This window comes from Chelmon rostratus, chromosome 12 (genome assembly GCF_017976325.1).
Source record: "Chelmon rostratus isolate fCheRos1 chromosome 12, fCheRos1.pri, whole genome shotgun sequence".
Classification (NCBI taxonomy): domain Eukaryota; kingdom Metazoa; phylum Chordata; class Actinopteri; order Chaetodontiformes; family Chaetodontidae; genus Chelmon; species Chelmon rostratus.
Genome location: NC_055669.1, coordinates 24907404 through 24965024, shown reverse-complemented (window position 1 = coordinate 24965024; position 57621 = coordinate 24907404). Strand labels below are relative to the sequence as shown.

The following is a 57621-nucleotide window of genomic DNA, read 5'->3' as shown; positions in this document are numbered from 1 at the left end:
TTATCGATGTATTCCTCAAAAAAATTGTTCAGATTTTGGACCATTTGCATTTTTATTTACCTTTCATATTTTTTAAGAAACTGATTTCTTGGGGGGTGGGTATTTCAGTTGTTTCCATGCTTACCAACTGTAGCTGTCAGGTACAGATAATAATAATAATAATGATAATAGTAATAATAAACTTTAGAACTTTATATAGCACAAATCATGCACAACATGCAACACGCAGTGCTTAACATTAAAACAAATAATAGTAACATGTGTGATAAAACAATAAAAACAAGGAAAATAAAATAAAATAAAGTAGAATTAAAACAACAGGATAAGACAAGATAAAACTGCCATCAGGTACAAAGAAAAGACACTTCAGGAGACAGTGATGTGAGAACGAAGATTTTGTTTGAGGGGGTCAGCAGATTTCGAACCCCTAAGACCCTCTGAGAGGCTGCTCCAGAGTTCTGGGGCGTAATTAACAAAGCCTGCTTCTCCCTGTCTGATACTGTAGTTGACCTATACTTCTGTATATACTGTGTACCAAACATCCAATATCAGCAGTGCCTCCACTCAGGATCATCACAGCAAGATGTGACACATGTAAATTAGTAGACATGACATCTAGAACAAGGACAACAAAGCTGAACAAATAAAGGTAAAGAACAGACAGGACTGTTGTTTAGGCCTACACAAGCGTGTAAGGTGTACATCGGTGCATATATCCATCAGCAGCAGTGATCAACGGCATAGAGTAAATCTCTGTGTAAAAGCCAAGTTTTCTATAAGTCATAGACAACACAGATAGTACAAAGAAAATAAATATTGACTGGATGTATATGGAGTGGATGATTATGTACTGTACAGTACTTTCATGTATGCATGTCAATACACAGTATATCCAGTGTGCAGGATTTATTTATTGACAGTGACAATGTATGATGATTCAACCTTCGTTCCAAAAAAGTGAATTCAATCATTTACTGTCACTACTACTCTTTACTGGCTACGTTGTATAAAGTGCTCCTGAGCTCATGCTGTGATATCCTTTAGACAATCATGTGTTCACAAAGCGGTGAACCTCGCTCCATCCTCGCTGTGAACCACTGAGCCTTTCCAGGATGATTCATACCCAAACCTGTTACCTGTTATCAACCTGTTTACCTGTGGAATGTTCCAAACAGGTGCACATAAAACATATTGAAACCAAAAGTACGTGGACAGGTGGTTCCACATAGCCTACTTCAGATGAAGCATTGATGATAAAAAAAAAAAAAAAATCTGTGTACAATGTGTGCCTTTTGAGGTCAGCTGATCTCCAACGTGGCCGCCAGGGGGACGTCTCCGTCAACAGAAAGCCGCCGGTCCAGCGCCACACTACATATCCCAGAATCCTTCGCGTCACTTTTTCATCTTCTGTCTACCTCCATCCTGTCCGAGCAGACGAAAGGGAAACAGATGACTCGTCTGCTGCGTTGAGCTTGAAACCTGCCGACTGAAACCATCCGAGGGCTGTTTCAGGAAATTAAAAGGGCTTTAGGACCGAGTTTAAAAGGTAACGAGCAGTATGACGACTTTTAAAAAAATGGTTTGAACACACGTCTTTAAGCTAACTAGCTAGCTAGTTGTCACATGAACTGAACGATGCTGATAAACACCTTTATTTTAACAACCTTGGACGGCGTTGCAGGTGTATGTCTCGGTTTATTTCAGCATCTGATGTTTGTTATTTGTTAGCACGCCGGGCTAAGCAGCTCAGACGTGTGCTAAGGACCCTGCGGCGGTCCTGCTGTTGTTGCTGGCCTCCTCCCCGCCTCGGCCAGTCGCTGTTTTAGCTGAACCAGTGCTGCACTTTGCGCTTCCTGCTGCGGTTTGTCATCAGTCATTTCAAGCTGCCGAAGCCTCATCCAGTGCACACGGCCTCAGCCAGCTCTGCACACCCATGTTAACAGGCTTTGTAGTGGAGTATCATCTGGGGTTTGGACAGTGGCTTTGCATATGGGGCATGGAGCCACACAACATGCAGCATTATCCAGGTTTTTCATCATTTGATGTGTCCGCAGTCTGTGACATCCATGCAGCCTGTGTCCTCCACAGGTGAGGATGAACCCAGTCTCACTATTTGGTCTGCTCGATTTGCCTCCTCCGTCTTGGCTGCTATTTATTCCTTACTTTCTTTATCGATTAACCTGCTGTCTTCTCAATCAATTAATCATTTTGTCCAGAAGTTTTCCAAATGTGGAAAATGTCCCAGAGCCCACAGTCGTTTCTTCAGATTGCTGGTTTTGTCTGACCAGCAGTCCAAAACCCAAACATGTTTCATTTATTATCATGTATGACAAAAGCTTGAACCGGCAAATCTTTGGCATTTTGCCTGAAAAATTGATTGATTATCAGAGTAGTTGCTGATTCATGTTCTTCCAGTGAGATCTTTCACCAGTACAATACAGAATGTCCTCCACTGTGAGACTTCACCTTTTATTTCAGCATATAGCACATGTTGTTGTGGAGGAGGAGTGGACGGACTGCAGTGCTTTGTTCAGAAAATTCAATCCACTGTGAATATGAGGCGTGTTTCCCAGTTAGGTTGACAACTGTGTCAACAGCGGTTGCACACATACATGTAGTGTTGGCTGTGTTTTCATTCAAGTTTCAGCTCTCTGCGCAAAGTATTCGAGTCCAAAATACAGTTTGCAAAATGTAAACACAACCATGGTTTAGACGTACACGAAGCAGGATGCATCATGGTTAGTTAGTTGTTCAGTGGTCAGAAACTTGAATAAAATATATGTGAAGTGTTCATATCACACAGTTGTGCCTAGCCAGTTTCCTTAAACAGGAAACATTCACACAAACACATAAACAGCAGTCCCAAAAAATCAGTTTCAATCAGAATACGAGGACACGTCTAAGAACACTCAAGCAGGGCAAGCTTTTTCTGTCTGCCTGAGGACAGAGATTTAGGCCATCATACAGTTGGCGCTATGTTGTCTATGTTTTTCTATTAAAGGATAACTTTCGTTTTTTACAACCTGGACCTTATTTCTAGCATTAAATACGCCCATTTACTCACCCAGACAATAGCACCAGCATATCATAACAAAATATTGGAATATGAACGAGTTTCGCCGCAGATTATGCGTTATATAGAGGCTGCGCACGGATGCCCCGAGTACTCGCATTATACGGATATACGCGCCGCTCCTCTGGGGCTAATTTCTTCAAAACGACTCCAAATGCCACCAAAGTTGTCTGGGGGAGTAAATGGTCTTATTTAATGCTAGAAATAAGGTCCAGGTTGTAAAAAACGAAAGTTATCCTTTAGGGACACATGAACTGGTAGAAAGAACATAAAATCTGATGTTTTCAGGGCTGTTTTTGTGGCTGTATTCATAACTGGAAGAAGGCAAACTAACAGGTTCGCACCACACTGGTTATTTGTGTCATGCTCACTTAGAGGCCCTCTTACCAACATCTTTCTATTGACAATAAATCAGCTGGCTCCATGTAGTCCAGCTGCAGCGGCCATCAGTTATCATCAAGAGTTAGGTAGTAGTCACTCCTTAGAGACTAGCTGGTGAAGACAGTGGAACATGTAGCAGGTACAGCGCCAGATGTTAGTTGGCGGAGACCAAACCCGAGCTAAAAGGAGAGTGAATACACTCATCACGTGGCTCCAGATAAATGATTATCTTGCTCTGTGTGTGAGTCGCGTTTCTGTCAGATTGGGAGGTCATTGTCCTGTAACTGGCCAACAAAAACAGTTAATACAGCTTAACAATTAGTTGAATTAATCAGATGTCACTGTAATATATTTTTATGAGGAATGAGCGTGCAGTCATTAGTCGTGCGCAGGAAATGAAAGTCACATCTCTGGTTTCACAGCAATATCCACAAATGTGCTTTCGAGCACAAGTTTTAAAGGGCTTCTTCTGCATGACTGCTTTCATCTGCAGGTGGGCGACTACACTGGAGAAACAGTTGGACAAATGTTTCAGTGAAATCCACTAATCAGTAGAAATCAGTAGAAATGATGTACCAGAGGAAGGTACCGTCAGCGTTAGCCTTCAGTCTGATGAAAGTGCTCCTCACTGAGGGTACTGCAATTTTCTTGTTATTTATTGGCCGAAATACACACATTGGCAACACTTTAAAGCTTTATTAGCTTATACCTGTAATAATAATTGTGATTGTTCTAATTAGTGTGTGGCTTCGTGTTTACGTGACTGACGACCGAATTAATTTTCTTGTTGTGATCTGTCGTACATGTACTTTGCCTCTGTTGCAAAAGATATCGTGATCTCAGTGAGATTTCCTGAATAAATAAAGCTCAGCTAACTTGAGGAATGCCTCTAATAGAAAATGCTGAATTTCTGTCGTAGAAATACTTTAAATTAGTTCAGACGTCAAGCCTGGTGTAGTTCTAAAGTCATTTGAAGGGAAGCACGAATAGGGAAGGGTCAAGTTGGAAATATTCTGTTTCTCTAATTTTTAGCTTTGAACCTTTTTAAGTGATTTATTAACTGCCTCTAACGGAGGTTTAGCAATGAATTTACCGTGATGGAAAGCTAAAAGCGGATCCATTTTGTGGATTAAAATGGATATATTGAGATGAAGCTGGTTTCAAACTAAGTATAAATAAATAAAGTTATACTCTAAGTATAAAGAAAACGAAAGTCATGAGATCTCGTGCGACCACACAACCAGTTCATAATGATGAGAGAGAAAATCTGCTTGAATCACATGCAACTCTTACAGTCAGTGCAAAAGAACAAATAGCTTCACTTCCTCAAAAACAACTAGTGCTGTGGAGGTTATGGTCAAAGGTCGGAGCATCCAGACAATAACAGCACTATTGTCTGGGTCTCGTAACAATAGTTTTATAACACTCTTGAGATAAAGACGAAACTAAGCAAACGTATTTTTTCCGGTAGCTTTGAAGTTCCTCACCAACATGAAAACATCAGTGTCGGAAAGCCTGAAACCAGAAAGGTGGAGGCTTTTAAAGCAGCACTTAAATGACCATGTGTATGTTGACTGTTCAGCTTTAGGAGTGTATTTGGCACCAGTATTGAAGAACTTTAAATAATACCCAACTCCACATTCAGAGAGAGCATTACTCTATGCAGCCATTTCACAGACTACTAACAACTCTGCAGGCCGCTGATGCCTCGAGTGGTTTCCATTGATGCTGATAGTTTTGGTTTCGTGTTTCGAAGTTGTGAGATTATCTGAGATTTCTTCCTGGGCCCCGACACAGCGGAGGTGAAAGGGATTGTGTTTGTGTTGCAAAATAATGTGTGTCCTCTTGGTGAATGTGAAAGTTCAGTATTTTAAACTTTAGTTTAATATTCACCAAAACAAAGCTGAAAGACTCTAAAACTAAAACAAAGAGCTGAAAGACTCTAAAACTTGAGCTGAGGCTAACTGCCTTTTGCTTCATTCTTCTGCAGATGCAGTGATTAAGTTTACCTCCACCGAGTGAGTCCACATCCACTCAACCGCCGTGGCTTCCTGCTCCAATGACCCGCCTCCTCTGACTCCACCTGACTCCACCTTCTGTTGACCAGTGGGCGGGGCTGGCCCTGCTCAGGAGGCGTGACCGGGGATGGACAGCCGATGCAGCAGCAGCGCCGATTCACGGCTGACCGGCAGGGGGGCGGGGTCCGTCAGCACCACGCCCGTCTGCGCGAGGGTGGAGTCGTACGAAGCCGGGGAGAAGAAGTGCATCTCGGACGTGAGGAGGACCTTCTGCCTCTTTGTCACCTTTGACCTCTTGTTCGTCACCTTGCTCTGGATCATAGAGCTCAATGTAAGACACGTGTTTGTGTTGTAGGTGTGTGTGTGACGCTGAATGTCCGGCCCGGAGGTTAATGACAGTTTTCAGGGACACAAACGCCATTTAATTCAGATTTTTTTAAAGCAGAAAGGTTAGTTAGTTAGAAAAAAAATGGATCTGCATGTGAAAATATTCAGGTTTTAGAGAAAATAGTATTTTTACATGCTGAATGCAGCTGACCTCATTCACTGTGCAGCACTCGATCACATGACTACCCTCATACGTGCACCCACACCTGTACACACAGTAATGGTTTTATGGTTTCGTCTGAATTGTGTCAAGGCTGAACAGAAACCTGTCAGGTGCTTCTGGAGAAGTGAATCAAGGTCACGAAGTCGTGAAGCTCAGTGTCCTGATTGAGAAAGTGATTTTGCTGTGACACACATTCCCAGAATGCTCCACTTTCAGTTAAGTGAACCTCGAGCACTGAAACAGATGTGTGTACACTGACACACACACTCTTTGTGTAGCTGTATCTGTGAGGACATTCCAGTGACTCACTTTGAACAGTAAATCTGCTCAGTCTCTCTCTGCCACTGTGAAACTTAAATGTGTGATCAAAGGCTTTTTGGAAACTATTACAGGAACTTTAAATGTGAGCACATTGTTTGTTACATTATTCTGTTCTGACCCGACAAAGTCAAGCCCAGCGTGAGATGACAGTAATCGGGTTATTCCACTGCTGTAACCACCAGTTAGCGCTGGAGGAGGAGCAGTAGTTGACGGAATAGTTTTACGTTGACGTGTGAGGATTTACTGCTTTTCTTCGTCTTTTCTCGCTGTAAAGTGAATATATTTGGGTTTTGGACTCTTGGTCAGATCAATTTAAAGTCATCACCCTGGGATCTTAGAAATAACTTAGAAATCTGTAATTTGGCATTTCATAGTCGAGACAATAAATCAAATAAAAAAAATCAGCAGACTAATCGATAATGAAGATATTAGTTTCAGCATAGCATTTATTTATTTTGATCCAGCACTGCAATCCATCCGACAGTACAGACCAAAAGATGGGGACCCACCAACCAACCAAACAACATATTAAAAATGGGTGTTTGTTATCTTCAGTATGTAATTTGTTGGCGCACTAAAAGCACTGGATAATATTATTCCTATATTTTAATTCTGCAGTATTTTATGTCTTAGATTCTCATTTTTACCTGCACGATTTTTGTATGAGCATCGTTGGAGGGAGCCTGAGAACGAAGACTTTCATCGGCTGCTACTTGGATAAAAATGAGTTGAGAGTTAAACTAAAGTCTTCGTAAACGCAGTAGATCGTAGCTGGGCCGGGACATTCCAGAGCCAGGTTCAGTCGCCAAAACAGTTCAAACAAGTGTCGCTTCCTGCCAAATGTTTCATTCCACTCATACTGATAATACCACCGGAGCTGATGAGGCAGCTGGATGAACAAAATCCAGCCCAGCGAGCAAGACCGGTAGTTTGCGTTTCCAGTCCAAGTTGCTTTTGTATCTATTTTTGCCATCCAGCATTTCCTGCAGTGTTTCATGGCAGCGGTGAGCCCCCTCTCCTGAAGTAAAGAGCAGTGGCTTCATCACATGAATCTCGCTGTGGTGGAAGTCAACAAAGAGACGAATCTTCTTCATTCCTTTAACTCAGGGGTCACCAACCTTTTTGAAACTAAGTGCTACTTCAAGGGCACTGAGTAATGCAAAGGGCTACCACTTTGATAATAATGTACTGAAGTGTCTCGTTGTGCCGCTCAGCCGTCTCCACAGTCGCACCGCAGATGAGACACACACAGTTTTCTTTCACGTTAGTAAAAAAGAACTCTTCCTCCCATTCACAGTGAAAATGAGAAGTTTTCTTCCTTTTTTCTGCCATGTTTTTGTGGGTAGAAAACGCGTTCGTCTCCTCATCTTTGCAGCGCTCACGAGCTTCGTATATTAAACTTTTTTAATGATATACATTTTTTTTACGTTTTATGTATTCATTTTTAAATTTACATCACTGTAAATGTAATTCAAAAAGAATAGCAACACAATTAAATAAAATTTTAGACAGAGCTAATTCGTGATTAGTGCTATTTTTAGAACTGGCTTACGGGCGACTGATGTGGATGCTGCGGGTTGGTGACCCCTGCTTTAAAGTGATGCAACTGACATTACTCTAAACCAGGGGGAGGCAAATAGCGGCACGTGTGCCAGATCCGGCCCTCAGATGAAAATATTTGGCACTTGGAGAAAAGCTGAAGTCTTTCCTTTAGTTTACGCCAAAAACTGTACACAAGTCTTCTAAATCCCAACAAATATGACCTCACAGCATGTGATACTGCCCCAACAGGAAGAACACGGGTTTTTAAACAGTTTGTGTGAATAACACAGGTGAATCATATAATTTGGCCTACGTGTGTCAACACCTTTCATTCTTTCTTTACTTCCATGGTTTAATACAGCCATAAGTGAGGCAGACCACCGTCCACGTGTCGATTACCAGTCAGTTACACCTCTACTCATGTAGTGAAACACATCAGTGAGTCATTTCTTGCCAAATGAGTATTAACATAAGCTGCTGTAACGGATGGTCGTGCGTACAGTCCTCAAACAGTTTTATAAATCGATGCTATTCTCAGGGAATTATGAAATGAACTAACAAAATGTGTTAACAGCATACAGGGATGTTTCCACCAGGAATGGAAATGCAGGTCTGCTGGTGAACATTGCTTAAAAAAATAGTGGAAACCCACTTCTGTGTCATCCACCTGTCAGCACATGGAAGATGGCTGCATCCTTAATTGCATGCTCCCGTTAGCGATGGCCGTGGCTGAGCTCATTGATTAGGCGGGTGTCCACGCGCAGAGAGATTTCCTGCAGCAGTTTCCTATCACATCTTTCTCTTTTTTTTTCCAGTGGCTTTAAGTGTTGCTTATATGTGTGAAAATGCTAAACAGCTAATGGCTAATATTTGTATCTCACAGGTGAACGGTGGCATCCAGAAGCAGCTGGATAAAGAAGTTCTGCATTACGACTACCACGCTTCCTTCTTTGACATTTTTGTGAGTTTTCACAGATTTCACTGTTATATATTCATCAGATTTGAGCAACTTCATTCTTTGCTTCATTGTTTTGTCTTGTTCTTCCTCTTTTTCTGTCCCCTGTCTTCCTGTTTTCTTCTTTCCAATCTACTATTCTCCATTTTCTTCTCTTCCTGTTGCATCTGTCTTTCTGTCCTTCCTTTTTCACTTCTTCCTTCCTCCCTCTGCTCTCTCAGCTCTTGGCTGTTTTCAGGTTTGCCACTCTCATCCTGGCCTACGCCGTCTGCAAGCTGCGTCACTGGTGGGCCATCGCAGTAAGTTTCTTCATTTGTATCAGCAGAGGGCGCTGTTGGGCAGACAAGCTCATACATGGTGTGATGTCACTTTTGATTAGGGGTCAGTTATTATTTATATGCAGTGAAACAAACCACACAAACAGTGTTATGCTGTTTTTGTTGTTTTTGTTGACCTGCATGTAAATGAGTGATCATGATGTCACATGTTTAACATAAACGTAAAACTATCAGATAGAAATATCAGATAATAGTGGAATGAAATAAACAAGATTAAAAAGAAAACAGTCACAAATGAGGGTTCAAGAGAATGTGATTCTAAAGTAGTGCCAAACCAATAAAACCAGTATAAACTACTGCAACTGATAAGACAAGTAAAACTGGAATATTTCACATACACGCTACACACTGCAGCAGAACATTGCATGTAAAGTATGGTACTGTACAAGTCAATGTAAACCCTGCTATAAAGTGCTCTGTGAGCATGTAGAGTTCAATACCAATACAGCCTTTCACTGCCACGCCATTTAAAGCCTTAATTATTATTAGAATTATTACTTTAATAAGGGTTTGGTCTGCATGCTGGAGCTCTCAGCAGAAGGTCAACCCTCGTGTTCACAGTGACAGATGTGGATCTTCACCGTTTTCTCTGCACAAAATAATGCGTTCATGTATAAAGTGAAGAGATGATGCTGTTTGCTCCCTGTAGAGATCTGCACGCTCACCCGTGGACTTACGTGCAGCTTCTGGTGACACTGTCATAGACATGTTCATTAAATTATATGTTTTATCGTACGGTATTATATGAATTAAAGTCATAGTGTTGTACTGGATGGCATTATATTCGGTGGTGTTCCTAATATTCTGAACACAGAGAGATTTATGAGGGGCTGATTTGACACAGGATTACAACAGACTGAACAAGGGGTGGACAAAATAACAGAAACAGTCACACAGCATCCTGTCTGGAAATAGCAACATTACATTAGAGAGTCAGACGTGTTGATTTAGCTTGACGGTTATTTCTGAGGTGTTGGTAATCAAACATGCTGTTAGAAATTGAGTTCATGTTCTCTCACGGGCTATCTGACCTTTGTTTCATTATATATTTAAGAATAATATCATAGAGAATAACATAAATAAAAGAAAGGAAGGGAATTGAATTCAGAATATTGCATTTTGTCTTCAGACTCTGGAACATTCTTTTCATTCCTATTAACGTTGTTGATCAGGTCCTGGGTGGATCTAAACCCTGACTCAGGTATGATCTGCAGATACTGCGTTGTAAGGCGTTTCTGTTATTTCGTCCATCCCTCATCGTATTAGATGGTTTTCAGTCGACTGTTTGTTTTTATTAACACACCAGGAAGGTAGAACACTTTCAGTTTGTGGACGTTCTGTGTAAAATTCAGCATAATTTCCTGCTTCTGAGAAGCGGTTTTAAACGGTGACGCCGCAGTAACGCGGGACACATCTGAGACCACTCAGCCTTTGAGACGCCTCCTGTGATTGGTGGATTTGACATAATTTGTTATCTGTTATGTTAGAAAGTGACACCTAAATACTACCAGTGTGCAGTGTGAGCGTCTCTAAAGGATGTTTCCTCTGTCTGTGCAGATCACCACTGCAGTCAGCTGCGCTTTCCTGATCGTCAAAGTCATTTTATCAAAGGTAAGAGTCACATGAGTTCCTGTTTAAAACCATTGCACTAAGAGCTCAGAGGTCAAGAGGTCACTCCATCAGCGGGCTGCTCACTCATTACTCCACCTGCTGGTCATTCTCAGAATGACCACTGACTCCTGAATTATGTCTTCAGTAACAGCTCAGAGACAAAGCAGCAAACTCAACTAAACTTATGTTTCATCAGCCTGATGCTTCGTGACTTTTCCCGATTTTATGATCAACGTGATTTGAACAGAGGAAAAGCTTCTGAAATGTGCCACAGAAACGACGCAGTAGATCTGTTTGTTTCCCAGCAGCCAAATATTGTTAAATAACATAAAAATAGCTTATTTGCGTCTTTCAGTATTATTGTATCGTATTGTACTGCTTTTATTCATATTTAAAATCAGTCATAGTATGTGTGTGTATACTTTTATTTTTCTTCACTTTTATGTAACACACTGTTTATTATTATCATGAAATACAAAATATTTTCATAAAGGTAGTGCGTGTGTGTGTGTGTGTAGCTGCTGTCTCAGGGGGCCTTTGGGTACCTGCTGCCCATCATCTCCTTCGTGTTGGCCTGGATAGAAACATGGCTGCTGGACTTCAAGGTTCTGCCTCAGGAGGCCGAAGACGAAAACAGTGAGTCGCAGTTATTAAATACTGTTACTAACGCTACTGCAGTACAACGACTGTTACTGCGAATGACCGCTATGATTTCCAAAAACCTTTTGAAATGTGGACGTTATATTATTGATCTATTATTTTCGCAATTTGCAATCTGCCAACAAGTTTTAGTCCTTTTAAAAATAAGTACTGTCACTTGTGTTACAATCACTGCTGTTACTTTGTCACTGTGAGTAGTACTATTATTTAAAATGTTAGTATGATTACTACTGATACAATTGCTATTGATGCTAGTAAGATTTTTGGCTTTTACTTTGACGGTGGACAGTAAAGAGGTGACAGGAAATGAGATGAAAGGAGACGAGGCTGGTTGGACTTGAACCAGGATCACATGGTCACTAGCATTAGCACTGCAGCATGCCAGCGTTTCCCTCTGTTACAGTGGTTCCTCCCGTCATGTTTCAGGATATCTATCCATCGTGGACGCCACAGAGCGAGCTCCTCTCGTGTATCCGGGTCCCTTGTCTGACGGACAGTTCTACTCTCCACCAGAGTCTGTGGCAGGTCTGTTGACTCATACTGACATCAACACCCAAAATATCTCACACTGAGCCCAAGATTTTCTTCTTGATTCTCAGGTTGATGGTGGAAAAAATGAGCAACACACTTTCCACGTTTGATTTTCAGTTTGACATTTAAACACACAGGTTGAAAATGCAGCGCCCCCTGGTGGCTCAGAAGTATCATTGAAAGCAGCAAAAAGAGGCGTCACCGTCTCAAGATCAATAACTCAGCATGGCAGAAATTTTGGTATCATTTTCCTTCAAAATCTCAGTTTAGAAAAACATGTTGAATCAGTGGTTCAGTCCTGAATCTGCGAACAGTTATTCACGCCTTCATGAAACATGATCACACTGATCTTCCTGTTGCCTTTCCAATGCTGTCAATGATGTTATTGATCACCCTCGTTCCTTGTTGGTCCAGATTTATACACAAAGGTGATGCAGCTCCATCACCTGGCTGAGGAGATCAGAGCTGCAAACCCTGAAAACTCATTCTTTTGACAAAATTGTTTTTGATTGATTTCATTAGTTTTTTTTTTTACATTTTAGTTCTTTGTTCTCGTTTTAGCGTTTACTTTTAATCGCTTTCAGTTTTGTTCTTTTTGCGTTTAATTCATGCCGTTTTCACTGTAAAGCACCTGTGTGCTGTGTGAAGTTCGTTATCATTATTGATTGAAGGTGTCAGTGCTTATTAAATCATCAGACAGGCCGCAGTGATTGACCTTCTGCACGGCTGTAACCAATGAGATCCAGACTAGCCTTATGCTAAGCTAATCCCCTCTGGCTCCAGCTGCATACTCCGTGCTCAGATATGAGAGAGGTCTCATGCAGCGTAACTCCGAAGAAGTGACCAAGCATGTTTTGAAAATCTGTCGGACCATTTACCTTTACAGCAGGTTGAGCCGTTTGATCGAATCTCGTTTCTCTTGTGTTCAGACTCTGACGAGGACCTGGACGATAAACACGATCCAGAAAAAGGGCTCATCCAGCAGGTGACCTAACAGGTAACGACGCTTAGTAGCGTGTCGCGGATATTCCTCGAGGATGATGCCGTTATTCCTGATGCTGTCTGTTTGTGTCCTCAGGATGTCCACTCCTGAAGGTGACGTGTGTCTTCTGCTCCTGTTGTGCCACTGAGGGAAAATTCTGCCTTACACATTTTGCCATTTTAGTTTTTATTCGTATCAAAGAAGTCTTCGTATATTCATACCCACGAATGCACCTCTGTGTCTGATTCCAGCCTTCTGCATGTACGCTGGGACTGCTGCCTAAAAGGCAGTTTCAGTATCATGACTTGATTTTTAGGATCTTTTCACCACGTTTTAGGAACTCTGGACCTTCAAAGAGAATTTCTGTTAATGGATCTTTATTAACAAACTGCACATTGTGTCTGACGCCTTAATTCAATGAAAACGAAATCAGTACATTTTAGATTGATTTGAGTGTCAGACCATAACACAAGTCTTCAATGCTTTGAGAAAACATTCTCGTCTTATGTTTCCAACGTCACGTTTACTTCTTAGTCGCTGATCATTTTCTTTGCTGCTTTGGTTTGAAGTCACTGTAACGGAAAGCGAGCTTTCTCCATAGACTCCGCATGAAGAAAAGGAGGATTTATCGGCCAGTATTGAGCTTGTGGACCATGTTTGTAGCAGAGGCAGAATGTTCACATTTTACCGTGTTCGTGACCGGGTCATTAGAAAAGTCGGTGACTACTTCCAGGTCCTAAAGCGCAGCGGAACAACCTGCACAGAACAACGGAACAATATTACAGTGAAGAACACAAGAGCGTGAAGTATTATTTTACTTTAAAACAAAATGAGCCATAAAGCTGCAGCATTTAAACATGGCGGCGGGGGCTGCACTGTCTGATCTGGGAACTGCTCTGCTGTCGGAGCGCAGTGTGAGCTGAAAATACATGTACATATCTTCATGCATGCCTCGCAAGCCGAGTGGTTTTGTTTTTTTGTTTTTAAAAGCTTGCCGGTAAAATTCAAATAGAAGAATTAAAATGTGAAATCTTGTGTGTTTGTCCTCATCTTTTATTCAGCTTTTTTTGTCTACGGCATCAACATTCTCCTTCACGTCTGACCGTTCAATATTAAAGACATGAAATAATATAATCATATGAAATGTTATTTCATCCCACTGCTTTTCTCAATAGAAGAGTCTCGTCTTGATTTCCTTCCAGCTGTATTTGATCTCATTATTTCACACCAATTTGAAATAAAAACTGCTGGAATAAAATAAAACTGGTCTGAAAAATGAAGCAGCAGCACAGCAAGAGTTTATCAGAAACAACACTTTTCAGTAGTTTCACAGTTCGATAATCGTTTAGCTTTAAATATTTCAGTTATTGTGATAATTTGACTCCTGAGTGCAGAATTAAACTCACAAACCAGCAGTTTCTGTAATACTGTTTTATTTTTTCACATTTTTATTGACAGAAGTCAAGTAACCAAGGCATCTGTAAACAGTGCGTCCACAAATCTACATTTTGCCTCTCATCAGTGTCGCCTGTCAGTCAGTCAAAAACTGTCCTCATGAAATAAATACAATACTGATTAAAAAAAAGAAAGTAAACTCGGAATATTCTAATCTACATCTGCCTGAAGGAGCTCACACAGATCCAGATTCAGTCTTCGTCTGCAGTCTGGAAATGATGCCACGTTACTACATGAAACGACTGCACGACACACGGAGGTGCACGACTCCTTTGTCCCAGAGCGGAGGTGAAAGGAGCAGAGGATCATGGGAAGGCGTGACGCAGCTGGTGTCAGTGGGTTCAGAGAAAATCATCGACACGAGGATGAAATACTGAGGCCACCTGCACGACTGATCTGAAATACTTAAAAACTACGTGTACGTTTGGTTTCAGGACGCTTCGTTAAAAACTCAAAGTGTGCTAAATTCTGCGTTTTTCAGCTTCATTCTGCAAAAAGATTATTTTTGAGACACGGGACGACGAGACAAAAAAAAAAAGGTTGCTTTTAAAAGAAATAATTCCTCACTTTGGGAAATACAGTTACAGTGACGAGAAGACATATTGAGCTCATGTATCTGTTAATTATGGAGCTGGAGTCAGGACATGGTTAGCCTAGCTTAGCATAAAGCAGGGGAATGCAGCTAGCCTGGCAGCCCCTCACTCACTGACATCTAGCAGATTAACGTAAACATCAGTGAGTGTGTTCCTTCATTACCATGAACACACACACACACACACACACACACAGTCCTGCTGCCACAAAGAGCACCAAATGTGGATTCATCCGCCGCTGAAAATAGTCCCTAATAGATACACTATTTCGTGCTATTTAAGCCACACTTGAAGCGAGAGCTAAACTTTGAAGCTCTACAGAGCAGCCAACAGGAAGGCGGACTCAACATTTCATCCCATCAGAGCCGTTTGGGTTGCGAACCCGTGACACCAGCTGAAGAGGAGCGCCGCGCGAACAAACTGAAACAGCAGGTGAAAAGTGAAATGAGGGCACGGAGAAACAGAACGAGGGCGGAGGAGCGTCTCAGTGCTTCACTAACTCGACGCACATCCAAACTGGACTTACTTGTGGTTTGTATTTGTCGTTTTCGTGTTTATGAAAATGGAATGCCGTGTGTTTCTACTCTAGTCTACTGTGTCTCTACTGTGTACTGAGTACTGAAACCATGCGTCAAGTTTTCTTCTTCACTATTTTTTGGCAGCTCACCGACTACAGTCCCCCTTTTCATTTCTAGAAACGTGGCTCTTTTGTGTCCCTCAGACTTTTCTCTTCATCTGACAGGCATGTACCATCACTGTCCTCTTTCCCCTGTTTGTCACCTTTAAAATTAATCTAGATAACACAGAAAACATCTCTTTGCTCTAATCTTTATCTGCAGAACATTCAACATCTGAATTAAGTGTTTCACCGGAGCCTTGACAACCATCACAACATCAGCGTATCTAAGAATGGATTTTACGTTTGAGACTTGTGAACAGTTTTCATTAAAAAAAATAATAATAAAATCTTAAAAGGCCTGAAAAACTCGCAGGTCATTTGACAGAAACAATATATGCAATAATCATCATCTGCAACCTTAGTGTTAAAACTAATTAATAACTGCAGCATTGAGTCTGTGAAATTAAAAACACTTAAATTAAGGTATTGAAAAAGTCTGCTGGCATAAATATCATTTAGTATTTAGAAGCAGCATCTAACCTGCAACTATGGGGACATTTTCAGGTGTTTCTTAATCCAGGATGGTTGAAGTATCAGCCCATTTTATTTGGTTTGAACAGGTTCAGCTCTACTTTCTTTACAATATATAAAATTGTGTTTTAAGGATTTCAGAAACGTTTTCAAAAAGCAGTGCATGTTAATAAATGACCTCCTGTTTTAACTACAGCTGAAACGATCAATGAAATGCCAGAAATTAACAGAAGACCTTTTTTAAAGGCTTCAACTCTGATTTTTTAACCATTTTCTGACATTCCGGTCATCCAGAAAATAATCAGCGGATGAACCGATGATATATATAGTGCAACACTAGTAGGAACAATGTCCATGTAATCATCAATTCAGAAGTCTCAAATGTAAAAAATACTGACTGCATGAGACAAAAGCTGTAAGTAAACCAGCAAACAGACCAACATTTTTCCTGTTGACATACCGTCACATACGATCACACAAATACCTGTCCTCCTTTCCCTGTGCTGGTCTGGGTCATGATGTCTCTACATGCTGTTCCATATCCACCCAGCAGGTGTCCTCAGAGGACAGCGGTGGAGCCACAGCTCCTGACTACTGCAACCTGTATGTGTGTATGGACATGGAACACTGAACCTCCACAGTCCCAAGCACAGGGTCCTCATGAAGGTCTCAAGATTCGGGGATTTGTAACAAAAATCCAGCTAATACGATGTGAGCATCACAGCGCTGTAACGCTGCCGTGAGCCCAGAGGCAGTGGATCATTAGGAAATAATGCTGCTTTACGTTGAAATTTAAAAAATGCAAACTGTTAATCAAGTTCCCGCAGCTCAGAAATGTCTTAAACTAATCCACCCCAGGCATAATTAATCATTTTCTTATTAGTAACTGATGATCAAACTGAAAATGAGCCATTCGTGAACTGAACACATAATGTTTGTGAATTCAAACCACACGGGTACTTCAGTTTCAACATTCAAGTATTCAGTAGTGGTTCAGCTTTACAGTTAGGTATTCAGTTACTTATAAAATTAAAATTATAACAGCCTCTCCTTGCTTCCATCTCAGACTACCATTATTTTTATAATAAGACTCAAATGTGGTTGAACTGTTACGACTGAAAAATAAAAGCATAATTTCTCCCTTCTTCAGGATTTTAGTGTGACGTCTGCTACAAAGCAGTAAGAGTCATCTAATCAAGTCCTTTTTGTTTGTTCTCGAGTCCTGAAGATACTAAAATGAGTGGAAAAACCTCTGCAGCTGTGGTGAGATCATTTCAACAAACTAACCCCTGTAAAGCAGCGTTCTGGTGACTTATTCTGCTGTCTTTGAGCTTTGAGCTTCGAAGTTCATCGATGAACGATCTCGCCTCCAGTTAGTTCTGTAGGTGTTGTGGAAATTTCAATCACATCACATGATCTTTATGAGAAGAAAGGGGACATCATCCATGACATTTGTTTCTCCAGAAAGCTCCAGAACAGTTACTAAATGGACCTTCAGGTGAGACTGTTTTGTCCGCTGCTGTTTCGAAGGTCAAGAATGAACCTCAACAACTAAGCAAAGGTGGACGAGAGGTCCTCAAAGAGCTCACAGAGAATAAAATGCGATCATCTACAACTCCATGACTGCTGGGCAAACTCCGTCTGCTGATGAAGATCATGTGATGTCACTGAAAGCTCCAGCAGCTACGAAATAAAGCCTGAGATGAGAAGAGCTTTTCCGCCCTGGCAGATTTTTCCACTAAGAAAGGAAGAATCGTTCGAGTCCAGTAACCGATCCAGAACGAGCCGATAAGATCACAGCGTGACAGACGCGTCATTCTGCGCATTAACCCCGTCAACCACTGGGCTTAACCTGGGGACTGATCTAGTGATTGGCGATTAGTCAGCTGATCATGGATTTATCAAGTAAGAACACTAAACATTTCATAGCTCCAGCTTCCTAAACGTCAGCATTTGCTGCTTTTCTCCGTTTTTGGAACAAAGCGACGTCACCTTGAGCTCTGAGGAAACTGTGATGGGCAGTTTATCGACTATTTCTGACTCCGATTAGATCAAGCGATTCATTGATTCATTTGAAAGAGAAATCAGTAGATTCATAGATGAAGGAAACGATCATTAGCTGCAGCTTGACAGTGAACAGCAGCCTTTTATGCACGTTACCAGTGATTTTGCTAAATGTCTCAACTCTTCTGGGAACTGGTGCCGTCTTCTTACTTTCCACGCTTTTACTTGCACGTGTGCACACTGTTGTCTGGTCTGACATGACAAGGAACCTGCAAATCCTATTCTTTCAGACGAGAAGCTTGTTACCCATAAATCATCAGGAATACTGTTTAACAACTAACCAACGCTATGCAGGGCAAGAAACCAACTTTCTACCCAGGATCCATCCAAAAATTCACCTGCAGCTTTCATCTCCGGAGCTGATGAAGAACAGACGACTACACTATGACCTCTACGGCGGTCGATGGTCGACTACTTCCGCCTACATGTTCGGTACAAATGTTGGCGCTGCCGTTCGTACATGATGGGCTGTGTCTCTCCTTGAGCCTGGTAATGAGTCAGAAACACTGTCAAGCTTTCCCAGTCCAGCCTCAAAAGCCTCTCCGAGCACAGTTTTCCCTCGCCGTATTCTTTCGGACGTGTGGAGGATCCCCGGTAACTCGCCCAGGCAGGAATGTGGTCAGGAGGGAAAAGCCGATCCCGTTCTTTTCAGGTTAAACCACTAATCAGGGTGCCAGTCAGGAGGGAAACAGCTCGGATGCATGGATGCATTGTATGGAGCTGGCAAAAGCCAAACAATCCGACTTCCAGCGGTAATACTACGTGTCATTGTGTCAGGGGAGCAACAAAAGGCCTTGCATCGGGCAGGAATGCATTCTGTGCGTGCCAAGCTGCTTAGCCCAGTGACCTGTTGTCCAGTTGGGTTCTTTTCAATGTTTCTAACCCCCAAAAACGACCAAAAAGAACAAAAAAAAATGAACACTTAACATTGTTTTTCACATAGCACCATGCCATCGGTTTCCAGTTCTAACACTCGATTGCAGTGTATCACATTTCCATAGGGTTTTTTTTTTTCCCGTGAGAGCGCTGATATGCAGTGTCCAGAAAACAAAAATCGCTCACACGATGGCGAGGAAATAAAAACACAGATGAAGACGAAGCGCACGGACGTGAGGGGGGGGGCGTAGGATTGGCAAAGCTGAGGTATCTGTTCAGGTGACTCGTTTCCTACAGGGTGACGTCCAGTGTGTCAGTGTTTGTACGTTTTCTGTACATGTGAGGACTGTGGTGGCAGAAGGCACATGTTGCCGAGGTGAGGGGATGGGGGGCAGGTGGGGTGAGTGATGAACTCTGGTGGATCCCAGAGAAAACACCAGGCCGCTTTCAGCCTTTTCACCAACCGAGCGTGTCCGAGGAGGGTCTCCAGGCTTTTCATCGTTCCATCGCTGATCTTGAGGTTCTGATTGAATCCGGACCTCCAGGTGATGGTTTTAGCCCCCACAGAGGCCGGTGGTGCAGACATAACTTAAAAGCCACTGTGAGAGTTTTACCAGCCAACAACAGTTATGAGATGAGAGCAGGACCGCCACGTGATGATTGGTGCCTTTGACAGCGGCTAAAACCCAGCGGACTGGATTTCAGAATAAAAGAAACGTCAGTGGGTGAGACCTGCCTCGTCGCCCACCCCCCTTCTGAAACTCAAACTCGGACTGAAACGTGTTCCAGCGAGCGGGCCGGCGCAGGGGCGGGATTCGCTGCAGGCGACGGCGTGGCCGGAGGAGGGGGAGTTATTGCTTTGAGCTCGTTGCCGGGACAACTCTGGGTGCTGACACCGCGGTTGAGGGCGCCGGCGCGTGGCGGCGCGTTAGCGGGCAGAGCGTTGGGGTCGGTTCGGGGGATGTTGACAGGGCAGGAGCGGGTGCGGGCGTGGCCCTTGTGGCCGCCCGGGTGGCAGACGAGGCTGCCCACGGTGTCGACTGGCGACAGGTGGCGCTTGAGCCAGCGCTCCACCCGCTCCTCCTTGTACTTGATGGAGTACCAGGTGAGGAAGATGAAGAGGAAGCCAAGGAACTTGAGGCTGGCGGCGAGGCCGAAGTAGACGAAGCGCAGGGAGGTGACGTCGTACTCCCAGCAGGAGCCGTGGACGCCGCAGTCCTGCTGCCACAACATGCAGGTGGTGTCGATGACGGCGCCAAAGTAAATGGGTGTCGGGATGTAAGCTGAGCGCAGGAGAGAGGGAACAGACAGGAAGAGAGATGAGAGGAAGAGAGAAGACACAACAGAGGAAGCAAGACCAAAAGAAAAGGAAGAGAGTGACAAGAAAAGGGGACAGAAGACAGAGGAAAAGAAGGAAATAGAGGAGGGTAAAGAAAGACGATAGAAGACAAGAGGAAGGTGAAGGAAGAGAAGAGGCAAAGAAGAGTATGAGAGGAAAAAAGATGACAGGAAACATACAGAAAAGGGTGAAAGTGGTGAAGGTGAAGAGAGATAAAAGACAAGAGACACAGAAAGAGAGGAAGAGAAAACGCATGAGTGGATAAATTATCACAGAATCAAACTAAGAAAACCTGTAAATGGAAATCCAGTTAATTTCACTCCAGTGATTGATCACTGCACAATAAAGTTATTGGAAACAGATCTGAAAGGTCAAAGTTGCAGCAGATACGAGATGAGATCCTATCCTGGCTCCTACGACTCCCACAATGCAAAGCTTGTATTCCACCCTGCTTGGTTAATGCCCACATCTGTCAAACTCCACACCCACAGTTTCAGTTTCCTGACTGATTCATACTGACAGCAGCGTTCTGAACCTCCCCCGTATCAAACCGATCAACCTTCCTTACTCCTTATTCAGGAGCACAGTGACGCTGAGGCATTAAATCTGGTGTGCTAACGCTAAATCAGCTCATTGCTCAGCAGTTACAGAATGTGCTGTGCGTTTACAATCAATGCATTTGTCCGAGGCTCTCATCCTGGACGCATCACCTCAGGTAACACTGCCGATATTCCACCTTTTCATTTAGACGCTTTTTTCACTCACAAAAAGAAAACAAAACAAAATACAGGTGAGTGAAATCCTCTGCCATCATAAAAAAAGATGAAAGCAAGGAAGTTGTTTTCTGTTTAATCTTCTCACCGAGAGTCCTGAGGAGAACAAACTGCATTCCCAGAGCGAACGGCCTCTCCTGCTCCGCTACAGACCTGCAACACACAAACCCACACCGAGAGGTCAGGGCCGCCTTAAACCACGTCATCCAGGTGAGCAAAACCACCTTAAAAATTCCATTCACACAGCATCAAGTCTAACATGAGTGAACTGAATCCATGTGTAGGATTTTATTATTATAAAGAGGAGAGTGAATAGACAAGAACTGGGTCGATGAGTTTCTGGAGCTTTATGTTTGACGCATGCTCGAAGGTCATACCTGAGGGTGACGATGATGGCGGAGGGCTGGGCGCAGGCGGTGATGAGCGTGACGATGAAGAGGAAGATGAGGAAGGGGATGAGGGTGCTGCAGGTGCGGTCGCACTTTCCTGACACGGCGTAGCCGTTCTCGTTCAGGTAGGTCTTGACGATGACGAGCTGCAGCTGGTTGCTGCCCTGACCGCTGGACGACGGCGTGATGACCTGCCGGCTCTGGACGCAGGCGCAGTCCGAGTAGTTACGAATCTGGAAGGTAGTTATGGACGCGTGTGGAGTTTTAGTCACTCTGACCTCACTATCATAATTACGAAGACTGCCAGGCTCTACACTTTGACTTTTACTTGGATTAAAATACACTTTAACTCCTTGAAATCACAATTTTTCAATTCTGTCTGAAAAGCAGCAGCAACAACCTCCAGTTTTCAGACCAGTGTAGAGACATGACATGAGATTTGTTTGAACTTTTTAGAGTTTGGACACTGAAACCACAGATGTATAACTGCATTAGCTTGTGCAGGTTATTCACCATCCCCGTCTCTTACCCCGGTGCTGTCGTTGGCCACGCTGCTGCAGCCGGCCAGGCAGGGGTTAAAGTACGTGATGCCGTCGGAGCCGCAGACTGGAGCGTACTCATGGATTTTACAGCCGCAGTTCACATTACAGCCTCCGGTCAGGTTCCTCTGGGTCATGGTGAGAGTTGGTCTGCAGAGACAATATTCACAGCAGTTCTTTAGGCTCTGTATTTGTTTCTCTGCCTTGTTTCTTTTAATGGATTTGAAGGTCACGAGTAGCAAAGTGTAAAGAGTCAACTGGGGTTATTAGTTGCATAGGAGAGAGTCAAAAAGCTTCAAGCCTGTAGACATAAGAAACTGAGGTCAACTACAACTCCCAAGGTGCATTTCTTTAAGAAACATCCAATCAAAGAGCTAAATATTTCCCTGTGAGCTCAAGATTGCACATAACATTCTGGGTCATTTTTGGACAATAGCTTCGGATGGACCTTCTCCGTATGCAGCTGAGGCTCGTGGGTAACGGAGTGTGAGCTGTCCGTCATGGCAACCCGACAGAATAAACACGATTTCTCTCACAAAGTGGACAGAGTGAAAACTGGTGAACCTATAGGAGAGGCATGTCAAACTGATTCCATAAAGGGCCGTGTGGCTGCAGGTTTTCATTCCAACCAAGGAGGAGCACACCAGGCTGGAATCAATTAATCAACTGATCTCAGTCTTCAGCTGATAACTAAGTGATTCCTTGATGTTAATTGGTTGGGTCCCTTTATGGAATGAGTTTGACATGCCTGCTATAGGATGACTGAATAATTTCTAATGGCTGTGCTGCACAGCTACACATCACAGCATTCAGTTTTAACACTTGTCTATGCCACTGTCTGACCTGCAATTAGTACTGTGCTAAATTGTTACCCTGTAACATGTTCATATTTAGAACAGTTTGTGTGACATGAACAATTTTAACATATCGACATGTTGCGTCAGCTCAGGCTGACAGAAATAGTGCTGTTATGAACTGACTTACAGGACATTTTGATCTGCTGTAAAGGCTTTAAGAAAAGTCGGGATACATCATCTGCAGACCTGAAACATCTGCACCCAATTCAATGGTAATCCACAGCTGTTTAGGTGACTTCAAATGTACAAACATCCCAGCAACCAGCACTGCATGGCTAAAAACAAAATTAATGAACTGGACCAGGTGAAGTTTATCTCATATTGTTTAAATAAAAGTGCTTATTGTTCACTGTTAAGAAGAAAAAACGGCAAGAAATAAATAAGAAGGGACGGAAAGATGGACCAAAAAAAGGGGGAAATGGGTGAGGCAGAATAAAGAAGGGTTAGAAAGAGAAAGTAAAGCGATAGATGGAGACAGAAAGGAAAGAGACGATGATGAGGAGAGACAGATGTGGAAACAAGACGGAAAGACAAGAGACAAGGAGGAAGAGAGCTCCAAGATATGAGAGATTGGGGGAAAAGAGGGTAAAAAAGGAAGGAAAAAGGAGAGGATGAAGGAGAAAGGAAGTGTAGAAGACGCAGAAAGGTCGATGGATGAGAGAGGGGAATAAAGAACAGACACAGTAAGAGGATGTTAAAATGACAGAAAGAAGAGAGAAATTAAAGAGGAAACAACTAGATTTTATAAGCAGAGGTCAGGTGGAAGAGAGGAGGGACAGAGGGAAACAGAAAAGACCAGAGGGAGAAAAAAAAACAAAGGGCGATCAGCCAAAGATCTCCTCTTCCAAGCTGTCCTTGGACATTTTCCATCGTCGCCATGTAATCGCTCTCAGGGACGCTCCGTCCAGAAGAAAACGCCTCCGTTTACTGGCTCGCTATCTGCCATCCTGCACCGATCTGAGCACTCGCTTCCTCCCCGACACGGGCCACAGATGGGCCGATAAAAACTACCACTGACTCCGTCACAACAGGATATGACTTAATACGAGAAAGGCCAAACGGCAGTCAGCAAGCGGCTGTCCGATAGAAGTGAAGGTTTACTCCTGGAACTACTTTGTTTTCGACCAAACCTCAAAAATATTCAATCAACTATCGCACGTGACCGAGAACGGGAGCAAATCTTCACCTCTGAGCAGCTACCTGGCTAATGTCGGGTCAGACGGCGTGAAATGATCAGCGGCTGATTCATTTTCTGCCGATTCAGCCACTATTTGTTTCACCTCTAAAGAAAACCAGTTCCCAGTGAAAGTGTGGGTGAAACGTCGCGTTCAGGAGGCCGTTCCCGTCTTTCAGCTCACACTGCAGGACGCGCTGCAAAACATTACGCTTTGAGTAAATCTTACATTATATATTTTAGAATAACACACTAAATGCTATAATACTACAGAAATTAATGGAACAACTTTGATCGTTTTTTCTTCTTTCTGGGATTCAAGCCGGCAGCTCAGTTCTCTTCTCTAAACTCGGTATTTAACATGAAGCCTGGGGGTCCTATGACGCGTTTTGAAGTCTGACCAATTAAACACATTGTTGTCAGAGTTTTGTGATCAATGCTAATGGAAGACTTTGATCGAAGAATACGTATCAGAAGCCTGAAACCAGCCCTGTTCACAACCTTGATATTAACAGGTTGGGGAGAATGCCGCTCTTGTTTGGGGGTTTGAGAGAGACCATCCATCAGGCGACTACTGACGAGTGTCTTTAACTCAGGGGTCACCAACCTTTTTGAAACTAAGAGCTACTTCAAGGGCACTGAGTAATGCAAAGGGCTACCACTTTGATAATAATGTACTGAAGTGTCTCTCCACGTTGTGCCTCTTAGCCGTCGCCACAGTCACACCGCAGATGAGACACACACAGTTTTCTTTCACGTTAGTAGAAAAGAACTCTTCCTCCCATTCACTGTGAAAATGAAGTTTTCTTCCTTTTTTCTGCTGTTTTTGTGGGTAGAAAACACGTTCGTCTCCTCGTCTTTGCAGCGCTCATGAGCTCATCTCAGCAAAGCTGGTTTGTCATGCGCACTAGACCGACCTCCGACCCAGACTACGTCAGAGTTCCTATATTAAACTTTTTTTATGATATACATTTTTTTTTACATTTTTATGTATTCGTTTTTAAATTTACATCCCTGTAAATGTAATTCAAAAAGAATAGCAACACAATTAAATAAAATTTTAGACAGAGCTAATTCGTGATTAGTGCTATTTTTAGAACTGGCTTACGGGCGACTGATGTGGATGCTGCGGGCACCGGGTTGGTGACCCCTACTTTAACTGGATCAACACAACAGGTTTGGACAAGAGATGGAGAAACAGACTCTTTACGAGTTGGGGTGACGCTACAATGGCCACCGAGGCTCTTTCTCTTTCAGCCTCTCTCAGATTTCTGTTTGTCTCTGTGGGTGTTTTTTAACTCCCCCTTTGCCGTCTTTATCCTTTACTTCTGTTTGTTCTGCTTGTTCTCAGTCTTCCTTCTCTCCTTACTGCTCTGAGTGTGTTTCGGCCGTCTCCCTCCATCCCCCACAATCACATCGGCGACCGACCGCTCGACGCAGCGTAAATTTTCAACCCGCCACTTCCCAGAATGTCGCCCTCCCCGTTTCCCTCCTCACCCGGTGGTGTAGGGGATGTTGATCCCTCCCAGGTTGATGCTCTCGCAGCCCACGATGAACAGCGTGGAGAAGCAGAGCAGGGAGACTCCGCTGCAGATCATCGCCAGCTTGGCCGACTCGCGAGCTCCCAGCTTCAGCTTCTTGATGATGTAGCCTCCCAGGACGATGCCCACGCCGGCGCTGGGCACGATAATCACACCTGGGGCGAGGAGAAAGAACATTTTAAGAATTCATACTATACTTTCCGAACAAACATACAGTTTTTATTTGATGCATCTTACAGGGAGTCTAGCTAATCTTAAGAGGAAAATTATGGCACAGAAACTTGTATGTTGGAGTGTTAATAGGCAACCGTTCCATCATCGTTTTGGCTTCCTCTGAACCCTTTGCAGCCAAAAATCAATTGATGCAGCTTTATGATGAGGATGTCACTCACATGTATGACATCTTTCTAATGTTTAGTCTACCCTGATTGATATATATAAGCATCCTACAACATGGTTATCTCTGCTGCAAGCCTCGTCATTTGGACAAAGCAGCAGAGAAAGCTACCGCCTGGCCTTGTTCTGTAAGCCAGGCAGCTCATCGATAACTCTTCCACAGAGCTTACTTGAAAATTCTACTTTTACACACTGAATCGGCTGTAAATTGTATAACTGCTGTCTTTTCGGCCTTCACTATCTCTTCAATGAAAAGACAAATCGTACAGAAAACGCAGCGATCACAACAACAGCCTCCGCCGAGCAGCCCTGCATTACCATGACAGCACACATTTTTAGAGTGGGTGGCCCCCGAGGGGAGCGGAGCCTCTAACCCAGACAGAGTTAGTACGCTCTCTGTCGGTGTTAGATAATGTTGTGTCCTGCTCTGTGAAGTCAGTGTTTAGGACCATTATCAATCCAGTTTGCTGTTTCACCTGCAGTACATGTGCAGCGTCTCTTCAGGCGGTCTCCTACAGAGCAAGTTCTAGTTTGTGACATTTTCAAAATGCATGACGTTGGATTCATTGCTTCCCTTTTAAGATAAATGTTTAACTGTTACTCTGTGTGAGTGATGCCATGGGATTTGGACAGCTTTGGTTTCAGACATTTACAACGTTTGAGAGGATGCAATCTCCTGTTAACAATGGTTCCAAACCAATAGATGCTCAAAGAAGATTATTTCTCTCTGTAAGGGTGTTTTGTAATGTAAACACACAAGCAAGGCCAACGCTCTGTGGGACAAACAGGAGGATGGGTTTATTGTTCAGGGACACCAAATTAAGTGTTGGAGCTCCTTGGCTCAATGGAAAGTGAGGAATTTCTCTTTCCAGGAAAAGTCTGACTGGGTAAGACTTGTCCAATCAGAGACATGACAATCTGATGAGTCATCAGGCCGCTCATCTCCCTTTCATGAACCGAAAATGATGCATGAAGTGAAAATGATGCATGAAGACTCAAAGGCTGAGAATGGCTTTTCCCTGGCAGGTGGGTGCTAGTGCCTTGCTCCACCCATTCAGCTACCAAATCACAGGGACTTAAAGGATAACTTTCGTTTTTTACAACCTGGACCTTATTTGTAGCATTAAATACGACCATTTACTCACCCAGACAACTTTGGTGGCATTTGGAGTCGTTTTGAAGAAATTAGCCCCAGAGGAGCGGCGCGTATATCCGTATAATGCGAGTACTCGGGGCATCCATGCGCAGCCTCTATATAACGCATAATCTGCTGAAACTCGTTCATATTCCAATATTTTGTTATGATATGCTGGTGCTATTCCCCTCTGAGCCCGTGGTGGCATGTTATCAACATCCGGCGTCTCTAGACAACTACCTCTGACGTGGAAGATGTCATTACCGAACGCCGCGCGCTGCGAGCAGCCAGCCACAACACGGCTGACTCTGCGGCGGTCGGCTACGAATACGCAACCAAACGGGGTCACGTGACCTTCAAAAGTCCTCGAGCAGGTTTCCAGGGAATATCACCCACTATAGGCCTGAATAAAATGAAAATGCATTTGAGTGGCAGTTTCAATCACAGGCTTCACAGCCCACTCCACCTACAGCTGAGACAGTTACGCAACTTGACAATAAAACATTTCTGACATCAAAAGAGTCGAACAAAAGTAATAATGCAACTGTGACTAAAAGGTTTCCAAAACGAGATAAATGGAGATTGTGTTGGATGAAATGTGTTTGTTCTGTGTTTAAAAACTTGAGCCATCAATAACAGAGCGAGTGTGGAAGGTTCAGATGACTCACAGTACCTGCAAGTGTGACTAATGATGTGCTGCACTTTGACGCCAGCAAACATCATTTTCTCAAAAGGTGTCTTATTCTGTATTCTAACTCGTGAAAACTGCACACTACTTCTTTTAATGGTGGAGTCTCTCACTGTCCGTTAATCAAACCAATACAACTCTTTTGGTAGTGCGTGACAATTTTCCCATCAGCCTTAAACACATCATTTGCACGTATGACGTCTTCATACACTTTGTTTGAGAGGCAACAGAGTCTACCTCACTCAGGTACAAATACTGCTACTGACGGCTGGCCAGTTCAAAATAGACAACTGTGTTTCATGATAGTGAAATAATACAAATAGGTACTGTTTTAGCTTCTGTGTGTATGCAAACACTTCCATCAAACATATAGAGACAGCAAAGGCACCACACCAACTTCCAAATGTGGAAATACTTTCGCTACCAACAGCTACAGAACACCAAAATAGCCATCATCACTAGAAAAGGTCATCCGGTCTGAGCACAGCTTCCTGTTATCAGTGAGACGCCTCTGAGTGGCTCGCTATCTTTCTACACTCCTGACAGTCTGAGGATGTCTTTGACACAACGCTGCTGCCTGTCGTTTAACTCCTGTAACACACAGATCTGGTCTGTGGGACAATGGCTGCGTCCACAGAGACGTGAGCTTTTCTTTAATGAGGCTTGCAGTCGTGCTGGAGGCTCTGTGAGGCTCCTCTGTTGTGTCTTCTCCATGATGCAAAGATTAATAATCATCCTTTTCTGCAGTTTGAAGCATGCTGTCATCAGATTTTAAGACATCTCATTTTTTAATGGAGGTCTATGGTGAAAAAGCTTGAAAACGGGGAAAATTGGTAGCAAGGCCGACTCACCATGCCGTATTCAGCTCTGTTAATAAAATACTCGGACTCGGAGGGTTGAAGTGTTTCAGGAACCCCCTCCCCTCACATTGTGATTTTCAAAAACCAACAATCTCACATTCACACCCACTTCAAGCCATGATTGGTCAGAATATGCAGGTGACAAAGTAAGCATTGTTGACCCTTAACAGTCAAGCTCTTAGCATTCTTTACACGAGTACAATATGTTTGTGCACACTTTCTGTGAGGACGCCCGAGCGCAACGCTAACAATGGAGAGACGCTCTTATCCCAACATTTAAGTGATATCGCGTCTCTGTGACAGCCAGCTGTCAGCAAAACAACTCATATGATCTCCAACGAGGTCGGACCTCTTATGAACTGCTTTTTTTTTTTTTCAAGCATGACCGGAGCCTTAGCTCTACGCTGCCACACTTGGCCACGCTTTAATCAAACACAGATGTCACAAGACCAACAAAAGCATGCTAATGTGCTAGCCAGGTCATCGAGTATTGAGCGCAACTTTCAGCATGTTAGCATGTCAACATTAGCAGCTCTATTATACAGCTCACAATTAGCATTTTTAAATGGTTCATATGTAAAATTTAGCTTGTTAGCATATGTGTGTGAGCATGTAATGTATTAGCCCATATGCCTGTTTAAGCATGCATGTGCTTCAGCATGTGATTGTGTGTGTGTGTGTGTGTGTGTGTGTGTGTGTGTGTGTGTGTGTGTGTGCTGCACTCAGTGCTCCAGCTCTGCGTCCCAGGTGCCCCCTTCATTTGAAGACCAGCAGTTTCTTTATTATTAATGTGTGTTGGCTTGCTGCTCTGGGCCGACAGGATCTCCTGCTCTGCTCTAAGATAAAACAGCAGAGCTGAGCTGAACTGGCAGAAATTAAAGTCCTGGCTGTTGCATAAATATTCTGTCTGCATCCTGTCTGCGCTGCCGTAGAGACGTTAACGGGGAGTTCAGAGAAGAAGCCAGAGAATCAGTTTTGTCTTTAAGAAGCTCAAATTCCTCCCAAATTTGAGCGTTTTATGAGAAAAAAAAAAAAAAATCAGCTCACCGGTGTAGATGCTGGCGCTGGAGGCGGGGATGCCAAACTGAGACTCGATGAACTTGGGGATGAAGGTGATGAAGGCAGTGACTATGGCGCTCTCTGCCGTGTAGGACAGGCTGACGAATAAGAAGGTCACGTTGCTGAGGATCCTCACTGCTGCTTTGGGCAGGTCTGAAAGAGGAGAAGAATCTGTTCTGTTGTTCAGATATATGTAGAACAGCTGGACTCTAATTTCTGACTCCGCTATCAACTCTTTGGAGCTGACATCATCAGCGACATCAGCGGCCCTCGCCGACCTGTCGCACTCTTTTCTGGTACCTTTGATGTCTTTTCCAAAGCCCATGGACGAGGTGACCGTCTGGCTCTTGTTGTTGTTGCTCTTCTCCTTGAGGACGTCGTCGTCGCTCGACAGGTCGTCCAGGCTCAGCTTTTTCCTCCTCTTCTTCTTCTTGTGTCGGGGCGGCAGCTTCTTGGGGAAGGTGAACATGGGGAAGATGACCAGCAGCATGGCTACGGCACACAGCAGGAACCCGCTCCACCTAGACAGGCGAAGGCGGATTCAAACAAAGTGGCATCAAGAGGTGAATCCAGCTGCGTCAGGTTTGGATGGGACACTGTATTCTTGGCTCCATGCTACCAAAGACTGTCTGTCTGGAACTGGAATCATTTTATCTCTTTGCCTCATTATTGTACACATAATGAATAAATAAACTGTAGTCAGGCTTGGGCAAAATCACTTGTACACTCATCCATCCCATTCCTGCTATCACCACCTATAATTCATGTAGGAAGCTCGTGGCTGTTAGCTAGTGAGTCACTGGTTATGTTATGTTAGAGGATGGCATCACTGAGAGCTGTAAATAGATGACTAACTGCGTCTGGTACACTGCAGCAGATTCTCACCTGGATATAAGATCACAAAAACTTCACCTAAACAGCAAAAATACATCTTATGTAGAGTTTGGTGGGTTCTTGTAGTGCGAGGCTTCCTGTCTGCAGTATCACTTCAAATGTGGTTGATTGTCTTCGAAGGCTGCCGTCTTCTCTTCTTGATTCATGCTTAAGTTCAGTGTAACCAGATTCAGTAATCACACTTGAAATGAAAGGGATGAATGATTTTTTGGAAAGGGGAAGGTCTCTGTACATGTTATATTACCCTATCAAGTTTTAAGACATCCACCACTGCTGCCAAAACATTACAGGTGGAGTAAACAATGGAAAATAGCACATTTAACGCTGAGTAAAAATCCAAATTTCAGTCCAAAGTCAGCTGTTTGGTATCCAGCCTCAGTGCTGACCAAAATGTGTCCATCGAGCATGGCTGAGTGTCGAAAGGTGGCCTCACATCATCATGTCAGATTATTAGGATTGTTTACTACTTTGACCAGACATTTCCTGATCTAAATCTCTAAATTTTCCTAATCTACAGAAAGCCTTTTTGCTTTTTTTTGCATTTAACTTTTGTTATTTACCACTGATGAAGTGAGAAAACTGCTGCAGAAACCAGCAAAAGCATCTGGTTACTGTAGTGTTCATACAAACATTCCTCCAATAAGAGGAAACAATGTGATTGTTGGGGACTGTTTTCAGATGTGGATTGCACATTTGACCTATTGAGTGACTGAGCCAGTGTGTTCATGGTGATGAAGGAACATGGCGCCGGGTGCAGCTGTGCCACTCGCTAATGTGTTTCATGTGTGATGTGTTTCATCCCAAGGCAGCAAGATTGTTCTCACCAGTTGCCGATGAAGCGGGGGTCGCTTTGATCGATGTTGACAACGGTTTTGGGGTCCACGTAAAAGCCGATGAGGACTCCTCCCAGCAGGTAACCGGCGGCTGGACCCAGTGCTCCCATCACATACATGATGGCTGAGGAGAGGAGAGTGGAGACGAGATAAGCTGCAATAATCAATGCTGACCAAAGGGGAGCATAAAGACAATAAAACAAGCACATTCACCACATTTAAAGTTGAATTAAGTAAAACAACTGCTTTCATCCACATCCAGCAGATACATAGCAACATTATCATGTCCTTTCATTTCTGGTTTGGACTGGTTGAGCAGCTAAATGTTCCTCTTTCCTCACCAGCTAGTCTCTAACTCTATCCGTCTGCTGTTTGCTGCTTGGCAGGTAATGAACAGTGGGTTTATAGAGCTTTCTCTCTGTTGGAAAGAATGAAGCATAAAGATAAATACGCCATAAAACCAAAACTATGAGCTAACAGAGGTGAAAAGCCTCAATAGAGCTGCAGAGTGGCTGATATTTTTCAGATTCAGATAGCTTTACTTGTTGCTAAAGGCTGCTAACTGCTGCTAACTTATGCTTGCCTAGCTCAGTTAGGCATGCAGCTGGTGGTCCTGTTAGCTGACTCTGCCCTGATTGGACAGGAGTACAGGAGCATTGGACCACCAGGAGGAGGAGGTTTTCAGGCCCGGGACGGTGGGGATGCAGCGGGGATGCTGGTGGGAAATGGCGCAACAACGGGTACCGGAGCCGAGAGAGCAGCCAATCAACAGGCCGGATAGGAGTTAAAAAGATAAGCTATTTTTTGCGTTGCTGCACTTGCTTGACGTCTGGCTGTGTTAGCAAAGTTGACGACTTATATTTTTTGATCATAAGCAATGTAATCGTAGCAAATGCAGATGTACAGCTGTCCATACTTCCAGCTGTGCTGTAAAATACCAGTTAGGATAGACTCAAAATAACTGCCGGCCACCTGATAGACTGGCTGCTTGAGCCACTTCCAGTAATAAAACAGACTTTTTTAATTTAGACTTTTTACTCAGCAACGCATCTGTCTTGTCTTTTTTCCTGCAGACTAAAAAATGTGATCAGGAAGGAGAAGAGTGACTGTTCGACAGAACTATTTTAAGCCAGTTGTGTCACCCGGATCGCTTCCCCGGACTGTTTCTGTCTTATGAACGTGATTTTAGATAATTCGTCTCAGAGGAAGTATTGTATGTAAACTCCTGTGTCAAAGTTATTCAGTTTCCAAACTCTGTTCCTAACTTTAACCCTTATGTAACACTGAATCAAACTAATCTAGCATTAAGAGCAGGGTACAAAAGGCCATGTGTGTGGGTCATGTGTGCAGATCATATGACCGTGTAATAAGGGGTCTGCTTGAGGCTGAGAAAAAGATTTCTCCAATTACGGGGAATTAACATCTTAAAGTCTTTGGCTGAAGTTCAAAGCAAATGCAAAAATGCGGTGGCGTGACTTAAAAACTCAAAGCTGGGCCAGGCACTGGACCAGACTGAACGTTATCTAACTGTCATGGGAACTCACTGGGAGCTCTGGGTTCATGTCAGAAGTAGTTTCAGAGACGTCTCATGTAGAATTTTTAAGTACCAATGTTGTGCTTTTCAAAATAAAATTACAACTTGTTAGCGATGCATCAATAGCTATCGTGGCTGTCTAAAAATGTATCTTCACATTTGGGAAGCTGGAGACAGAGAATGATGGCCAGATTTACCTAATAAACATCTTAAACGATCAGTTTATTATTGGAATTGTCAACTGTCCAACATAGTCAACACTTAATATTAAGGAATAGAGTGCCCAATTGCAATTAATGAAAAGTAATCAATAAGTTTGACTCCCCGACATCCTTTGAAAACTCTCCTTTTCAGAGAAAATATGAAATTCTCCAGTTTTCAGACACCCTTCCCCATCACAAGCCATTCCACAAAATGCCAGCATCAGCGTGAACACTGCAGGTCCTCATCTGCAGATCTTCCCAGAAACATATTTTCCGAGCCTCCATCACATCTCTCCACTCAACTATTACATCATCTGACTGGGATATCCAGAGCCCGGGATGATACAGCATCAGGATTGAGGGCTTGGGCTTTCCAAGGGGACCCAGCAGCATTGAGGATAATCCCTTATCTAGCAGGAGAAGAGGGAAAACCCTCAGATGGCGAGCTGCCGCGTTACGCAACGTGATGCCGACCATCATCCGAGGGATAAAAGATGATCTGGCTGCAGGCGTGGAGACAATCGGGCACCTCTGACATGAGGATGTTATAGTTCCATTAAAATGCTGAGCAAGTTTTTCAGCAAATTTCCAAAAACGAAAATGTGAAGAAAACGAACCAATGACCTTTACTGGACCACTGAAGAAATCAAGGACAAGTCACTTTGACACATGACGGCTTTTCATTTCTGCTTTACATCTGAGGCTAATGCTAGCGCTAAAATGTGTCTGCAGCAACAAAACTTTGATAAATTGAATGTCAGATTTGTAAGCGTCGCCATTTATTCTGCCTGATATAAATCAGAAATTGTGTTAACACAGGGGTCACCAACCCGGTGCCCGCGGGCACCAGGTCGCCCGCAGCATCCACATCAGTCGCCCGTAAGCCAGTTCTAGAAATAGCACTAATCACGAATTAGCTCTGTCTAAAATTTTATTTAATTGTGTTGAATTACATTTACAGTGATGTAAATTTAAAAACGAATACATAAAAACGTAAAAAAAAATGTATATCATAAAAAAAGTTTAATATAGGAACTCTGACATAGTACAGGTCGGAGGTCGGTCTAGTGCGCATGACAAACCAGCTTTGCAGAGATGAGCTCGTGAGCGCTGCAAAGATGAGGAGACGAACGCGTTTTCTACCCACAAAAACAGCAGAAAAAAGGAAGAAAACTTTTTCTTTTTCACAGTGAATGGGAGGAAGAGTTCTTTTTTACTTTTAACGTGAAAGAAAACTGCGTGTGTCTCATCTGCGGTGCGACTGTGGCGACGGCTAAGCGGCACAACGTGGAGAGACACTTCAGTACATGTCACAAAAGCTAAAACTGCTAGTGGCTAGTAAAAATTTAAAAAGATTTCCTGCAAAATGTGGAAGTGATCGTTTGAAAATGAAACAATTGGATATTGCATATTGAAATGTATCTGTTTCCTATATTGTTTAATCATTCTGAATAACTATTGTGATGGATCATATGCGATCAGTGTCTTCACATAGAATATCATTAATAATAATATAAAATTAAAGGTAAACTGTGTAACTTTGTTATTTCAGAAGTTTATTATCAAAGTGGTAGCCCTTTGCATTACTCAGTGCCCTTGAAGTAGCTCTTAGTTTCAAAAAGGTTGGTGACCCCTGTGTTAACACATCATTTAACATCGAGGAACGTTTGTCCAAGAAGGCCTTTGTAAACTACTGTTCAAGTATCTGCACTTGAGGCATAAAAGCTCACTGACTGACTGACAGAGTCAGTGACAACAATCACCTGAAGATCAGTATCAGCACAACCAATCAGCTCGTGGTGACTACGATGCTTCAGATATGGACGCTGCTGCAGAGAAGCGACAAACTGTAAAAAGTGGAGGCTTCACACACATGCTGAACCTGCAGCTCAGAAGATCTTCACTATCAGCTCAGTTTCATGGTGGACGCCCAAGATTAGAGTTAGTGAATTTCTCCATTGTGAGATTAATAAAGTCTTATCTTACCAACTCAGCATCTGAGCAAATGTGAAACATGACCACAACCTGCCTCCTGTTCCTGAGTGACGCTGCGGAAAAACTGACAGAAAAGTGTCTCTGCAGAACATTATGATGTCACAGTGAGTTGACCTTTGATCTCCTAGATATAAAATGTCAGCTCTTCATCATTTTCTCTTATGATAAATTTGAGTGGAATTTTGTCTTTATTGGTGTATGAATTCTTGAGTTATGGCCAAGAATGTGTTGTGTGAGGTCCAGTGACCTTAGACTGGTCAGTTCGTCCGTGAGTCCAAGCGAATGTTTGAGCAAATTTGAGTTGGCCTCGCTGCTCTGCATTTCAACCTGTTTATTGAAAGCGGGCCGTGACTTTGATTCCTCCACGTCTTTATCCAGTAAAACCACCAATCCACAGCCTGAGGCCTGATACGGTCCGATCCTCCAGAGTTAGGCTCCCAGAAAAAAGATGCCATTTCAGAACGTGCTAATTTTACTTCTTAACATGGTGCAATACTGCGTAAACATTTGGGTGGAACGTGGAGCACTGGAACAATTAGTCGATCAATGGATTAGTCAACTGACAGAAAATGAAACCAGCAGCTTCCCTGATAGTCCATTAATAGTTTGAGTAACACTTAAAGATTCAAAAATGCCAAGTATTACCTCGTTCAAGCCTCTCAGGGGTGAAGACTCAATGCTCTTTTTATTTTAGAAATTTATCTTTGCGTTTTTGGATATTAGTTGGACAAAACAAGCAATTTGATCAAGACACCATAAGCTGTGAGACAATATGATTGCCATTTTTTTTTACTTTTTTCCCAACATTTTACAGAGACAAAATGATTAACCAAGAAAATAATCAGAAGTCCGTCGATAATGAAAGTAATCACTAGTTGCAGCTCCAATGATGTGTGGGAAATAGTCACAGCTCCACTGCTGGTCAGAAACCAGGTTCAAGTTAGTTTGATAAGCACCAGCTATCTGAGTGTGAGCTTTGTTTGCGGCTCGACTTGCCTCATCAATGGCTTTGATCAGACCGATCAGATGTAATGGGTTTTTTTTTTCCTAGTTTGACGTCCTCTACAACGTGCCCAGTGACTGATCCCAGAAGTCTCCCAGGTCCATTCTGCTCGATCACCTTCGCACATCACGCAGGTCATTAAAACTAATACAGGTCGAGTTTAGCACGCAGTCTGGCACGTTTCTCGACCGAGGCACTGCAGAACCGTAATCAACTAATCTGACGTAGTGACCATTTAAAAAGACATGGAGTGTATCCTGGTCCCTGCAGAACTGTCCTCCACAGTAACACAGCGTGCCTTTTAAAACAGTATGTTGCCTGTTATACAACAGATACATTCAGCCAAGCGGCCTGATCTGGTTTAAGACACATTCTGAACTGTGCTGTGAGTCATGTTTTACTGGCCGGTAGCTAATTAGCCATAATACTTAACATGATACTGTATGCGCACATAAATGAGATCTATAATAATAATTTATTGGTGAACACGCTGAACGCTGAACACATAGAATTAATACTCCAATATGTCATAATACCTCAACAGGGTTCCTCACATTGATTGACTGATTGATTGTTGGGCACTCCAGTGCTGCCAACGTGTTGCTTGATCACCATCACACACACAGAGAGTGTGCAGAGATCCCTCTCAGGTGCTGCTGCACTAACAACACGCATCGGCAGGCCTCAGCCTCTCTACAACCTGACTGCATGAGTCCGGACCTGCTGGGCCAGCGACACACACCACAACACGGCCGTAAAAGAGACTGATGGTAGCTGCAAATTAAAGGACAAGCTGTGTGAAATGATGTCATTTTAAAATGATTGTTATTTAAGGGGTTTCAACCAACAAGCTAAAAGCTTGTAAGCTTTCAATTCAATGAACGTAAATCAAAAACATAAATCAGGATCGGAGTTGCCAGGTTTTATGTGACGTTTCGTGAGGTCTTTGCCAGTTGATGGACGGGTTCATGCAAAAACTGCAGCTGCATTCTTCCGTCCGTGTGACGTAGAGACAGACGGACAGACGCAGCTGAGGACAGGCCGGACAGCGGGGAGATGAAAGAGGGGAGACACAATGAAATGTTGTGGGATGACAGCGTTGTCATGACAACCTGCTGACACAGCACTGTCTCGTTACAACTTCCCGACGGGCCGCCAGCACCGACATCAGACTCCCTGCCTCCGTGAAATCTGTGTTCGGGCTTCCTGCACTCTTTACAGTGTATCTGTGTGATAGAGACTGCTGGACAACATGGCTGTCAGTCCACAAGTACTAAAACCACTGAGTGACTGAAGGGACTCTGCATCGCAGTCCCATAAAGGAAGGGACTCAGTTCTAAACCGTAGCAGCAGAGGCTGGGATATCCTGACGTTTAGTAGATTCAACAGTAACACAGCTGTCCATCCGGCGAGAGACTATCCTTAGACGGATCTCGTCGATTTTGTCGGCGAGAGACCTGGCGTTAGTGAGGAAGAGACCGGGGAGAGCCAGTCAGTGAGGGCTAGCATGTAGCCTAGCACGCAAGCCGGCTCTCTTGCCACACTTTTGTTTACGGTGCCTCCTCCGTCTCCTTGGCAGCAGTGGGGGGATGGTGGTGGGCTCGGGGGTCCGCAGCAGCTCCGGTGGAATAAAGTGCAGTTTAGGGGGTGTGTGGAGTCCGAACCGTACTCCAAAGTTCAACAGTTCGGACCTGCTGAACTGTGTCAGAGCTTCCAGAAGAGAAGTAAAAGTGGAAACGAGTAAAAACAAACAAACAAAAACGGAAACACGGGAGCTACGAGCCGCTGCGTCTGCACGCGCCGCCATCTTGAATAAAGCTAGTACCATGTATGGTTGAGCTCCGAAAACACTCAATCTTCACTTCCCATAATGCAACTTGATAGTGTTCCTTCATTGGACCCTCTCTACAGTGTAAAGCTTCTCCAATCACAGAAGATACTACAGTATAGTTTTCACAGCGCCAAGTGTTACCGACTACGAGTAAAACTGTTGTACACAGTAGTTTTAAATTTAGTATTGTTCGACCATGCCGTTCCAGGAACTACGAGCCAGAGGAATTCCTTCGGTGCGTTCCCCTTTGGCTTTCAGACAACACATTTTTCAAAAAGCAGCAGTATTTGAGACACAATTTTCACACACTAAGAAACAACAACACAGAGTCATCCTGTTGTTCTTTTCACTGTGGCGTGATTCTGATATTTGATCCGAGTAATGCCATGAAGCAACTGACTGACTGGGCCTGTTGCAAACACTGGGATGTCTACGAGAATTTAAATAATGTTTTGTGGGATTGCCAAATGGCTGCACCACCCATGTTTGTAACATGCAACATGTTTGTAGAGTCTACAGGTGAGGTTTCAAAATGTTTAAAGGATAACTTTCGTTTTTTACAACCTGGACCTTATTTGTAGCATTAAATACGACCATTTACTCACCCAGACAGCTTTGGTGGCATTTGGAGTCGTTTTGAAGAAATTAGCCCCAGAGGAGCGGCACGTATATCCGTATAATGCGAGTACTCGGGACATCCATGCAGCCTCTATATAACGCATAATCTGCGGCGAAACTCGTTCATATTCCAATATTTTGTTATGATATGCTGGTGCTATTCCCCTCTGAGCCCGTGGTGGCATGTTATCAACATCCGGCGTCTCTAGACAACTACCTCTGACGTGGATGATGTCATTACCGAACGCCGGGCGCTGCGAGCAGCCAGCCACAACACGGCTAACTCTGCGGCGGTCGGCTACGAATACGCAATAACGAACCATAGCTGTGCCAAACTACAGCTAAACTAGCCGACCGCCGGCTCAGAGGGGAATAGCACCAGCATATCAGAACTAAATATTGGAATATGAACGAGTTTCGCTGCAGATTATGCGTTATATAGAGGCTGCGCATGGATGCCCCGAGTACTCGCATTATACGGATATACACGCCGCTCCTCTGGGGCTAATTTCTTCAAAACGACTCCAAATGCCACCAAAGTTGTCTGGGTGAGTAAATGGTCGTATTTGAGTGTTTCCTCACATGGTTCCTCAGTGCCCTGCCATGTCTCAGCACTGTGTGTGTGTGTGTGTGTGTGTGTGTGTATGAGTGTTTGTGTGAGCGCACGTGTGTATATATCTGGAAGTGGGATATTGTCTGTCATATTATGCTTTTATTCTCTCTGTTGTTGTATTCTTTTATCTTGTGAAGCACTTTGTGTTGCATTTTAAATGGATGAAAAGTGCTATATAAATAAAGTTTGATTTGATTTGATTTGATGATTTAATGCTACAAATAAGGTCCAGGTTGTAAAAAACGAAAGTTATCCTTTAAGGAACGTTTTTCCAGGTTTGTAGAAAGTTACCAAGCCAATGATTCACTTTGTACAACCCATACCAGCAAGGTGCAAGGTCCCAAAGTGATACAGCAGAACCAGCGGGCCAAAGCTTGAATTGAACAATCCTGACAAAGCTGATAAATGTTCATAACCACTTGTTAAATGTCAGTAAATTGGAAAAGAAATTAATGTTTTTTTTGGCTGAGGACACAGTCAGACAGCACGAGGACAGACGGACGCAAAAGCAGAACACGGTGTCTGTTTGAGCTCACCAACTGGTTTCTGTACATTTCAATCTGAGTTTTGTGGGTTAGGCTGTCAGTGTCTCACTGTCTCTGCAGGAAAAAAGGACTGAGATGAGTAATCAGCAGCCTGAAATGAGACAGGCTTTTTCCTCCCTTTGTAACACAACAACAGGAAACTAAACCCGACCTTAATGACCAACACTCATTAAACAAAGTCATTAAAAAAATCAAATCACAGACGCCAGGACAGAACATCAGGAATGCCTTGATGTGTCCAAGTTAATGGTGCCCCTTTAATTTTGTCACATCCTCTTTAATATATTTACATCAATGTACTGTTGGAACAATAAATCAACCCTGTGCCGCCTCGTTGCTTTGCTCACCAGGGGGGGAGTTCAATATTCCACTTCAGTTTGACTTGATTCTCTCGACACCTTCAGGCCGCGGCATTATTAAAGGTCAAACAACCCGTCAGCAGTTCAGAAATGGTCAAACAAAAGCCAGCTGTGTCGTTGGTGAACGTCTGGCATTTGCTGGATCAATGGCTAGGATGATCAATTATTGAAACTGGTGTTGATTAATCCATGTCAGACTATTTACTGACCCATTGTTTGGCACCTTCTGGCAAATTTTAACAGTATACACAAGTGGACCATGATGGATTTATGATCTTTTAGGTTTTTATTTTAATAAAAATTGAACCATGTGGTAATTGTTTTTTGTCCAAAGTCCCTGGCATGGGTGGCTACATTACGCCATGAGTGACCCCAGCAGGTCTGGAACACCAGCTTTGCCTTGCTTTAACTATTCAGTTTCACAGGACATCTTTCACTTCACACCAGCAGATTCAAGCTCTCTGAACTGAGCCGAGAAGCGTTAAGACGTTTCCAGTCACATCTTCCTCATTGATGATAACGGCAAAATCAATATTTGTGAACGTGATAAATCAGGAGACATGATAATCAAACCCCATGAAATGCTTTGCTGCTGTGTAGTCTGGTGCATGAGAGTGGAGGTGACGCTCTTCACCAGGAGAGAAACAGTGTGAGGGGTTTCTAGTCCTCAGTCCATGAGATGGACAAAGCTACACAGGTTGTTGTTGGAGACGTAACTCTTAAACTGACATAATTCATCCAAACTTTGAGAAATGTTAACTGCTGCAAACAACCACCACCACCACAGCTCCTGCGCTGACTGAAAATACTGCTGACAGGATGGACGCAAAACAAAATAACTCCTCCACCCAAACAGAAAACAGCTGACATGAGCACAATGTCAGGCTGATTAAAGCAGGGGCAGCGAAGTCTAATTATCAGGCTACTCTGATGAAGCAGAGGCTAATGCAAAAGCAAGGTTTTCAAAAACCACGATTAATCTCTGAGAAAAGAGGAAATCAGAGTGTAAACACAACTTTAGCTTCTTTAATTGACTCTTGCACAATTTGCTCTCTGGCACGGATGCACTCATGCACCCAGGAGTCCACTGTGAACATAAATCCTGTCACATATGACAACAATTCATTGCTTTTTACTATCATTGTTAAAGTACTATAGAAGCAGCTCTGCCAGTTCAGTTGTACAGAACATGGATACGACCTACAGTCGTCCAAATATCCTCACAATGACCACAAGTCTGAGGTCACACACGCAGCGCAGTACCATGACAAACACAAACTGGCGCTGTTAACTCAGTGAGGACCAGATTGCATTTCTGAGCTGGCACATTAAAATTTCAAGTGGCAGCAGCGTGTCCCGCCGCCGCAAATGGGAGCCAAACAGAGCGTCTCTTATCGGGGTTACAAAGCAATATTGTGCTGAATTATTCTAATGCATGTCTGTTACGCCTTTGGGCATGATCTCATATGTAGGCTAAAGCAAAGCAGGGCCAAAATGGACCAGAATGTTTGCTCTACAGCAGACAGCAAGTGTTGCACCCATACTGGCCCACAACAGTACAGGGACGGCAAAACCAGAATTATGACCTTCAATGTCTTTGCCTTTTCTCATTTCTGTTGTATCACCTCTTGTTCCTACATTCACAGCAAAGATTTGCTTTGGTGCAAAATAAAGCAGATAAGAGTTTTGAGATCATGTTCTGTCCATTTGATCCTTCTTACACCAGAGCCTTGTGTGTTGTGGGACTGGTTTGGAGATTACCGGTGACTTCTGAGGCATCTGCCCACCTGCTACTTCACAGACCTTTTAACCTTTCAGCTTTATGGCATTGAAACAGACAAGTACCATCATTTTATATCCATTCTGTCTAAATTATTTTCTAAAAGTGATGTTTTGATGAGCAGGTTCCTTTACCACCTCTACCACGACACAAGCGGGTGAGGCGATGCAGATTTCTACTGACGGCAGACAGCGGTAGTTCAAGTCATAAACACACAGACGGAGAGGAAGACGGCGATGTGCACCACGTGATGGAAATGAAACTGACATTTGCCTCAAACATCGGACACGTCTCTGAAGCGAAAGGCTCATTTGATTCCACTCGCTGCCACCAGTAGTGAAAACGTCCCAAGAAATACTTCGACGAATAGTTATAAAAATATTTTTTTTATAAATATTAATAGTTATAAAAATATTTTAATCAACTTTTGCAAAGTTGATTAAAATATTTTTAATCAACTTTGCAAAAGTTCTGTGACAAAGAGGGTGCATTCAACACATTGGTTATTCTTCAAGGACACACACTTTGCACTTTTAGGTTGTATTTTGCAGTACAGCCTCGATACTGCATTACTGAGTTTGGGACCGCCGTTAATATTTTGGGAGTTAAAAAAAAATGACTAAACCATATATCGTCTGATAACAACCTTCATATGGATGGAGTGGAGACAGTTTCTAGGTGCCTTCAGATATAGTTGCTGCAGTTCTTGTTTTATAAGCAGTGTTATCAGCGTTCTAATTAGCAGTACTGCCACCGATCCTGCTATTGCTATTTGTTTCCTCGACTGTATTTTAATGTCTTTTTTTTAATAAAAAAAATACTGCACTGAAACTGCATTTTTCACGTTATTTTTTTTCTATGTTTGTAATATCCAGATTTGCACTGTTTTTGCACTGTAGGCTTTTTATATCTATTTACAGTTTGGGGAGGCCCTCTCGAGTCGCTGTGTGCACAGCCAGCTCTGTAAAGAAATTGTTTTGGTCTGGAAGAACTTGACTGGCCTGCACAGAGCCCCGACCTCGACCCCATCCAACACTTTCGGGAAGAACTGGAACACTGACTGCGATCCAGACCTTTATCACCCAACTCTGATGTTGCTGTGGCTGAATGGGAGCAAATCCCTGCAGCCAGGTTCAAAAATATGAGGAAAAGACTGAAACCAGAACAGTGGAGGCTGGTATCAGTAAGTGTGCACATACAAGAAATATGACTCTGGCTTAAACACTGCACTCGGTGTACTTGCATAGGAAAAAGACATGCAGCTCAACAAAGACAAAAAACAAAAGAAAATGACTGAACAATATCACAGCAGCAGATCACTGCCCACACAGCCACCAATCGCATGTGGCTGCAATGGTCAGGTGTCCACATACTTCTGGCCATGTGCTTTATGAGTTACCATCACTAATAGCAGTTTTAGAAACATCGAGAAGCTTCAAAGCTCGTGTCTTTTGTTAATATGGGCTTGTCTTCAGTTGGATTCCCCGTTTAAGAACAAATAACAGGAATAAACCCCATCTTTGTCCTGTCGTGGTGTCCTTTGTTCTCATCATTTGAGGCGGGGCAGGGACCAAACAGAATATGTTGCATTGTGTTGCTGCTGGGGTGGCCCTGTTCCCAGCGGCCACAGCCATCTGATTTAACATTCGCTCGAATCTCAAGGTTAAATCTCCTTTCCCAGTTGGCCTTTCATCTCCATTAGCAGCTGCGATAAACCAGAAGACACCTTTGATCTGAAGAGGGATTACCAGACAGACGCTACGCATTGATTTCGGTTTGCTTTTAGTGCCAGCATGTGCCAGGAAATTCCGCCTCTGCTTTTGTAAGCACTTGATCAATCTGTGTTTTAAAAGTGTCTGCAGAGATAAAGCAGTGGGCTAAATGAATACAGCAGTGGTCTATCTACATGGCATTCCTGCTGAATCCACAATACAGCTGCAGAACCACTAAAGACATCATCTGTCTCTGCTCATCTCATGTTCTGCCACTAACATAATAATCTAAGTAGGCTAAGTAGCATAAGAGGCCTATCTGTGCACAGTGAGCCCTTTGTGCACACTTCATGGTCAATATCAGGGAGACCGTGCATCACAACTCAGGCAAAAGAGTGGGAGGGCGTCCAATCTGCACACAAACGCTCCACATTACTGTGTGTGGCTCTGTATAACACCCGAAAGGCTTTTTAAGCAAACTGCAAACCGAAGATTTTTCCAAACCAAACACTGCATTTCTATTCTTCCTCTTGAGCAGGTTAGTCTGCAGCCAAAATGCAATTTCACAAACGCATCCGAATGTAGCATTTAGGAAAACTCGACAAAATAAAAAGCACTTGTGTCTTTAATGACAAGAAATAGGCTAATAATAGTAGTAATAATAATCCAGCAGCCATAAAACATACTTTCTCCAAGTATTCACTGCTATTCCACATTGACCAGCTTCAAACTGGAAGGAGTCTGCTGGTCTTTCAGGATGCTGGACTGATCTGTCAGCTGCCATTAAACCAACCAACCACACCGACCTGCTGACTGTACGACCGGGAGACAAACGTCCTCATTGGGCAGTCACCAAGGCTACTGAATACCAAGATTTACTGGTCGAGTGGGTCTTCCCAGACAAACGCTTTCTGGTTACTTGCCGATGAGGCCGGTAGAGCAGATAAAGTTGGAGCTAACAACGAAAGATCGTTTCTGCTGAAGGCTAAGGTTAATTTGAATTTTTGTTCATATAGACTGTTAAAATCCCTCCATATTTTTTAGTGCAGACATGTTGTAAAAATGTTGGTGCACTTCCCAGAATGCAATTCAGTGCCATCTTTTCATTGGAACTTTCCTGCCTGGTAAACATGCACGCGATGACGCTGCACCAGCGACTGGCTGCTCCGCTGGTCCATGGTCAAATAGCAATTTCACTATTCTGGCTACTTACCTTTTTTAAATTTCACCTTCCCAACACTAATCTAGATCTTGGGGTTTGTTAATCAATCACAGATGGGTGTGATGTTTAGATGTCCACATAGTTTTGGCCTTGCAGTGAAGCGTATATGGGAATTAGTTTTGTTTTTTATTGCAGATTCCTTTTTTTGCCCTTAAAATTAGGACCCAGAGGCTCATGCATACAATTTCTAAACTGTTTCATCATTGTCTGAGTTTTATATTACAACCAGCAGAGCGTCCAATCACATTCCAGGCTCCTTGCAGGTGACATCGGATCAGCAACCGGCTGCTCCATTGAGCAAAACTTCTACTCTGGTTGTTTTAAAAAGAAGAGAAAAAGGAGCCAAACCAGCACTGAGCCTCTGTGCCCCCCCCCCCCAACGACAGGAATGCACATAAGACCTTCCCCTCTTCCCTCCACCTCGCCTCCTCTCTTTCATAACCCAGCTCTCATTTGCTGGTTTAATTAGGCTTTGCCTTGTCCGAGTCCACAGGGGCGAGAACTTCTACAGAAGCATGTGAAACGGAAAGGGAAGGGGGGGGGCAGTTCAAAGATCACACAGTTGATTTGGCCACAGAACTATGTGGAGCAAGTGCCTGACATGTAGGCCATGGTGGTGGCAGAGACCACAGGAGCTCCGTGCTGTTGTTTTCAACTTCCTGCTTGTCAGCCTTTGTCAGTTGATGTGCCTTTGAGCACGAGCCTATTTAGTGACTTCAAATGTTAGGTGACGTGACAGATGTGGCGTCGGATGCTCAATACAGTGCCAAAAGCTGAATGTATGTGCGGTCGTACATTGTCTACAGCTGCTGACAGGGCCTGACCAGTGTATGTTTGGGCTCCATACAATGACGTTTTAGACAATAGTGTCCTTTAAACTTTGTGGTAGCAGCTCGTGTTTAGCCCTTTCCTGTTTGAATACGACAATGCCGCCGTGTGCAAAGCCAGCTCCATAAAGAAGGCGTTTTCCCAGCTTGGTGTGGAGTCTTGACTGGCCTGCAGGGTTCAACATCTGGTGGAAAGCCTTTCCCTGAGACTGGGGGCTGTCATAGCAGCAGATTAATGCTCTTGATTTTGGAATAACGTGCTTAACAATCACATATCGGTGCGACTTTCAGGTGTCCGCATACTTTTGGCCATGTAGCAAGTCGCAGAAATATTTAAAGGATGTATTTTAATGTTTTTTATTAAAGCAATATGAATAAAATGTTTTATTTTCAATTACTGATTTCCAGTTGTGTTGATAATTTGTTACTGTGCGTTGCATCTCTGTGGGACGGCAGCTACAGTCACACACAGGGTCGGGCGATGTGGCGGTACAAACCGTGTCACGCACTGATCTGAGGTCAGTCATTAAATGTGTGCCACTGAGTCATTTCTCTGTTGCTGTGTTTCTGGCTTGATGGCACCAGCACACCTGGTTGGTTGGTTGGTTGGTTGGTTGGTGTGTTGGTGGTTTTCAGTCTGACACACTGTGGAAACTTTCTTTTCTTGCATTTTCTTAACAGGTTCATGTTTGTTTGAGCCAAAATGTCACCAATCGGGGCTTAAAACTAAAGTCAGTTGGAACCACAAGTGGCTGGTTTAGTGCACAGAGTAATCCTGAATTTATTAATTCTGGCTATGACTCAGTCCCGCTCTTCCTCCCTCGAGAATACCAGAAGAAATAATGAATTTGGTTCTGCTGTCAGCTTTTACCAATATGAACATCGCATTTTGGACGTCATGAGATTACAGTGAACAGGAATACAACAGAAGTCACCCAAACACCTGCCGTTTTTAATACAAACCAATCACTGCAGCACCGACGTCACTGATTGGTTCCTATTGAAGCTGAATAGTAATCAATACTCAGTGACATCATCCTCTGTAGAGGTTGGCTGATCGAAGACGGCTCGTGTTTGAACACTTCCTCACACTTTTCCACAAACTCTTACCTAGATACAGCGAGGCGTTCTCCTTCTTCACGTTGTCGTCCAGGTAGGTGGGTCCCAGCGTGTAGATGGGCGTGGATCCCATGCCCACCAGGATCTGAGCGATGACAAACAGTGCCACATACAGGTTGTGCTCGTTGCCCTCCTGGTCCCTGGGACAGGAAGTGATGTCGACGCGGTCCCTGCCGCTGGCGTTGCTGTTCATGCACAGGCCCTCGTTGCCAGAGGATGAGTTGACCTCCTGGATCTGGTAGGCCGGCGAGATGAAGTGAGGTAAGGAGAAGAGGGCGGCACCCACGGCGATGAACACCCCGCCCACCGCCAGCCAGCGAGGCCTCTGGCCCCGCCCACCAAAGTAGCTAATAAAGACGACCACTAGGAGGCTCCCTATGTCGAAACAGCTCACGAGGAGGCCCGATTCAGAGCTCCTCAGGCTGTACCTCTTCTCTATGGTGGTGATGACACTGCTGAGGTAGCCTGACACCATGAGCGACTGGATGAACGTCAGGTAGCACATGCAGAACAAGAAACAGCGAGAGTCCTGTAAGATCACGCCCAGGTACTTCCTACTGGGCAGACGAATCTGAGCTAGCCTGGAAGCGAAAAACCCCGGGGGCTTCCTCCTCACCATGTTTTTACTCCTACGGATCTCCGTGTTCTCCATGTACGAACTCGGCCTGTTCAGTGCTGACTTTCCCGGCTTGGGCAGGTAGTTTGCCCGCGTCGGGGACTCCGCCTGAAACGACTCAGCCTTGGCCGGGAGCTGGATAAATTCTGCGCTCTCTTCTGCCGTGATGGACATCCGGACAGAACTAGCTAGTAAGGTTTCCTCTTGAGGCGCTTCCTCATTTAAAATAGGCAAACTTTTAGATTTGAAATTTGCACCCGAGTCCTCCTGCTCACTGGAAAATCCATCCTCCTTCTGGAGGGACTCTGACAACTCTGCTTCCTCGTGGTCGGCCATTATTTCCAGTCAAATCCACCTTTCTTTAGGCGTTACAAGAATAAACTGCCCCAGTTCCAAGTCTACATTTACAGTTCAGGGGCTGCTGCCCATTCCATTTATTATTAATTGGAACATCTACTCCCACAAAAACAGTCTGGCAGACAAAGAGGCCCAAAACAGCAACAATGTCAACCAAAGAGAAAGTAGACTCACGACTCACAGATGTGCTTATCTGCAGCTCAGGCAGGACAGCCTCTGGGTTGCTTATCTTGTCATGCACATTTGCCTTCTGCCACCATCAAATCCGGAGGTGGAGACCGTTCAGGCCTCCTCGGCTTGACCAGCGGAGCTCCGGGGCTAGAGCTCCCTGCAGATGCACAGCATTTCCACTCGATGGCTTCTCTCAGCGGGACGCTGCTGCTCCGCGGCTGGCAGGGATGAAATGAACTTGCAGAGCAGGCGCTGCATCCCTGACACTCCTGCCAATGGAGAGCACACAATTACAACGTCACTTCTTTGGCTACATTAGATGGTGGTGCACCCCTTCTCCTCCAAACTCCTCCTCCCCAAGTCAAGGGCATCACCTCCCCCGATGTTATCTCCGAGCCAGCTGTCTTCCCAGCGGGAGAGAGAGGCTGTCATCTAGTGATTCTATTTCTGCGTGTGTGGAAAAAATAAAGATCGGAAAAGGGGAAGAGTCGTCGAGGAAAACAAGCGTGAAACGGAGGAGTCTGGTGACGGTCTGCCCGGATAATACCGCTGCCCAGAAACGCCGCAGTGCTCAGCTGCTCTCAGTCGCTGTTTTGAAAACAACTGCGTCAAGCTGCCGGCATGATCACACGAAAACCGGAAAAGTACACTTCAAAATAAAAGCGTGCAATTTAATGTGTTTTACGTACAAAATCAGCTCATCGATATTTCACGTTTGTTACACATCATCTTTATTGTGTGCCATCAAGCCAAGGGAAAAAAGTAATCATCCTATATGCATTAAACCCTTGTGAAATTGCCTCAAAGACGTTGATCTTATGTTTTTCACGATTGAATAATTGGCACATTTGAGGCGTAAAGACTCAAGTCTAAATGAAGGTCGTTTTTAACTAAGTAATCGTAGTATTTCCCCTACACATGCCCTCAAAGTCGGAGTAGCAGTAATCCTGTACCATATCAACTGCAAAAAATACGCTGAGAAAGTGTCGCCGAATCGCATTAATTATTTAGAAATTTAAGACGGTTTTCTTTATAGGTTCACGTAACATACAGATCTGGTCGCCTTCTTACAAATTTCGGAATCGGCACTGTCTGTTTATAAATTCGGCATGCTTAATATTCAGTAACAGTTAAATTTAACATTTAATTACCTGCGTAAAACTTAACTCAAACCAAACGAATGCCCACTTTAGTAGCTAAGGTTAAGCTAGGTGAGGCCGTTGATATTTAACACTGCAATTTACCAACGTTTGCTAATGTTTAAAAGGCAAATAGCTAAATGATACGTGCAAAATTTGCCATAGAACAAGCGTTTGATGCATTCAGAAAATGTTTTCTGTATGTGCGTTATACGGAATGTCAAGCGTTAATAAGATAGTTTCGCAAAAATATCTGTTAAATTGTCTTTTTTTTAATGGAGTTTGGCGTATGGTGCCATAGCAGAACGTAAAGGGGCCGCCATCGAGTTAGCTAAGGCTTTACTTTGAAAAGTACAACCAGAAGTCCTTCGATATTACACGGATAGCATCCCAGCTAACCGCGCAGCTAGCAGCTAACCCGCTGAGGTAGCTAACGTTAACCATTGAATAAAATCACTACAATAATGGCGACGCAGCGCTTCACTAACCTGAGCCTCTGCAGGGACGACACAGCCTCTAAACCTCCATGTCCGAGCTTCGCCACACGGTCTGAGCGGTCAGGCGGATAAAACTGGACAAAAAACCTTTCACGTTAAAAATCTCATCTACAAAACATCCTCTGTTTCGACCGGAAACACTTCAAAATAAAAGCATAGTGTGTGTTGCCTGAGAGAGGTTGGAAATACACCGTTTGAATCCATTGCAGATTTATTTGTCTTGCACTTTATATAAAATAAATACAATACAATGTAAAAACACACGTAACTAGGGTTTATGTATAAAGTAGAGGATACAAATAAGAGCGAGAAGACTGAAAATTGTAAAGCACTGTGAGATACATGACTAAAAAGCCCCAAATATAATTTAATGATAGGCAGAAGTAGACTGGAAGCTTGTTCCAAATGCATGGTGCATAAAACACTTTTACTTTGATCTTAGAAACAGTGGGCAAAACATGAGTGTCATTTCAAAATCAAATCTTGACACTCATGAATCTAATTTAAAAATCTGAAAACAGGAGTGATGGGATCCACTTTGCTGGTTTCAGTGGTCATATTGCCTCCTTCCTGAATAAGCTGCAGAGTATTTACATTTTTCACGTTTTTGACAGATCAAAATGTTATTTAAAAGAGCTTCATCAGAAATCCAAAGATAATTTAAGACTACTTGAATAAAACATCGTCTACATTAAATGTTTCGTCACAGTATTGTAACCACAATGTACCCAAACGTGATTGTTGTTGAAATGTTTAAGTAAATTTCTATTTATTTATCTGCTGATGTCGACATACAGTACATGGACAAAAGTACGTGGATACCCAAAAAAGTTATTTGACACCTGAAACTCATGCCTCCACACAAAAATGGGTGGAAAAATGGAGGTTTCTTTTTGTGCATTATCATGTTGACACAGACAAGCACCTTCCCCAGGCAGTTGCTACAAAGCTGGCAGCGCACTATTGTCAGAAATGTCTTTGTATGCTGGAGCATTTAGATTTCTCTTAACTGTAACTAAGGAGTCTGGACCAAACCATGAAAAAGAGCTCCACACCAGCACACAAAGGTGTCAGGACTGCCTACAAACTTGTGGCCTTATCCTTTTTTGTAAATAGCAGTGAAGCACACCTGAGCGCGTGATCATGGAATACATATGTCAAGAGTGACCTCTAGTGGAGAACGTGATATCTGTAAAAAGCTGAGAGGGACCAAAATAGAAGATTAAAGTTGCATGGAAGCAGCATTAAAGACAGACCCAGTGACTCTTAGCATTGTTCTTTAAATGCGGCTGGACACCTTCAACACAAAGCATGCTAACACCGCAACCTTTAAACATATGCAAAGTACCTGAGAACATAAATCAACCTGAGAAAGGAGCCTTTAAGTGGAGTACCGATATACTTCACATCCCAAATCCTAGTAACACATATATATACATATAAAAATTCAAATAAACTCTACATTAGCATATATTCAGAGTACAGCAATGGAAGAACTCTGACTTTATGTATCAGTAAATATGCAAATATATAAATGGAGTATTAGAAAGGAAGACTTTTAGTCAAGTGTTTCTCAGGGATCATGTTGAGATCTTGACTTCAGTAAATGCCCTGAGTACTTTTACACATTTTTACTGTGGTTAACAATTAAAGGATGTAATGTAATAAAGGCTAAAACGACCATCCAGTTAATTTGACGTTTTTCTTGTTTGTCTGGTGGCTTTTTATTATTCTTTTATACTTAGAAAAAAATGGTGACAAAACAAACATTCTGCTTGAAAGATTGAGGATGGCATATTTTCTGTTAAGTAACTTTTGCCTTCTTGAGCTCACACAGCTCAGCACTGTTTCCAGTGGAATTATAGAGACATAACCCAGCATAGAGAGGCTGAGTGAACGTGGTCTGGACTCTGTGGAGGAGAGTCATGGTTTCAGAGATGCTGTAGAAGGACAGAATACCTGCACTGTGATCCAGGTACACTCCGACTCTGGAGGACCGAGGACCTGAGACGGGAGTCTTCACATTGTTGTACCAAAAGTAATAACTGTTGTTGTAACAATCTAACGCCCAAGATTTGTCATTTCGTCCAAATCGACATTCATTCCCCCTCCCTGCTCTGCTGATATTCTTGTATGCGACTGCTACACAAACTCCTGTCCCTCTCCACTCCACCTCCCAGTAACACCGTCCAGTCAGACTCTCTCTACTCAAGACCTGAAACCAAACAGTGAATCTGTCTGGATGATCAGAATAAGACTGTTCTTCACTCATTAATGTTGCTTTTCTGTTCCCCTCAGATAATAACAGATCTGTGTTTGCTGTGTTTGGATCCAGTGTGATTTCACGTGAATATCTGAAGAATCCAGCTCTGGTCTTGGGTCCTGGTGGTGAAGCTGACAGTAAAACATCCACTTCAGCCACTGTCAGTGAGATGTTTGTCCATTCCTCTGTCAGAACGTCCTGTAGTTTATCTCTGACTGCTGACACAGCAGCTGTCACATCCTCAAAGTAGCTGAGAGGACGGATCTTGATGGCGGATGAGTCTGTAGATCCACTGAGTGGTGACAGTGAGGGGTAGTTGTGTAGAAACTGGCTGTGATCCTCTGTGTGTGAGAGCTGCTTCAGCTCAGCATCTTTCCTCTTCAGCTCAGTGATCTCCTGCTCCAGCTTCTCCTCGAGCTCTTTGACTCGCCTCACTTCAGTTTCCTGCTGGGATCTGAGCTGCCGCTCCACATCAGACCTTCTTTCCTCCATGAGACGGATCAGCTCGGTGAAGATCTTCTGGCTGTCCTCCACCGCTTTATCAGCAGAGTCATTGATAGCCTCCACCTCCTGTTGAAGCACCTTCACATCTTTCTGTCTGTCTTGGATTCTCTGCTGGATGTTTTGTCGACTCACCTCCAGCTCTCTCTGCCTCTCAGTCCTTTCTGCTGCAGCTGACACTGTGTCGTGGCCTTTGTGTTCATCCACAGAGCAGAGATAACAGATACACTGCTGATCAGTACGGCAGAACATCTTCATCACCTCATCGTGACGAGAGCAGACGTTCTCCTGGAGTTTCTTGGAGGGGTCCACCAGCTTGTGTTTTTTAAAGGCAGGTGAGTCATAATGAGGCTGGAGGTGTTTCTCACAGTAAGAGGCCGGACAGACCAGACAGGACTTGAGGGCTTTCAGTTTCCTCCCAGTGCAGACATCACAGGCCACATCTTCAGGTCCAGCATAGCAGTGATCAGCAGGAGCAGCTTGGAGTCCAGTCTTCTTCAGCTCCTCCACTAAAGCTGCTAACATGGTGTTTTTCACCAGGACAGGCCTCGGAGTGAAGGTCTGCCTACACTGAGGGCAGCTGGGGATTTTCTCCTCATCCTCTTCATCCCAGAAGCCTTTAATACAGTTCATGCAGTAGCTGTGTCCACAGGGAATAGCCACCGGATCCTTCAGTAGATCCAGACAGATCGAACAGGAGATTGTTTCCTGGTCCAGCTGAACTCCTTTCTGCGCCATTTCTCCTCTCAGTGTCAACGACTGTCTGAGTTTCACTTTCTCAGAAGTGAAACCAGTTTGAGCTCTGATCTAAACAGCATGTGTTTCTGCAGTGAATGGGGCCTGTCAGCTCCTGCACCGCACCACATGTTGGTTACACCCATCCTCAAAGTGTAGATCTGAAGGGGAGGGAACCAGGAAATACGTGGACAGAGTGGAGCTGCTGTGTTTGAGAGCAGGAAGAAGAGGGAGGGGTTATCGAGCTCCGACTCATTCAGGAAGACGAGCGGACAGGCAGATTCAGAGAGTGTTCTGTTCCTGATCATTCAACAGTTTAGCGAGATTGAGACAACATGACGATGATGATGATGATGTGCTGACTCAGTGTCCTTCCCACTCAAGGAGGTAAGGAAGGAGCCATAGCTGCTGCGGGGGTAGATTGATACCAACCAGATATAACTATACAGCACCACTTCTGGAACCCAACTCCTGAAGAAGATCTGAGCTCATTTTTTGCAGATGTCCAACACAGCAGGTGTGTGCAGGTGTGTTGGAGTCTTCTCTGCAGAATGAGAAGGTTACATATCAGATTTTCGGCCAAAGGAAGAAGCAGATCTCCCACAAGGACTGGCCAAAGTGCAGCTTGCCGCATTCTGGAGCAGGAAGAAAAGGGAGGGTGATCGGGCTGTGCTTCACTCCAGGAAGAGGAGGGTTTGAAACAGGCAGAGTTTATTTAATCCTTGTTTACAATCACAACACTGTGACAGAATGTAAGAGGAAAGGATTCACTCGACTCTGTGGCTTTCCTCTCAGTTCCATCTTTCTGCTTCCTACACATCAGCCAAACCTTAGTGCCTTTTTACCGCTCCTTATGTTTTATGGTGAAATAACTGTTCCTTGTTCTAAAAGGAGACATATCTGTGGTCCTTCTTTGAGTCGCATCTAATGCCTACAACATGCATTTAACACGCCAGACCCACAACAGTGAAATAACAGTAACATCATGCATCAGTGTTAACAAAGTCTGAAAAACTTCCATTTTTTTTTACTGCGAATATTCCAATCAAATATTTGATGATGTTTGTTTCTCAGAGATGATGTGAAAACTTTACTTTAGTAAAGGCCTGGAGGACTTTTCCACCGCTTTCCCCTGTAGTTGTAGCTTCTTTAACAGTGTTACTGCCTTTTTGTGCTACGACTACAGATTTTTACTTATTTTATACACTGTCAGGCTTTTTACTGTATAATAGTGCATTTTTATTTGAAATGCTCATTATTGTTTTTTAAAATCTTCATCTGCAAAGTAACCAATAAATACATCTGCCAAATAAATGTAGTGGAGTAAAAAGTACAATATTTCCCTTTGAAATGTAGTGGAGTTCGAGCATGAGGTAGCAATACATTCAAATACTCAAATAAAGTATAAGAACAGTAACTCAGAGTTGTACTTGTACTTTAATGTGTTTTATTGAACAGACTTTCAGAGACCTGCAGCATTTGTCAACATGATTTCCCAGAGAGGCAGGAACAAACAGCATCTTCACGTCCACACATGGCAGCGACCGTCAGCCTATAATTCGACGATGAGCCGATCGCTGCAGGCTTCAGTTATCAATAACCTCGGTATTCCTCACCGGCAGGAAGCGTTTTTCTTTTTTAAAGCAGAGTGACTTTCAGCTTTCTGCTGTAATTAAGATCCTTTTGATTGACTTCGTTCTACGCGCCAGCTGCTCTTTGGAAGAGATCTTATCAACATGTCTGCAAAGATGTGATAGGGAACAAATTAATTTTGGTGCGAGCAGTGCTGAGCATATAAAGAAGGCAGTTAGGTTCAGAATAGTTAAAGCTCAACATTAAGACTGAGTCTAACCTGACACGTTAAAGGATTAAATATTAATTAAAGTGTTCAGACTTTATCTATCTATCTATCTATCTATCTATCTATCTATCTATCTATCTATCTATCTATCTATCTATCTATCTATCTATCTATCTATCTAAAAAAGTCTGAGGATTGTCTGATGGAGAATTGCAATAATAGCAAAGCTTCATAGAAACGCCCAGTTTGGCCATTATAATGATTAGTCTGCACACATGCACATTATTATTCGGCTCGCTGGCAGTGTAATGCAAAGCTACTATTTTAATCTGCATTAGCGTCTGTTTATGTCACAAAATATCTGCTTCAGTTTCTATTTCTGATGCTGGAGGATTGATGCTGAGTTTCTCTTTGGGTCTTGAATTGTTTTTACTGAAATTTGTTCAGCTCATACATACTGCAAATGTGTAATTAAGCTGCCATCAAATATATATTGAAAAAAAACAGCCTTTTAACCAAAAAAGCTATAAATGCTGTGTAACTGTTCAAAGTACAACAGGAGGTTTTAACAGTGCTCAATGTTACATTAATTGTCTTTAAAAGGTGAAAGTATTTCACAGAATTGGAGGCCCAGATGAGAGTAAAGTTGGCGGAGAGTCTGCAAAACAAACGAAACAAAATGGGTCATATTAAATAACCTTTCCAGGTAGTCCAGGTAGTAAAATTTTCAAAAATCCAGGTGCTCTTCATATCTGTTTTCATCCTTCCTGCCCACAAAACTCCAATGATCTTAGAGTCCATGAACGTCACACAGTTACCTCTTGCTGCCACTTGGAGCTGCCAGTGCTCCGCGTCTGGAGTGAAGCTTTCAGGGGCTCGTTCACGCCAACTCAGCACCACAAAAGTCACAAAAAGCAAAAAACAGTGATGGACACCAGATCATTAAACCATTCTCACGTCTCATATGTTAAAAAGCACCTTTATGGTAAAATGAGCAGCTTTATAATTATATTATAATTCACACACTCTCTCAGAGTCATAATTCAAATCTGAATGCACAAACATGAAACACACATTTTTTGGTTTTGTTTTGACCGACGCTGGCCGAGGATGTCAGTACCAAATGGTACGGCTGTCAGATAAATGTTCATAAATCTGCTGAGAAACAAAAGAAAAAGAGACGCTCCTCCTAACCCAGAACCTGCCTGAGAGTCATCATGTCTTCGTTTTCTTCAGTATCGTAGGAATGCAGTGATAAATGTTCGTACATCTGAAAACTGAAAAGATAGATAGATAGATAGATATACTTTATTTATCCCAAGCTGGGACATTGCAGTAAACAAGAACTGCTGACTGAATTCGGCACATTTCGAATGGCGCCAGTTTGCCAAAATGTGAACAAAAACAGGCTGAAAAACTGCCTCCATGGCAACAATATACTTCCTTTTTACAACTCCCAGTGCATTATGGGAACCATAGCAACGAGGCCCTGCAGTGAAAAGAGGAAAACTCATTAGATGCAGCTGGCAGCAATGACTTACTGTTTCTAACCTTACTGTCGAGGGACCTGTTGTACTTTTACTCTGCAACATTAATTTAACAGCTGGAGAAACAAGTAACTTTCAAATTAACATTTGACATAAAGCAACATTTTCAAGATTTTATCAAGTTTTAAAGTAGGATGCATTGATTAAACCATCAGTTCTTACCTCATAATCATATACATAGTATATGTATACTATTTATAGTGCTTATTTATACTGCATTATTCTACGACCACTATATTATCATTGTTAATATCAATAGTATTCATATACTACATGAATATTAATATCAACATTAATATTAATTTGTATAATAATTTGGATAATTTGTTATTATCACAGTATTTGTATTGGCAGTTTTTGTAGTATTCTATAAAAAAAAAAAGTAAAGTAACTGCAGCTGAGCCATTATCCCCTCAGGGATCAATAAAGTATTCTGATTCTGATCCTGATACGAGCGGTTTCCAAACAATCTTGTCATGTTTCAGGTGACTAATAGTTGTTTTCATTCATTTCATTCATTTAAATGATTGTTTTTGGTCCAAATAGGTAAAACAATCCAACACTTGTTGAAAGTCAAAAGAAATAAGCACAAATGTGGGAAGCAGAACTTTTTCTTCTTCTTCTTCTTCTTCTTCTTCTTCGCTACATTAATCATCTCCTGACCTGGACTAAACTCCAGGATATAAAGAAGCTAAAAATAGTTTGGCCTCAGTAAAATGCTGCGTATACACCAATAAATCACGAGTAGCACTCAGTATTGTAATATATGATTATATATCAAACACAGGGACATTTTTCTGCTGAAGAAGTACTTTTCCTTTTAATACTTTAGGTACATTATTAGTATTTATACTGACAGAAGAGAATCTTGCAGGTTTAGATATTTGCATTAGTGATTTATTGTGACATCAGTAAAATATAAGGTAGAAAAGGTGGAGTATTTGCTGGTGTTTCCACCTCAGGCACATTTTTACTGTCATTACTTCAATTATGAACCACATTAGATACACTAGCCCATGCTAACAGCTACCTAACTAAAAATAAATGTCATTAAAA

At 43.2% G+C, this 57621-nt stretch overlaps 3 protein-coding genes across 4 annotated transcripts; 1 reads left to right on the top strand and 2 right to left on the bottom strand.

The window, feature by feature from the left end:
* Nucleotides 1-1414: 1414 nt before the first annotated feature.
* stard3nl (STARD3 N-terminal like) lies at nucleotides 1415-13997 on the top strand. The gene is made up of 9 exons (XM_041949094.1): nucleotides 1415-1546; nucleotides 5445-5803; nucleotides 8769-8846; nucleotides 9062-9139; nucleotides 10736-10789; nucleotides 11308-11425; nucleotides 11876-11974; nucleotides 12910-12977; nucleotides 13059-13997. The coding sequence occupies exons 2-8, from the start codon at nucleotides 5600-5602 to the stop codon at nucleotides 12972-12974; spliced, it is 696 nt and encodes a 231-aa protein (XP_041805028.1). The 5' UTR covers nucleotides 1415-1546; nucleotides 5445-5599; the 3' UTR covers nucleotides 12975-12977; nucleotides 13059-13997.
* Nucleotides 13998-14046: 49 nt separating this feature from the next.
* LOC121614971 (solute carrier organic anion transporter family member 5A1-like) lies at nucleotides 14047-48019 on the bottom strand. 2 transcript variants are annotated; one of them, XR_006007245.1, is made up of 10 exons: nucleotides 46930-48019; nucleotides 31569-31701; nucleotides 30151-30371; nucleotides 29839-30003; nucleotides 25669-25867; nucleotides 22131-22290; nucleotides 21590-21834; nucleotides 21301-21365; nucleotides 17448-20383; nucleotides 14047-16761 (listed from the first exon to the last, which is right to left on the bottom strand). XR_006007245.1 is itself a non-coding variant. In XM_041949081.1 (9 exons), the coding sequence occupies exons 1-9, from the start codon at nucleotides 47888-47890 to the stop codon at nucleotides 19863-19865; spliced, it is 2670 nt and encodes an 889-aa protein (XP_041805015.1). In that variant the 5' UTR covers nucleotides 47891-48019; the 3' UTR covers nucleotides 14047-19862. The 2 variants fall into 2 exon arrangements, 1 of the variants encoding a protein (XP_041805015.1); XM_041949081.1 differs by having other exon boundaries at nucleotides 14047-20383.
* A 2963-nt stretch (nucleotides 48020-50982) lies between these two features.
* LOC121614976 (E3 ubiquitin/ISG15 ligase TRIM25-like) lies at nucleotides 50983-53287 on the bottom strand. Its single transcript, XM_041949087.1, has one exon. It carries the CDS (start codon nucleotides 53218-53220, stop codon nucleotides 51523-51525), a length of 1698 nt encoding a protein of 565 aa, XP_041805021.1. The 5' UTR covers nucleotides 53221-53287; the 3' UTR covers nucleotides 50983-51522.
* Nucleotides 53288-57621: the final 4334 nt, after the last annotated feature.

Coding starts and splice junctions, on each gene's coding strand:
- stard3nl (XM_041949094.1), top strand. CDS start 5,600: ATGGACAGCCGATGCAGCAGCAGCGCCGATTCACGGCTGACCGGCAGG. Junction 8,847..9,061: donor CTTCCTTCTTTGACATTTTT/GTGAGTTTTCAC, acceptor CTGCTCTCTCAG/CTCTTGGCTGTTTTCAGGTT. Junction 11,975..12,909: donor TCCACCAGAGTCTGTGGCAG/GTCTGTTGACTC, acceptor TCTTGTGTTCAG/ACTCTGACGAGGACCTGGAC.
- LOC121614971 (XM_041949081.1), bottom strand. CDS start 47,890: ATGGCCGACCACGAGGAAGCAGAGTTGTCAGAGTCCCTCCAGAAGGAG. Junction 30,372..31,568: donor CCCCGCTTCATCGGCAACTG/GTGAGAACAATC, acceptor TCGCCTGTCTAG/GTGGAGCGGGTTCCTGCTGT. Junction 21,835..22,130: donor TGGCCAACGACAGCACCGGG/GTAAGAGACGGG, acceptor ACTACCTTCCAG/ATTCGTAACTACTCGGACTG.
- LOC121614976 (XM_041949087.1), bottom strand. CDS start 53,220: ATGGCGCAGAAAGGAGTTCAGCTGGACCAGGAAACAATCTCCTGTTCG.